General features: G+C 43.9%; 2 protein-coding genes across 3 annotated transcripts; one reads left to right on the forward strand and one right to left on the reverse strand.

Annotated features, from left to right (window-relative positions):
• The first annotated feature begins 5,138 nt into the window (after positions 1–5,138).
• Positions 5,139–12,753, forward strand: LOC123363169 (mitochondrial import inner membrane translocase subunit Tim21-like). Of its 2 annotated transcripts, XR_006576720.1 has the most exons (7): positions 5,139–5,632; positions 8,513–8,575; positions 8,676–8,773; positions 10,001–10,074; positions 10,514–10,551; positions 12,047–12,152; positions 12,254–12,753. XR_006576720.1 is itself a non-coding variant. In XM_045004058.1 (6 exons), the coding sequence occupies exons 1-6, from the start codon at positions 5,338–5,340 to the stop codon at positions 12,344–12,346; spliced, it is 729 nt and encodes a 242-aa protein (XP_044859993.1). In that variant the 5' UTR covers positions 5,150–5,337; the 3' UTR covers positions 12,347–12,753. The 2 variants fall into 2 exon arrangements, 1 of the variants encoding a protein (XP_044859993.1); XM_045004058.1 differs by lacking the exon at positions 10,514–10,551 and having other exon boundaries at positions 5,150–5,632.
• A 2,492-nt stretch (positions 12,754–15,245) lies between these two features.
• On the reverse strand, positions 15,246–53,247 carry LOC123362557 (lysine--tRNA ligase-like). The gene is made up of 15 exons (XM_045002931.1): positions 53,174–53,247; positions 47,992–48,067; positions 41,790–41,955; positions 38,396–38,489; positions 36,552–36,738; positions 33,567–33,692; positions 29,636–29,755; positions 28,605–28,767; positions 28,018–28,191; positions 23,903–23,988; positions 21,999–22,084; positions 21,076–21,202; positions 19,430–19,573; positions 17,849–17,931; positions 15,246–16,987 (listed from the first exon to the last, which is right to left on the reverse strand). The coding sequence occupies exons 1-14, from the start codon at positions 53,209–53,211 to the stop codon at positions 17,863–17,865; spliced, it is 1,656 nt and encodes a 551-aa protein (XP_044858866.1). The 5' UTR covers positions 53,212–53,247; the 3' UTR covers positions 15,246–16,987; positions 17,849–17,862.
• Between the last annotated feature and the right edge of the window lie 18,489 nt (positions 53,248–71,736).

The following is a 71,736-nucleotide window of genomic DNA, read 5'->3' on the forward strand; positions in this document are numbered from 1 at the left end:
CCAGGATAGGACGTAGCCCGCCTTTCGCCTTGGGGATGAGAAAATAACGGGAGTAGAATCCCCTGCCCCGCCTGTCTTGAGGCACTGCTTCTATGGCACCCATGCTCAACAGAGTCTGAACCTCTTGTAAGAGGATTGCTCGTGAGAGGGGTCCCTGAAGAGGGACAGGGAGGGTGGGTGGGAAGGCGGGGGCGAAACAAATTGAAGGCGGTATCCCGACTGGACGGTTTGAAGCACCCAGTTGTCCGATGTTAAGTGGGACCACGCCGAAAAGAAATGGGAAAGGCGGTTGTAAAATAAAGGGGAAGGATCCGGTAGGGAGAGTGATGGGCCGTCCTCGATCGTCCCATCAAAAGGCCTGCTTAGCCCCCTGAGGGGTCTTGGAAGCGGCCTGGCCCTGGTTGCGGCGGTTGCCGGACGGACGACGGCGATTTTGGGTCGGTCGTCTGCTGGTATAGGGGCGATAGCGCTGTTGATAGCGGGAGGGCTGCGGCCGGAAGGGCCTGCGCTGCGTCGCCGGCGTGTGCATTCCGAGCGTGCGGATGGCAACATGCCCGTCCTTCAGGGTCTGGATCCGAGCATCCGTCTTTTCGGAAAACAGACCCTGGGTGTCGAAGGGGAGGTCCTGGAGTGTATATTGCACCTCCGGCGGCAGGGTGGAGGACTGCAGCCAGGAGATGCGCCTCATTGTCACGCCGGATGCCAAGGTCCGAGCCCCGGAGTCCACGGCGTCGAGGGCGGCCGTAATAGATGACCGAGAGGACTTCTTTCCCTCGTCCAGCAAGGCGGAGAACTCCTGGCGTGATGTGGAAGGCAGGAGCTCCGTGAACTTCGCCAGGGACGTCAGAATGTCAAAGACGTACCTGGCGAGGAGGACCATGATGTTTGCGATCCTCAGCTGCAAACCCCCGGCGGAGTAGATCTTACGGCCGAGCTAGTCCATGCGCTTGGCGTCCTTGGACTTAGGCGCAGCGGCAGGTTGGCCGTGCCTCTCCCGGTCGTTAACAGATTGGACTACGAGGGAGTCCGGGGTTGGGTGTGAGTAAAGGTACTCATAGCCCGATGGTGGGGCTGAGTACTTCCGCTCGACCCCGCGTGCTGTGGGAGGAATGGAAGCGGGGGTCTGCCAGAGCGTAGTGGCGTTTTTTTGAATGGTCCGGACGAAGGGTAACGCCACGCGGACGGGAGCGTCCGCACCCACCACGTTGGTGATTGGGTCCTCATCCTCCTGGACCTCCTCGACGGGAAGATTCATGGACGCCGCCACCCTGCGAAGCAGGTCTTGGAAGGCCCGGAGGTCAATGGGCGGGGGTTCGCTGGCCGCAGCACCTGCCACCGCCTCGTCCGGCGAGGATGACGAAGATGCACCCTGCAGAACCGGCTCAGGCTCTACGGCCGGTGGGTGAGCCTCCTCCGAATCGTGAGGCGTGGGCGATTGGCGGACCGGATGAGCAGATGGCTCGTGCGGAGGAGAGGGAGGCGGCCGGCTAACAGTCGCTTCAGGGACTCTGGTGCTGGTGGTCACATCCCTCCTGGGAAACGGGATACCCTGACCTTCATGCTGTCCCCACGGGACCCAGTAGCCCCACTGTTCATGCGGAAGTCCTTGTGGGGTCGGCCACCGGTGGGTAGTATCATCGGCACCGGAGGCCACGGACGCTGTGCGGGATGGCCAAGGTGGTGCTGTAGTGCCGACGGACTGAACCGCTGAAGGCGGGAGGCCCTGCACCGACGGCACCGAGGGTCGATACGCAGAGCGCCGACGGGACGGTGACCGTGAGCGTGGACTCCGGCGGTGCCGGGAGCTCGACCGGCGCCGTGAGCTCGACCGGGAGCCGCGGTGCCGGGAGTGACTCCGAGAGTCGCGGTGCCGAGACGATCTCCGATGGTACCGACGGTACGGTGACCTGGATCGGTGCCGGGAGTGCGACCGGTACCGAGATCGAGAGCGGTACCGGGACTCAGACCGGCGTCGGGATGGTGCTCGGTGCCGTGAAGAGGAGCGGCGACGAGACTCCGAACGGCGGGACGGGGACCTGCGCCGGGACCGGGACCGGGACCTCGACCGTCTTCCACGCCGCTCGTCGACAGAGGGCGGTCTTGTCATCCTGGCTGGCTTGCCGAGAGAGACAACAGCCCGCACCAGCGGTGCCGGGGGCCGGAGGCTCGGAGCCTCTATAAGTCTGATCAGGTCCCGCGCGGAGGAGAATGTCTCCGGCGTCGACGGCAGCCTTGGCTCAACCTCGGTCGGTGCCGGGGAGCGGGGCGGTGCCGGACTCGACGGCGCTTGTGGAGCCGGAGTCGAGGGCTCAGGGCCCGCTTTACGCACTGCCGTGGCCACTCTCGTGGCGGACTCTGTGCATGCCTTCGCTACAGCCTTCGCCAGTTTCTGCTTGCGTGCAGGTGAGAGCGAGCGGTGCCGGGTCATCTTAGGTGGCGGTTTAGGTACCGTGGCCACGGTGCCGGAGCCGGTCGGTGCCGCGGGTGCACTCTGCACCGAAGAAGCCCTCGGTGCCGGCGCTGACGGTGCCGGGGGCTGGAGGGACGCCTCCATAAGGAGCTGCTTGAGGCGACTGTCTCTGTCCTTACGCGTCCGCGGCTTAAAAGCCGAACAAATGGCACACTTGTCTGTGCGGTGTGCCTCGCCCAGGCAACGGAGGCAGGAGCCGTGAGGGTCACCCACTGGCATAGGCCTCTGGCACGCTGCACAGGGCTTAAAGCCCGGTGCCTTGGGCATGAGCCCGCACCGGGGAGGGGGAGGGAGAAAGTACTCCCCCTATCCTTATCTAAACTAACTATCCACTAAAACTAACTATACTAACAGTAAAGAACTATATACAAAATCAAGTAGAGAGAGCTAGGGATGTGGAGGACTACTGAGCACTCCACAGTTCCGACTGCCGTCACGGGCGGGAAGAAGGAACTGAGGAGCGGACGGGCCGGCTGGGGTATATATTCTGCGCTATAGCGGCGCCACTCTAGGGGGCGCCCAGCCGGCCCGCCGGAGTTGCTAGGGTAAAAATCTTCCGAAGAGCTGTGCACGCACGGCGCGCACACCTAACTGGAATGCATTGGAGCAATCACTCGAAGAAGAACCTATGGAGTTGTATACATAAATAAATAGGAATTTCAGGATAACCATGGTAGTATTCAGACAGGCACTACTACAGCCACCAGCAGGGAGTAAATTCAGTGTGAAGTTATATGGCAGAAGTAGAGGAAGTATTAGGGATAATAGGTTGGTATAGTCATTGCACTCACCCACTAGAAGGAGACATAATTATAAGCCAATATATTATTATGTAAGGTGAAATGGAGTTCTTATTGCTACACCTATTTAGAGATAGACTCACTGAAAGCCCAGAATCCAAATGTAGCGATGTCCCTGCGTCACTACATTGAAGTAAACCAAAATTCAGCATCTCAACACCTTCTGGCAGGGTACCTGCTTCATCTCATCTTGTGGGAAGGGGAAGGTCCTTTAGCCATGGGTGGGCTTGTGCCCGGCCACTTCCTGGAACCCAACAGGACTGCTCTCTTATGTCCTTCAAGACTGACTTTGTCACAACCTCCAAATTTTGGAAACATTTGGATTCAAATTTTGCGCCAAAAGTCCACTTCTAATTATATATTACATAGGACTTCCAACTGAGTTTAACAGCAAGGCGGTAAGGTGCTTTGAAAATGTAAAGTACTACAGAGATGGTAGGTATTATTAGTTATTAAGCACTGTATTTAAACTCCAATGAAAGTTTTATGTAGATAGGGCCTAAAGAAAATATTAAAATACATCTAATATTACAAAGAATTTATAAACAATGAACCACCATCTCAATAGTCCACTGATGTAGGTTAGGACATAAAGAACTGCAACTCTGTTTATGGAATGGGATATCATAGATTCTTAAAGATGTTTTAAAGTAAAATTCTGTTATTTCTGTTATTATCAATATTATAGCATCCATGGTAGAGGCAGCAGAGTCTAAAGTTGTGATTGAATTCCAACTGTCATTATAACCACTGCTTTTTCATTGCTCAGAACTTCCTTAAACAAATTCCTTTTGGGTGTGAATTTTCCTGTAAAGTTTGAGTAAAATCTTTACAGCTGTTTTTGAGTGGTGGCTTTCTACAATTATTTACTGAGTTGAATTAATAAGTATATATACGATTGTATATGAGTTTTATGTACATGCTGACCACAAAGGAATTATTAAACTGAGGAAAAATAATAAATAGAATTTGAACCGTACGGGCAGAGTTACATCTATGCTGATCCAGTTGCTGGATCAGGGCCTTTTAAAATAGATTTTGCATCCATTCGTTTCCTTAACAAAAATTACAACCTTAGATCCTCCAAAGACAATGAGACTAAACGTGTACCTAAATCTTTGTTGGATTGAGGTCTTAATGTGATTAATTTTATTCACTCTGGAAAAGGAAGAAATACACCTCTACCCCAATATAAAGCGACCCAATATAACACGAATTCGTATATAACGCAGTTAAGCAGTGCTCCAGGAGGGCGAGGCTGCGCACTCCGGTGGAGCAAAGCAACTTCGATATAACCTCTAACGCGTTAAGATTTTTTGGCTCCCGAGGACAGCGTTATATTGAGGTAGAGATGTACTTCCAAATTTGTATTTTTACCACTTTATTGAAAAGAAAAGAAAAGAAAAAAACAGACAGTTTGCATTATTGCATGGTCATAATGTTTCCCTAAAGATAAGATGATCGGAAACTTTAAAAAAAAATCAAAGGAGAAAAAACACTACAAAACACGCGCTATTTTTAATTACAAGGTAAAGGAGGTCAAAAAAAGTCCAGCCTCCCCTACCACTTCGTTATGTGCTATCTGTACCAGAACTAGCGGATTGAAATTACTGTAGTTTCGTGTCTGGGTGTAATTTGATCTCAACAGCAGGAGGTGGCGCTTTGCATTGCGGTAGTTGTAGTCATTTTCCCTTTAAGCTACTATTAACTGTGGACGTGAAGAGAATTTCTGTGAACTACAATTCCCAGAGCTTCCTGGTATTTTTTTTCCCAGGGAACTCTGCAAACGCAATGGCGAGGAAGTTGCAAATGTCAGCGAGCAAAGGGTAATGTAGGTTTCTCAATTAAAGTAAATCGACAAGGTAAAAGCAAAACTCAAAGTCAGAGATTGCTTTAATTCTGCTAAATTCATTATAAGGGCTGCACCTTCCGTGCACACACTGTGCATGTGTTGCTTAGGTGCAGACTAACATAGGATAGATCTATGCAGCAATCAAGGGATGTTTTAGTTCAGCTAATCTAGATCTTAGTTTGTTGGTAACATATTAAGACTTGTTTTGCCTCATCATGGTTTCTGCTTTGTTTATGCGAGTTATTCAGTGCAGCGAGAAGTTACAAGGCTCGCCAGGAAAGTGGTTGCTTGCACCCCATGGGTGCAAGTTCCTAAGGACTTGGCGGTGTTTTAGGTGGGGGCAGGAATTTGCCCACAGAGAATCTGTGTTGCGCCCTCGTATGTTTTTCCAAGTTGCTAAACAAAATATCTGGACCCAGGAGGGGCCGCTGAGAGCTGGGAATGAAAGTAAACAAGCGTCTGTACAAAGAAGTAAAAAAGGAGGAGCACCCGTGTCGGCTGCTCAGAAAGGTAAGTGGGCCTATGGCCAGTATTAATTAGGAGCAACATGTATTGTTTTTAGAGATTGTTGCTGCAGGAACTAGCTGCAGCCTTGCAATTGAGATTTTAGGCACCCAGAACTGAGGAATTAAAAATTATGGTTCCCAACAGCTGCAACTCGTTTCCTGGTGTACACATTGCATTGTTTTGCATGACTTCATATAGTATTAAGTTGTATGTGTATATTATTCACAGAGGGTAAAATTTTGCTTGGATTCCCAATTACAGCTCTTCTTGACTTTATTGCGAGTGGTATTTGTGTATATATGAGGGAAGAATCTGATGCATCAAGTGTTTGAGGGCGTGGGGAGGACTCTGAATACATGTCTACATTAGAGGAAAAAATAAAGTCCACATGTTGCTAATTCAGGTTCAGCTTTAATGATGTTGTTAGCAATAGGGACTTTGGTTTTTGGAAAACTTTCCTGTTGTAAATGCTTAACAAACTGGACAGTACCGCTCCAGTTGTGCAAATTTAGATTGTATTTTGCATGCCATCACACACTTTCTAATGCATACTAAACAGCTAAGTGGCAGGCCTCTTATATTTAGACTAATTGGAGTAAGCCTAATATATTTTGTAGGATCCTCTTAAGTAATACACGGTGCCTCTCCATCTATCTCCTCAGTTATGGCTGAACACCCCTCTGGACATGCATAGGTTTACCACTACATCCCCATTCCATTGCCTTTTGCCTGCCTGCCATCAGCTTTTTGTATCACCCCAGCCCTGCTGCCCCCACTTCCCCATGGAACAGGAAGCCAAGAGATGAAGTAAAGGTACATTTTCCATGCAGAGAGTCCACACAAAGACTCTCAGGGATAAACCTCTGCTTCTGCAAAGTGCCACCCAAGTCAGATGGGCTCATAGATGGGGAAACAGGGAAGATACCTGGTTCAGAGCCCCTGGAAAAAAATTGCAGCAACACTTCGGTTGAAGGCTAATACAAATTCAAATAGACTGTTAATTAACTCTTCTAAAATCATTTTCTTCCTCCAACGCACACATCAAATTTTCTTATTGACATCATAACAAAATATTTTTTTCTTTTAGTTTGGGTGGGAAGGAAGGGCTTTGTATCTAATAATTTCCATATCTGTATATTAGATTGATATTTGATATCAGTTTCATCAATCCCTATTTAATATGGAAATTGTAACTCACTTTTGTGGATTTCTTCCATATGGCCACAATGATGGTCTTAGATTGAACATCATCCATCAGTTCAAACAGAAAAAACCTGAATGGAATATAGAGGTGATTCAAACTCTTATCACTGTTGGAATTCATTGTCTATAAGTGCCCATATAAATTCCATGTCATTTCCTGAAGATTAAGACTGGCTGGGTTTAATGACGTAAGAGAGCAGTTTCCAAACAGTGGTCCATTTGCTGGTTGCCAGCAGAGTTGTCTGATCACATGGTATTGGCTCCTTCTTTACAACTGGTACATCTTAAAAATAGTAAACGCTTTCCTAACAATGCATGTCCATGTACATAATTAATATACTGTAGTTGCCATCGACGTTGTCATTTGATCACCAGTGGAAGGGGAGGCAGTCCATGTTGTTCCAAATGCGAAGGAAGATGGCCCATAAGAGACTTTGATGTGGTCCATGTTTGGAGATCCCAAGTTTGAGGTGTCTCAACTAGGTATTAATCCCCAGGAACTGCCTTGGGCATTCATAATTCTTTGCTTAAACCTTCAATAGAATAAAGACAATGCTAAACCATGTAATTTTATTTCTCTGAGGCCAAGGAGGTTCCACTTTCATTGATAGACATAAGTGAATATAATGTCTTAATTGATCTTGAATGCTTTGAGCGTCTGTCAAGCAGTTACAATATGTAGCTTTTGTTACAGTAAGCAATTTAGTTCCCTAAAGGCTCTAGCAGTTTTTTCTGTTTTGTTCCACTACTAGTGAAATAAAAATGAAATACTTTGCTTAGAGGTAGAGTAGGATGAGAGGGCTTTTCTTAGAATTATTGTAATTTAGTTATCTTCTATTCATTATGTTTGTAATTATGTAATGTGTGATGACAGTTCCATCATATGACCCCTAGTTCCTCCCATTCATTCCTTTGAGCAAGAAGTGATTGTTACACAGCCTCAGAAAGTGAAAGGCCTTTTCTTTGGATAAAACCTTCTCAGCTGTGAAAAGTGGGAGGAAAAGAGGTTATTAAGTTTCCCCCCTAATTTGGAACTTTGCTAAAAAGCACACCTTATAATCCACACAAATTGGTGATCTCTTCCCACTTCTCAAGAAAGACTTTATAGCAGAGGTTGTAATGAGGTCTCATAACAACTTCTTACTCTTCTACATGATGAAATATTACAAATAAATTACAATTGACTAAATAAAGTATATGCTTTTGTGGCATCCTTGCTTTTTATTGTTCACATACTTGGTAATTCCTCATTTACAGTCTTTGTCAGTAGTGTTGACTCTTTCCCCCATACTTTTGTTAAAAAATTGCTATAAATGAATGTTATATTGTAACTTGAATACTTTGCAGCTGAAAATGTATTACTAAAACTTAAAAGAAAATGACTTTGTATGTCAACATGAGAGCAATAGCACAGGTTGTTCTGGGTTTAAACTAATAAAAAATTCTGCTGGAACTGACAAAAACTTTTCATGGTCTCTTAATTTTACTGCTGAGACATAACAGAAGGAATGGACTAAAAGCTAACTTTTTCCCCCCTTATCACTATGAGACCTACTAACCAAAATGCTAATTGAATCTTAGACTAGCACGTAGAAGAGAAGAAAATTATTTATATGATACACTTATTCTAATCTTATTAACTGACATTTTAACTGGTATATTTTTTTCTTTCTATTACAGTGAAAGAAGCTGGATGGGATTTTACCTACTTAATAGTGGTGCTCGTTGGGATTGGTGTTACAGGTTATATAAAAAGCTGTATGCCTTATAAATATTCTTTATTTATTGTTAATCAGATTAGATTAGTTCTCATTATATTTGCTTTTGTTTCCCTCTATTTCAGGTGGTTTGTTCTATGTGATTTTTAAAGAACTATTCTCTTCCTCCAGTCTCAGTAAGATCTATGACGATGCCTTGGAGAAATGCAGATCTCACCCAGAGGTTGTTTTTCAAACCTAAATTACAGTTTCATAGTTGAACAAAAGGATTTCTCATTAATTGCTGTCTTTTTTTTAGATCTTCCATTCAAAGAGCATGTACCATTAAGCTCCAAAGAAAATTCCAGTTGACTTATTCACACACATAATTCCACTCAGTACAGTGGGAATTGGTGCCCACTAAAATACACCATGTAGTTTCTGACTGCTTTCTTCACTGAATGACATCTTCTTATTTATACTGTGGTACTAAACAAGAGTCTCATTAAGATCAGAACACCATTGTGCTAGGTGCTATACAAATCTACAGGAAGACATGGCCCCCCTCAGCCAAAAAACTTAATGTAATTTGAAACAAAGTGACTTTAACAAATAGTAGAATAGAGGGAAGGATGTAGTTAACAGTAATAAGACCATTCGGTTGTGTAGGTTAGCTAGATATAAATAAAAATAAACTCAGAGCTAGACCTTAAAAGTCACATTTTCTGATAAAGCCATAAATGTGTGTAATAGCCTCCAGACAAGATTACTAAGGTGTCATTGGGATTCATCTAGAAATATAAAAAATATTAGATAAAAATAGAGATCTATACTTTGGAACTAGGCTTATAAAAATAGCCTCATTCTGGTGCCATACCGCAAAATCATGCTTCCTCTCTGATCTGACTAAACTACGTTTGAAAACCTGGCTGATTGTTTGCTGGTCTTTGGAACCAGATTTATAGAAATGACTAAACCTTTTGTTTCTAGTTTTTAATAAAAAGGAATCATTGCTGTTTTACTAGGTTATCAGATTACTTTTTAAACTACAACTTTGAAATACTCCAAGACAATGTCTCTGATGAGATGGGAATGCATTTTGCTTTTTCTTTCTTTATATAGTAAAACTGGGAAGACTAAAGTCAATAATATACATACAGTACAAGGAAAAGTTAGAATTGTGTCAGCTAAGATAGATGCTCATAATGCAGGTCTTTACAGGATTTTAAGGATAATTGAATAATCTAGTTTATAAAGAAATCCATTGAAATATAGAAATATTATTTGATATGAATCGGCTGTTCTCTTCTAGTTTGTTTCCTAAATTCTTGGGTTGTCACTATCAGTAGTATACTAGAAACATTTGGTGAAATAAAAATGATTTCTGATGAGGAGGTGGGATGACACTGGAGTATCTGTTTGAATGTAACCCTTTAGACATGCTATACCTCATCTCTGTTCTTTTTCTTAGGTAATAGGTGCTTTTGGAGACCCCATTAAAGGTTATGGTGAGCCAACGCGACAAGGAAGACCACAGCTTGTCAGGTACTTGTTTGCATTTGTTCTGTACAAACACCAATTTCAGCAAAGACGCTTTGGGCCAAGGTTACATCTAGACTAATTTAGCTGCGTAGGATATATTTGATCTGTCATTTATAAAAGGAACTGAGCAACCTTTTTTGCAGGGCTATTTAAATGGCACATAGGTAGCAAGTGTTTGCTAGCGTTAAAGAACATTTGAGAACAACTTTAGGTGGAAGATTTTTTTCCAAGTTCATCTTTTTGAGGGCACAGAATTTGAGTTATTAGGATTGCAAACACAGAGGCAATATTTTTCATCTTCTATTTATAATTATGCTGATCAATTAACTCACAGAATTATTTGTATAGATTGAAAAGTATTATGGCGGGGTCTATTTTGTTTAAAGAGTAGCTAGACCTTGTTTCCTGAACTGCCACCTAAAAGAGCATTTTATTTTTAAAGGAAGACAGAAGGCTGGAAAAGGATCTTTTTAAAAAAAGGTCAGTCAAGGACAGATTTTCCTTGTCCTAAATGTAAAGATGCACAAAGGTCCTCTATTCCAATTGGTCTAATTCTTTCTGTTGTAAGACTGGCAGGAAACTAAAGAAACACCTTAGTGGTAGAATGCTAAAATGAATATGCTTTGTAAAAGCTTTTAATACTGGGGGTTGGGACCTCTCAGAGGGTCGTGAGGTTACTACATGGGGCGGGGATCACAAGCTGTCAGCCCCCACCGCACTTCCCACTTTGCATTCATCATTTATAATGGTGTTAAATTTATTTAAAAGTGCTTTTAATTAAGGGGGGGTCGCACTCAGTGGCTTGCTATGTGAAAGAGATCACCAGTACAAAAGTTTGAGAATCACTGCTTTAATATGATACAGCAGAATGTCTGTTTATATCCAACACTGACCACTTTTCAGTCATATAGTTCCTTGCATTTGACACTACGCATGTAATATACACTAATCATTTTGATCTCACACAACACCTTTGAAATGGATGTAGTCCTCTGAAAGTGTGAGAATTTATTACATTCCCACTTCCCTCCTATTTGTCATATTCGCTTGCTCTAGCTCTTCTTAAATTAAATTAGAAGCCCTTTGGGGGCATGGACTTCTTATGGCTTAGTACAGTGCCCAACACGATTAGATCTCAATCCCCACTTCGGCCTTTGGGCTTCAGTTTACCAAAATGGATTTAGTGTTGGCTATTGAGTAGTAAGAGTCCAGCAAAATGAAACTTTTAAGATTAGACATCTACAAGCAAGTAATCTTTAGTCAGCCACCAAGTCTATCAAAGTTAAACTTCAGAGCCAATAAAACCACTGGCTTTTGTGTTTTGTTTTTTCTTTTCCAACCATGTACCGGCTTCCTGAAGATGAATAAAACCAGTCAGCAACCATTATACATAAGCATTAATTTGTTTTGTTTTCCAATCTTTAATAGTAGAGTAACATATCTACTTCAGCATTCTTGCTCTTGATTTTAACTCCCAACGGACGACTGATATTGAATGCACGTGTATGGCTAGAATCGACAGAATTTTTTCTGAAAATGGGACCTACACAGTAATTCCTCAGATACCTAAAATGGTTCTACGTTAAACAACTTTGCTGTCTAAAAGATCATGCCAGTGTCTCTTGAAAGCACTGGACTACATTCCCTCCCAACATAGCTAAGCAACTTCTCTAGGTAAGAGTGTTAACTCAAATACAATTCATTAAAATAGCAAGAAGGCCACAGTTGTTTGTTTTTTTTAAAGTGCAGTCTAGCACCTTTTCCTTAAACTATCTTATGTCTAACAAGTGAGAGTTAAGACCTTCTGTCTATACAATTACAATCTGGCATTGAGATGTAGGTAAGATCATACATTGAGACAAAATTGCTGTCAGTACAGATGTTATATTTCACATAATTGTGCCTGCCATGTTCATGGTTTCTCAAACTGCAATACACAGAATGTGTAACATGTTTCCTTGTTCCTTTTTCTTAGTGAGATTGAGTATGTAAAAAATGGGTTGAAATACGTGTGCTTGACGTTCTACATTGAGGGCTCAGAACGAGGAAAGCAAGGGACAGTCCATGTGGAAGTGAAAGAGGTAAAATTGTCTCAAATTAGTTATACCGTCAACAAGCATCACCTGATACTTAAACTACTGAAGGGGAAAAAATAACCCTGGCATATTTTTCCTTATTACAGAATCCTGAAAGCAGAAGATATGAGTACCGTTACATATTTGTGGAAGTTGAGCCTTACCCCGGAAGAACCATTGTAATTGAAGATAATAGATAGTAACTTGGTTCTGTGACACTTCTTGAAGAGTGCTGAATGATACGCAGTCAGTGTACAAATGAATGCCGAGTGATGCAGCATACCATCTACAATTTCACAATCTTACTCCCTTACTTACATCCATGGAATCTCATTGAAGGCACTGGGGTTGCACAGGTGTAACTGGGGACAGTAGAGAGTTGGTCACTATCATTGTATTTATAATGGAAGTATAATAGGATTTGAAGTGAACCAAATTTTAAAATAGTGCCATCCTGTATGGCAAAAAGGCATGAGATAGGAAAGAATGGTTATACAATGAATTGTGTTTTTCTACACACAACCCCTAAAATTTCAACATTTCAAAATTATTTTTCTTTTGTTTATATTTCACAACAGCACTTCAATAAATAATGACATACAAAATGTAGAAAAATACGTGTTTATTTATGTGCAGCCACTGTGTTTGATAGTGAGATAAAATGAGAAGATATCAGCAATACAAGGAGACTTTATTGCAGATGCAGCTATGAATATGCATCACAGTACTGCGTGGCCCAACAAGATGAATTAGGATGAAAGGGAACAAAATTTAACAGCTTCTAAGAGGTCTCAATAGAATGAGGAAGGTACAAACTTCTGAGCTAGTCAGACATATAGGACCAGGGACTTGATTGTAGTACTCAGTATCATGGGGATTTTGGGCTGCAAAGCAGTCCCTACATAACTATGGGGAGTAGTATAGCAGAACTTCAGATTGTGGCCACTGTCTATTAAATGGAAAACAATGCCAGTTTGGTACCGGGTATCTCCTTGATCATCAGGCGCTTTAGAGACCAGGCCAAAATGACTAGTAACAAACCTTCAGAGCTGCAGGTCTTCATGCTTTAGTTGTGGTGCCCTTAGTTCTGAATCTCTTTCCCCTATCTGATGAGGCAAATATCTCTGCTCTTCAGGGGAGGTTTAAGGGACACTTGTTGTTTAAATGACAAAAAAAAAAAAAAAAGCCAAATTGATTCCTCCACCCTTTGCTTCACTTCTGTACAATGCTCTGTGCCACAGGATGCAGGCCAAGGAGGAGGGTTTGTTTTTTAAAATGGGAGCCTGTGTATGATGGGAGCACAAACCCCACAAAGGTGAGGATTACGGAGTTGCTCTGGCCACAGGAAGTCACACCCCTTTACCCCTGCTGGGCCTTATCCCAATGGAGGGAAGAGTTCAAAAGGGGAGCAGCTCACTCTAGACAGGAGAGCAGTTTGGTGCTACAGCCTCCAGCAGAGAAGCCACCAGGACTCAAGCAACCAGGCCCAGGCCTCACAGTCAAGCTGCTGCAAGCCTTTCAACAGTGGAGGCTGAGGGTGATGCATTTCTGCAGATAAGGAAAGATGCTTTGGAGCATGACCTGAAAAGACAGTGAGGGGAACCCCAAGACAGACCTGTCGCACAGATGGACAAACAGAATCAGGTAGAAAGTGACCCAGGGAACAGGCATAAGGGCATCCACCCTTAGGCCATGTATCTGGACCATTGTTTTGAAGGGTCCTGGGTTGGAACCTGGTGCAGCAGGATGGGCTCAGGTTCCCCTACCCCCAACCATCGGCTCTCGCCCTTGGGCGACACCGCCACTGGCTCTAGCTGCTAAGCCAGGCAGCCAAAACTCTTGCAGTTGGATGACTTTATCACTGGCTCTAGCCACGAGGCATAGTGGCCACAGACGCTTGCCATTGGGCAGCAGTCTGGAGTATTGTCCCCACAACACTGTAAGTATATTAGAGGTTTGTATAAAACTCATACTGAATTTTTTCATGGTTATTTTACTAGTTGAAGGAGCATATACTATCCCATAATTAGAAACCCACTGAAAGTGACTAAGAAAGTATAAATGTTACACACCTCTACCCCTATATAACACTGTCCTCGGGAGCCAAAAAATCTTACTGCGTTATAGGTGAAACTGCGTTATATTGAACTTGCTTTGATCCACCGGAGCACACAGTCCCCCCTCCATCCCACCCCGGTGCACTGCTTTACCGTGTTATATCCAAATTCGTGTTATATCGGGTCGCATTATATCAGGATACAGGTATATCCACATCATACTACAGAGTTCAAACCAAGTGCACAAAAGGGAATAGGGCAGTTTGTGCGTGTAAACAGTACCATGAACTGACTAGGTTGATGGTCCCTTGGGAAAACATAGGGAAATAATTCCAATGAAACAACTTACTGCCCCAAATATACTCCATAAATGCCAGTTTGTTGAATTCTAGTGCTGGAAAACTGGTGTCCATGTTGTCCAGTTTAAAAATTTGTTACTAAAGCATAATTTAAAAACTAGAACATAAAGCTAGGCTCCCAGGGTTTCCATGCTTTTGCAAAGGAGGCCAAGAATGCATCCCATGAGGTGTGCACAACTTTAAAAAATCATGAAGTAACAGATTTTAAAGATAAAGTCCAAAATAGTTTAATGGGAAAAAAAATCAGAATTTACTAAGTGGTGTGCTATTTTCTTAAGATTTATTTTAAGAAATTAAAAGTTAAATGAATGGTTATACCTCAACCCCTGATGTCCTGGGTTCTTTCCTACAGAAGTTGTATATATTCCTTTTGGCATGACAATACAGGTTGAAAGTCTCAGGAAAGAAAATGAAGAGAAAGCGATACTGAACAAATATAATCACTGATGTGGCTATTTTTATAAAGTCCACAGCTAACAGAAAAGGAGTATTTAATAGTCATGATATATAAACTCCACAGCAAAACAAAACCTCAGGCAGGACTGTTACCCAGGGTTCTTTCAACCCAAAGCTCTTGGTAACTTTTACTGTGTGCGAGGTGGTGTCAGCAAATAAATCAGGGGAAACACGGCTGTCTGATCGATAGCTGGCTGGCACATACAGGACAACACAATGGTGCTTTCACTTAAAGCTAAACTTTACTTAGTCACAAACACTTAACACATGTCCTCAACAGGTTAGTAAAACACCCCCAACCCTTGATAATTACCAAAGCTGAGTGTGGTTCTCAAGTGACACAGCGGCAGACTTCCAGTGGCCAAATCCGTCCGCCGGTGGGGACCGCAAGATGTATCCAGAGGGAGAGTCCAAAAAGAGTTCCAAACGAGTCCAACTATCTCAAACTTTTCCCCCTTATTTATACATTAGTAATAGAATGACATGTCCCTTAAAGAAAACTTGTCAAGTAAGCAGTTTCAATGGTCAAGCAAGAGGTTCCTTCTGATTGATTAACCAGGTGTGGGTTTTTTCCAGAGTTTGCAGCCTTGAGACCCCCCATAGACTTTCCTGTGTAAATGCATGTGTAAACGTCCACTGTTGAGGTTCGCGCCTCTCTGGGGCGGCTGGGAGCCAGGCCACATCACTACAGCATGTATCAGCAACCTCAACACAATTCTTATCAGGAAGGACATGGGGTCAAGCTGCCCTTTTTGTGGCACCCAAAACCCCCTCCTGCCTTGGTCAAGCTGAGACTGCTGACTAGGCTGCTCTTAGCAATAAGCCATAGTGGTTTCAGGCACTTTACTGGTTTGCCAAAATCTCCCCATACAGGACTAAAAAAGTATCCCCAGGTTTGTATCTATTTATTGAAATATATACACTTGTCACAGTTGCAGGGTTAGATGTTTCCCCATCCCTCTCTGGGTCTCAGGGCACCCCAAAGGTGACAAGCCTCAAACTTTCACCTCTTTCTAGCTATAGTTATGTGATTCTCCCACTTCTAGACCCGGACCTGTGTTACAGATCCTTGTTTGCTAACCAGGATTAGCTACCAGCAAACCCAGCTTAAATTCAGTTTCTGCAGTTCTGTACTCTGGGAGCTGTGACCAGTGGTACATACACAGTGACTGTACAATCTTTGAACATGGATTTTTAAATTGATTATGTACCTCAAGCTTACTATTCCTATATTGGTAGCCAAGTAAGCCCAACTTCTTCAGATTCCCTCTGTAAAGTGTCTTTGGTAGCCATTCCCCCTGAAACAGACCCTGCCCCCACACTTCTCTTTCTAGAGAGTGGAAGGGTGGAATTCAAAAAGATATTTAGATAATACCAAATGGAAGTCAAGTAGCTAAATACCTTAGCAAATCCCAATTGTTTAGCGTCCTTCTAGTCCTTAAGATTAGGCATGATAGGTCTCTTAACATAGAGCCAAGGCAGGTAGGTCTTCCCAGTTGTTAGCCCAGTCCCTGTTCTCTTAACAACCCTGAAGTGGTTTACTGGAAGGTATCTTATGTCTAGTTATAGCAAAAACAAGCAGGAAATGAAATTAACAGCCCCTTTTCACTTAACACTAGTCAGAAAACATCCCTTACACTTACAGCAATTGCACAACCATATCGCATTCATGAATTAATACATAGTAACCCCACATCCGTCACAACAGTTATATATATTGTATATTGCTAATAGAAAATAATGGACACAAATCATAGATGTGCAGCTATTGATACAAATCTGATTAATACTAAAGCATTTGAGTCTTTACTTAGTTATATGAAACAGAGGTTGGTTATGTTGAAGACAAGAGGCAGATTACAAGGTTAGTAATATCAACCAAGATTGACCAAACCAAATTCACATCAGTGAACTTCAGTGGAATGACAAAGAATAAGTTGTTTGCAGGATTGTTGTAGCCATGTTGGTCCTACAATATTAAAGAGGAAAGGTAGTTAAAGTAATCTCCTTTATTGGACTTATCCTTAGAAGTTGGACTCATTTCCTTTGTTCCTTAAAGGAAGCTCATCAAGGCTAAGAACCCCACAATTCAATTTTACCTATAGCAGAAGCCATTAAAATGAACTTTTGCCAGCTGTTTCTACAGCTTTCCTATTCCAAGTATAGGGGATAATTATGGAAGTTGAGATTCCACCATGTGGTAACTTTAATGACTGCTATGGTAGGTAAAAATACCTGCTTGTCAATCTTGAAAGGGTCACTTTCAAGAATAAAGGCAATGGTCCTAATTCATCTCTCACGTCACTTCACTGAAAGTAATGCAGTCAGCATCTTTCACACCATCTCCCCAACTTTTAACATTCTGCTTTATTTCAGAATCTTCAAATCACTCATTTATCACGACAGCAATAAAAAGTAAACTAGTAAGACATAATATTCATGTGCAAGCTTCAGTATTGCATATAATGTTTCCCTGCTTGTGCCTATCTGTTCCATTCTTATGAGCAGAAACAGTATTGACATTTGCAAGAGACCTGCTCTCCAAGGGTTTTGTATGTACTAGGACAGAGCAAATAGCCAAAGCAAAGGAAAAACATTAGGCACATGCAGCTGGCATGACTGTGCATTCTACCTTGAAAAAGGGTTTTCCCCTATACAGTACTTTCCGTTTACAAAATGTGTCACTATGTTGTTAGTCTAGCTAGTAAAATGCCACATTTTTGCAGTAGAGTAACTCTGTATTAATATATTTTTCTTTAACAAGTTGTCTCAACGTTCTTGTAAATTTCCATGTGAAATTCTGCCATTAGGTTAGTTCTTCACCCTTTACCTCTAAACTGCACTTCAGTTCTCTTGTTTCTCCAACTGAGGTTTGTTTTCAATGGGCTTCATCGCTGGGAAGAATAGCACTTCCTAAAGCAGGGTGGGGAAAAACACATACACCACAAGTCAGAGTTGCCAAACCCAAAACTTTGAAAAAAAAATCTTGAGTAAGGTCCCAAAAAGTAATGAAACTAGATTAAAAATGAGATTAAAAAAATGTTGGGTTCTTATTAGTCTTTCCATTTTTGAGCCTTTTCAGTGCACTTGGGTCACTTTTTCAAGTTTCTTTCTGCAACCGTAAGGGCTAGAAACTTGAGGGGGGAAAAAAGAAGAAGAAAGCTGAGAGTCTCACCTAAACGCTCGCCTGTTTAGGGAAGTTAAACATCAACTCTCACAAGACTTGCAATAAGATTGCAAGAATTGGCAACGCTAATTATTGGCTTTAGATTCACTTCAGTTAATTTGATAAAGCAAACTCTCAACCTTATTCTTATTCACAATCAAGGCCCTTTTATCCTGTTCTAGTAGTAAAGGAGTCCTAAAGAGGGAGTAAATATCATTTACTTACAGATCAATGTAAGAAAGCCTTTGTGTAAGTGAGAATCAGGCTCTGGGTCTTCTGAATGCTGGACATTGTACATTGGAATTGAAGGCCCTTTAAATTCTCTAAGCATCTCAGCATGATTGGCTGGAGATGCAGAGTTAAGGCACTTCCATTAAGTTATAGTTACACTGACAACTCCTGCTCTCCTAATTCATAGTCTGGACTGGCATTGGTATTTGCCACAATGCCCAGTCACGTGCCCCCTAGTTAAGGATGAGTGCTACAAATATAGTTGTCAAAAGAGGTACTGCAAAGTAATATAGTTGTTTTGTATGACCCTTCAAAGGGCAGCCACATTTGGCCCAGATGAGGATACAGAGACAGACCATACCTGGTTTCTTAGGTACTGGGGGAGGGAGAGAGACTTCTAAAATATATGGATAAGTACTTTTTGAATTTGAACTTAATGCTAGTGACCTATTGTAATTTACTGCAAGAAGCTGTAGGTGTCTAATACTGAAGTACAGAGCTTTACGTACTGTACTGCTTTTCAGGGAGCTGTAGAATACACAAAGAAAGAGATGGGGCAGGGGTTCCAAACTTTTTTTGGTTCGATCCACCCCCAACATGATCGAGCTGTACTCTGTTGCAACTGCCACATCTCACTTTTTTCCTGGGCAGAGATACTTGGAAGCTGCTAGGTGGCTGCCAGAGTGAGACTGGGCTTCACAGCAGTGTGGCTGCTCTTTCCACCACATCATTCATTATGAAGGGGAAAGCTGAGGCATATACAAACATGCCCTAAGCAGCAGCACTTGCAGTAAGGATGCATAGGACACCCCTCGCAGGTAGGGGAAAGTTGCAGTACAGGACATTTTAAACCTATTCTGCATCCTCGTTTCTGCCTGCTTTACAAACAGCAAAGAGCTGCAGGGAAGCAAAATAATATTTTGCCTTTTATGGAAAAAAATAGCAGAACAGTAACCATAGGCATAAAAACTACTTAGCTACCTTATGCTTTTTTCTAATTACAGCCTAACCCACCTTAATGTTGTTGGAGTCTGTGAGGAACATGGCAAGACGGTCAATTCCTATTCCCCAGCCGGCAGTAGGAGGAAGTCCATATTCCAATGCTGTGCAGAAGTTTTCATCAATACTCATGGCTTCTTCATCACCTGCTGCTTTAGCCTAAGGCCCCAAAACAATATGAACATACAGTATTTCAAGTATCTGGCAAGCCTCTAGGCACTTGTAACTCAATGGTAAAAGATGTGGCAGTACCAGCTATATTTAGTGCTGCTGAATGTCCCAAGTAACACCCTGACATTCTACTGACACATGCTGCTGAAGCTGCAGCATTTTCTGTCAGCAGGGAAGAGGCTGGTGTTTATTGATTCAGTCTGGGTAGCTGTTGTCTGTGTCTCTCCTTGCCTGAGATGCAGTTGAGTAGCAGAGCTGCAGTCTATATAAACATGTGTTCTTCAAACAGAGGTGTAAGACCTACATTTAGCTTCTCCCCAAGATAAAAAAAATTCTTAAAAATATATAAGTAATATCACCTTAGCAGCAGCTCAGAAGGGCAGAGCTTTGGTTGTGACCAAGAGTGAATTACTTCTTAGGCTGATGGCAGGATACAAGATTGTCATTCACTATAGGAAAACCTGGGCTTAAAGTCAGCTGGAGCTGTTTGGAGCGTTGTGCTGATAAACATTTTCAAACCTGTGGGGCAGAAGCCCCAAACCCCATGGCTCCAGGAAATACTCTTGATAATTTAATCCCAGAGGAAAGCCTTCTGCTAGACAATTCGCCATGTAATACTAGTTACTTTCCAGTTGGCTAAAGTGTCCTGTTTAAGCAGGGAAGATTCATAACCCCTGGATGTAAAGTTATCAGATACTTCAGGTACTTCCATAGAGCAGACTTTACTGGGGAATAGACAAGGCATCTAAATGTGGTATGCTCAGTCACCACACTCCACCTCCAAGTCTCAGAATGGAAATGTTAGCCAAGGGCAGCATCATGTGGGAGGGTCACACAAATACAATATGGCTAGGGAGTCAAAAAGCTCAATATGATTTCTGCTGTGGACCCCTTAAAAAAAGGTAACTGGTAATGAGTGTCATGGGCTCAAAACATTTTGAAGAACTGACTAAGCACTACATTTAAACCTTCCCTTCTGCAGCCAATCACTACCTAGAAGCATCGGCACTAGCCAGAGAAAGAAAAAATTATTGAAATTGAATAACATTTTTCTTTATAATTTGGGTTTTTAGAGAAAACCACTTTTTCCTGCCTTCTGAAAAAGCTAATAACGTGCAACATAAATATAGACAAAAGTGTCTGTGGATGTGAAAAGAAAATCCATCTTTAACCATGCTTCCGTAATACCACAGGGTTTTAAAATCAGACAGATGATAAATAAAAGATTCAAAGGATTTTTTAAAAATTATATCTTACCCAAACCCAATTGAAAGTAGATGAACATTTAGAAGAAAACCTCCTCTGAGTTAAGCACAGCAAATGTAGCCCAACCAATAATTCAGGTGTAGTGCAGAGAATATAGATCAATTCAGCATTTGGCTCAACAACATATTGCCTTGTGGCTGTTAGTTTTCAAGGCAAGAGCTTGCGGTCATTGCTCTTAAATATAATATTTTAGTTCATACTGTTGTAATTTTGAAAGATGTTACCTTCGATTGGTCCATAAAAAGCTCTCTCTGCCTCATTGGATCATTGAGCTCAGTGTAAGCATTGCAAATCTCCTTCTCCATCACAAAGAGTTCAAAACGTTCACTCAGGCCTTTCTTTGAACGATGCCTAGTTAGAAAGACAAATTATGAGGAACAATTTAACATTTTGGTGTCCTGCTGCAGATTGGGATAAAAAAATTCCAATAAAGAGTTCAACCCATACAAACAATTTAGGGTTTTGACTTCGTTTTCAAACATCTTTCCCCTAGTTCTGAAGAAAAACTATTTCATACTTATTAGAGCTGTGAAAAGAAAAAAACTCACTACCAGCAAATCAGAGCCAAAACAGTGAAATTGTCATGGAAATTAAACATTTTCTAGAGTTAGTTATGATTTTTTTTCTTCCCTGCAACAACCACTTTTCTCTCTTTCAGGGGATGAAAGAGTGTCTATGAAAATGGCTGTTTCTCCAGAAAAATGTATTATGGATTATTTAAAATTTGCATCCTGGCCTTAACCAGACTTCCACTTTTGTGCCCTCAGTTTTGTAGGTGCAAATAAGTGTGAGGATAGTACAGGTAGATATCTATGTAGCTGGTTTCTGGGAACAATCACGTTACTTTGACATATTAATGACCTAAATTGCATGCATGTAAACAATTGTTTGAAAATCTGAGTCGTATGTCCTTACGTACCGTAATTGTCACTGAGTGTGGGTCCATGAAAGTAATGTATCTTGAGGGGATTCATTTTGCTGGAACTCAAAAACCTTAACTACAGCACCAGCAGCTGACTAACTTTTATACGATAGTATAACAAAACAACAATGTGAACAGAAGTCACAATTTACTGAACCCTGAAATGAATTGAATATATGGTTAGCTGAAGTTTAAAAATCCACCGCTTGCACTGAAGTTACCTACCATTTAGCCAGAGGACTCATGATCTGGGGATGGTCACAAATGAATGTGGGGTTGATGCAGGAAACTTCAATAAACTCCCCTACCAACTGCAAAGAGACAAGACTTCTGTTTTTCCCTTTTACTTGCATTTCATTTTGTTCTCAGTGTCGTCTTATTATCCCAGATGGCACCAGTACGATTTCCATTCATCCCAATATTTGAGAGATTATTCTAATTTTATCAGGGCCAACTAGTTTCAGGGATATTGATAGGCCCTAAAATCACTTTGGAGGCATATTGGGGTGGACATTGAGTCCAACCCCACTTTTAGGGCTCATTGTGAGAGGGAAGCTGACAGAAAACATGAAAGGATGAGGAGCTATGAAAGTTAACACTGAAAATACATTAAAGCAGTAGTAGAACCAGCAGAACACAGAGTTCAAAGACTACTGGGTAGAAAGACTCAAAGATAAGGGTCACTTGACTGCATCAAAGATGGCAATAAGGTCTTCAGAAGATGAGACTGGAGTAGAGACCTCACAATTTGATCACTGTGAGTGGAGTTGGGGAGAAGCTAAGCTTCAGAAAAGATATCATTATTTCTCCTCAATAGTGGGAACAAAAGGAAAAAAGAAATCTATAATCCATTCTAATATTCTGAAGTTTTCAAAGGGATCTCAGGCAGTTAAGCACATGACTCACATTTGAAAAACCTCATCTTTAAAAACCACAGCTCTAATCACTCTACTTAGTTACTAGTATATTATATGCATGTAGGACCACAGTGTACACACTGTCTAGGCTACTTAGAATGTTGTCAAACATACAGTTGAATACACCAGAATAATTCTGAAATTATTGACATCCATTACAAGCTAACTAAAACACCTCTAAAAGATCTTCTAGAACAGGGGCAGGCAAACTTTTTGGCCTGAGGGCCGCATTGGGTTTCAGAAATTGTATGGAGGGCCAGTTAGAGGAGGCTGTGCCTCCCCAAACAGCCAGGTGTGGCCTGACCCCCAACCCTCCCTGCTTCTCACCCCCTGACAGCCCCCCCCCCGAGGCCCCTGCCCCATCCACTCCCCCTGCTGTCTGTCCCCTGGCCGCCCCCAGACCTCCCGCCCCTAACTGCCCCCCGCTGCCTCATTCAACCCCCACCTCCTTCCTGACTGCCCCCCCCCAAGATCCAACCACCTCATCCAACCCCCACCTCCTTCCAACTGCCAAGATCCAACCACCTCTTCTCTCTGTCCCCTGACCACCCCCGGAACCCCCACCCCTGAATGCCCCCTGCTGCCCCATCCAACCCCTCCTCTCATTCCTGACTGCCCCCCATGGACCAATGCCCTATCCAACCATCCCTTCTCCCTGATGACCCCCGGAACCCCTGCCCCCACTCAATCCCCCTGTTCCCCGCCCTCTGACCGCCCCCACCCCTATCCAGACCCCCAGCCCCTAACCACCCCCCGAGCTCCCCTGCCCTCTACCCCAGGAGCTCACAGCCCCGCTGCTCAGGGCATTGCGCCCTCGGCGCAGTGAGCTGAGGCTGCGGGGGAGGGAGGACAGCGGGGGAGGGGCCGGGGGCTAGTCTCCCGGACCAGGAGCTCCAGGGCTATGCAGAATGGTCCCGCGGGCCGGATGTGGCCCGCGGGCCATAGTTTGCCCACCTCTGTTCTAGAAGAACCATATGATGAAAATATCTTTGATCAAGTTTCAGTAAAATCTCAACCAAGTTTTTATATATGTATATTTAATATGTAGAGCTGACATTTATATATACAGTATATAAAGAACCATACAGAAATATGAATTGATGTCACCCCAATACACACAACCTAGCATATTAAGATTTTTTAAGTATTATGTAACCAAAAGTAGGAAAATGTAGCAAAAATGATACATAAAAACAAAAAAACCAAGAAAACCTTATCTAGAAGTCTTGCTGTAGTCCGAGGAGGAGAACATTGGATTCCCTTCTTCACACATAGCTTGTCAAGGAACTTTTGGGCTTCTGTAAATGAAAATAATTATAACCGTGTGTCAATAAAGGAGCTCAGTTACAAATGAATTTTGTTTGCAATGGAACAAAAGAAAGGTACATTTCCTCTCAACATTCAGTATCAACTGTTGTTTACAATTTAAATTTTGACATAACAGAAAAATACAAGCTCTGGAAACCGCCCAATAAATAAGCTTGTAATTGTCTCCATAAAGGAGATAGGAACAGGAGCTAGAAATGGGAAGTGTTAGGGAATTTAAAGTTAGTGAAAAGTGTCAGATTTTCAGGCCAGATCTGTCATGTCCAAACATTTATCTATCTATCCACAGACCAAGTACATCATGGGCAACAGCTGCCTCCAATTCCCCCCACATCCGCCAGTGGAACTCTGCCCCAGCGTGGAGGTCAGGGGAGACTGTGTAGGGCAATCTCCACTCCTATGCACTCTTTGTTGAGAATCTCAGCTGAAAGGGCAAAGGTGCTGATTAAGACAGCAGTTTCTGCAATACCATAGCCTATCCAAAAAGACTCCAATTTATTCAGATAGGCCACTGCACCACTGTCATCTGATATAGAGACAACTCTCTTCTGTCACTTTGATTCCAGGCTCCATCTGAATCTCTGACTGAGCTGAATGACCCTATACCATATCACTAGTTCCCCGAGACAACTGTATTTCAAGGGTTGGTCTTCCCTGCAGTGTTAGCTCGAGCTATAATGTGAGTGTTGCCCCTAACCTGACTCCTGCCTACCAAAAAAATCTTAAGCTCCTGTTCTAGCTGGCCCAACAATGAGGGTAGGTTGAAGTCTGAGTGCTGCTGATGCTGGGGCAAGTAATGCTGGAAGGTGGGCAGGCAGGGAACAGCTACTCTGTGCTGCTAATACCAATTGTGCAATCCATGTGTTATTTCACAGTGAGACCACTCTCATTAGAGCTAGGCTAACTGGAGAGGTGTTAACACAAGTGTAGAGAAGTTGAACTGTCCTTGCGCAATGAGTTAATTCCAATTCTTCTCTAGTTCCAGAACACGCTCATGTTTCTGCTCCCTCATCTTAAATCACCTCGCCTGCTAACATTCTTGAAAACCTTTACAGAATAATCATGTTCATCCAACCTCCACTTAATCACAACTGCCTTTTATTTGAATCACAATTACGTTCCCCAGCATGAATTGCTTTCTTAAGTTGCTCTCTCTAATTTACTTGACCTCCATTTACCCAAATGTGTTTTCCTTGCACTTTTTTGGATATAAACCAGGTTGTACTGCATTTGCAATCTTAATTGTACAGTGATAGCTCTGTGTTCCATTGAAAACTCTGTAATTTCAGCCATACTGATGTGTTCTAATCTAATAGCTCCCATGCATAGACGCTAAACATATGGCTGAATTCATCCTTAAAGTTCCGCTATGCTTCATTAGCGTTACGTCAGGAGAGGAGCTTGAGAGAATTGTAGCTTTGTATTCAATTTGTCCATTAGCCTGCATTTCATAACACAAGCCAGTTGCAAACAGAGAAATATATCTATCCTCTAGACATGGCCACTTGCTTTCCTTGCATAACAATGGACATTTAGATCAAGGGCTGTGTACAACTCTTGTTTCCTTTTACACCACTGCTAGATCAGAATGTGGGAGAACAAAAGCTAAAAGGGACAGGAAGCAATGACTGAGAATGTGAGGACTTGGATTAGGGGGCTCTTTATTCCAGCCCTGTGGAAGAGGAGCCCCACAACTAGAAAGGAGCTCTTCTGTCAGCCACTTTCCTGTCCACCCCACTTACAAGAACCATCTGTATAAGCCATGACTATTCCTCTTCCCCAGTGTACCTACGTAAGGTATCCTACAAAGACACTTCTCTCGTGTTCCTTATACTCTTCCCAACCACCCCTTCTTTTGCCTGAAGTTCACCTCTTCCCACTACTCCAGGATTTCTGCCACCTCCCATCATTCCCCATTTTTTCCCACCAATCTCTTATGCCCACCCTTTCCTCTAACAGCCACACCTGTATTTCTTCTCTCTCTCCCCCCTTCTCCAGTGTTCCACCCATTGTTGATCTTTTCCTTCATCCTTGGCTCACTCCTCTTATATGCATAAGCTTTTATTCCCCCACACTCCATTAAATCTCATTGCACGTGTGTTTCTATTCATGTTATTTCACATGAACCACCACTTTTTTTTTTTGCTTTAAGAGTTAGCTCTGAACAGAGAAATCCATCCACCAAATGATTCTAATAGAATGAGGAAACCAGTGTGAGCAAACAGCAGAAACTATTAACACAACCTCCAGGGGCAAAGGTCTTGCAGGGAGGGATAGTTCAGTGGTTTGAGCATTAGCCTGCTAAACCCTGGGTTGTGAGTTCAATCCTTGAGGGGGCCATTTAGGGAACTGAGGTAAAAATCTGCTTGGGGATTAGCCCTACTTTGAGCAGGGGGTTGGACTAGATGATCTCCTAAGGTCCCTTCCAACCCTGATAGTCTGTGAACTCTTAGCAGTTTTCACCAGCATCTCAAAATTTGTTTCACAGGACAAGTTCCAAGAAGAATTGCTATTCCCTTTAGAGCCAGAAGCATGTGTCAAATAGGATGCACTGAGGCAGCTCCTCTTCCTTCCCCCTTTATTGGGGAATGGGATCCCTGCCCAAGACAAAGGTTTCTAATCATTGGAGGAGTGAAGTTCTGGAACAGCCTTCCAAGGGGAGTAGTGGGGGCAAAAGACATATCTGGCTTTAAGACTAAGCTTGATAAGTTTATGGAGGGGCTAGTATGATGGGATAGCCTAATTTTGGCAATGAATTTAGCAATTAGTCATTGGTTATCAGCAGGTAAGTATGCCCAGTGGTCTGTGATGGGATGTTAGATGGGGTGGGATCTGAGTTACTACAGAGAATTCTTTCCTGGGTGCTGGCTGGTGAGTCTTGCCCACATACTCAGGGTTTAGCTGATTGCCATATTTGGGGTTGGGAAGGAATTTTCCTCCAGGGAAGATTGGCAAAGGCCCTGGAGGTTTTTCGCCTTCCTCTGCAGTGTGGGGCACGGGTCACTTGCTGGAGGATTCTCTGTAGCTTGAGGTCTTCAAACCACAATTTGAGGACTTCAATAACACAGACATAGGTTAGGGGTTTGTTATAGAAGTGGATGGGTGAGATTCTGTGGCCTGCGTTGTGCAGGAGGTCAGACTAGATGATCATAATGGTCCCTTCTGACCTTAAAGTCTATGAGTCTACCTCACTCCTACCCAGGAGTTGGGCTCCCCTGGCAGGAAGCCAGCTACTTCATTCCAGCCTTACAGCTCCTCTTCCACAGGGCTGGAATAAAGAGCCCCCTAATCTGAGTCCTCACATAGATATAGGTTACTTCACATAACATACACTGGTATGTATTCCTGATGCTACACCCTGGACCTGGGTAGGAAGTAATTCATGCTAATATAATCATGCAAATTAAACTTGTGCATTTGTGCAACCATATAAAGACCTTTTCACATTACTAAATCACTTTTCTTTAACACCAGAATAGCAACTTATCCCTCACTGAGGCCTATTCATATCCCAGGCCCGGCATTTTTGTAGTCAGTAATTTTTCAATGCAATACAAAAATGTCTTCTCAGATTTCCATCATTCAAACACAGTGGACCCAATTTTTCCTGAACTTTAACAAAAAAAAAAAAAAAAGAAATCACCTTTGGGCTGAAAGCAGAGAATAGAACATTTCTGTCTCAAAGGAATATTCAAGAGAAAGGCGTAAATAAGTGGGGGAAAGTGACTCTAAATGGATAACCATACACTTTATGATAAATATTGGTATTATGGTAGAGACACACACAGACTTCTTTCCTCACCATAGAGGTGAAACTTAACCATGGTATGAAATACACTGTTACAAGAAGCGAGAGAATATCATGCAGTTGCAATCCTGTGAGACAAACATTTCTTTAGTGATCATTGAAATGTCAAATAACTTTAAAATGAAAATGTCTTACTACTTAATTCATTACACCATTCAAAACCCAGAGACAAGCCCTGACAGATTTAATGTACCCTCAGTATCCAGACTTTCTGGTGCTGGCATTTTTTCTCCCGTGACTTTCTCCAATTCTTCCATCATTCTGACTCGTTTAAAAGGAGGAGTGAAGTCAATTTCTACTGCCTTTCCCTCAGGGCCATCTGGATGGTAAGTGATCTTGTAGCCACCTGTCACATCCTTCACCATGCCTTAGGGTAAGTAAAATGTGAGGTGTCAGAGAAGTCATCTTAATCTGACTGAATTCCTGGACTTTTATACAAGCAGCTGCAGTTGCAACATATTGTCTGTTCTGATCAAGAGATACCAAACATTACCTGATAATCATATACAGCAATTTATTTGCAAGAGGGAAGTCAGGGAAATTTCTCTCCTGTCCCCTCATATCTTGTTCCCTGGATCTAATTATTCAATATTATCCAAGCAAGAAAGTATTATCCCCCCTCCTCCCCTTTATATTTCTTAATTGGTTGCATTTTTATTTGGGAAATATAAGTTATGGACCTTTTTCCACACCTTTATGGTCTTTGAGTGACTCTCACCCAACCCAAACCACTGAAGTTACTCATTAATGAATGTATACAATCATCACCCAAGGACATACCTGACAGCAGCTGTTCAGTGATGTCCATGAGATCATTGTAATCTGCATAAGCCATGTAGAACTCACATGTAGTAAATTCTGGATTGTGGGTTTGATCAATTCCTTCATTTCTGAACTGACGTCCAACTTCATATACCCTCTCCAGACCTCCAACTACTAGCATCTGGGAAGAAGATCCAGATTATTCCCTAGTGACTTTCTTCTATTCTATTCTATAGAATAATTCTATATTACAAGTGTCTAACAAAGGATGATTAGCCATACTATTCACCATATGTTAGGTGAAGCAGTATATATGGGGATGTGATCTTTGCCAGTTTTTCCTGCCAATTCTGTATGGCAGCCCTTCATTGAAATAATAAGAGCCAGCCTAAAATTAGAATCCAGTCTCGCAAGCCCTCTGTATATACACAACTCCCAGTGACTGCCTGTTGCTTTCCAATGGCTGGTTTGCTGTGGGAGGGGACTTACAGAAGGGGAGTCCTTAGTATTTGGGACTGAGAATCAATATATAAAACACAAAGTCTAAACCCACTTTTTTAAAGAGATGTTTTACAATTGGCAGGTATTTGCTTTTCCTAAGTGTAAATGAACTGCAAATGTTAAAGGCAGATCCATGAAGACTTAGGTAGCTTTAAATCATGTTGCAGCACCAATGTGAGAGATATGATTCAATAACTCCTACCTGTCCACAGAGGAATGACACTGATTCCTAAGTCAAATAGATATACTGAGTCACCACAGAACATTTCCAAAACAATTAGTCATTGCCAGCAGTACAATTTTTATTCATTTACATATATATTAAAAATATTAGTAATCTACTTACCTGTGGGAACTTCTTGATATCTAGAAAATGAAGGCTATGTAATTCATATAGCAGAGTCCAAGTTTTTGGGCTTAACCTGTTTATAGTATTATACGGACAACACTATAATGCAAAAATATATGCACAATCTTGTTCTGTGGGAAAGTGAGAGCATTGCATATCATTGTTAAGCATGTAAACTGATATTATACAGTTGCTGCACCTTGTGGTATAGTTCAGGAGCTATCCTCATGTACAAGTCCATGTTGAGGTCATTGTGATGTGTGATAAAAGGTTTGGCTGCTGCACCACCTGCTATCATATTCATCATGGGAGTCTCCACCTTTAAAAGAAGAAAGAGCTTGGATGTCTTTCTAAAAGATATTCTGTAGCTCAAACAGAAGTTACTGGCTTGAGGCAGGAAATATTGGGTGATGTTCTATGGTCTGTGATATATACAGGGAGTCGCACTAAATGACCATAATGGTCCCTTCTCGCCTTAAAGACCTATGGAAAAGCAATTCCCCTACAACATGCCAAGCAGATAAGAAGCAGAAGGATGAGCTAGAGACAGACAGCCATTAAACTGGAAACACATTACGTTTTTCCACATGGATGCTTTAATGGGAGTTTGAGTAAGGGATGAGTTCAGCCTATTATAGTCAAGAAATAGATAAACACTTCTAAACCATACTCTGTAAAGGGAAAAAAAGTTCAGTAACATCAGCTGTACAAAAAGATTCTCACCAATATTGTTACTAGTTTGCAATAAAAAGCAACCCTCCCCCAAAATAACTACTTATCCTAATTGTGACTTTTTTATTCACAAAAAATAAAAGGTAAGTTTCTCACCTGCAGAAAGAAACTGTTTGTGTTTTTTCTGTAAATGTGTCACATTTCTGACAGCACAAATACACATTTTTGAATTTTGCACTAAAAAAAATGGTGTTGGAGGCCAAGTTGTAAGGGGGCGGGAGGTAGAGACTTTTCAGTTGCAAGCTCAATATTCTAGAACACTGTCACAGAAGAGGACAGGACAAGTCCCAACTTCACTCTTGCTCTGATCCAGTACATTCTTAAGTGCATGTGTAACTAAGCACTAAAGTAGGAGTATTGGCTTCAGAGGGACTACTCACAAGTTCGAGCTTACACATGTGCTTAAGTCTTTGCTGGATAAGGCCCTATATTCAGGTGGCACTATAAGATGCATCTTTTTTCTTATAACAAACCAAAAAGAATCAGAATGGAAGAAAATTCAGTGGCACACTCAGAACTATCATCTTGGTCAGGGGTGGGCAAACTTTTTGGCCGAGGGCCACATCTAGGTATGGAAATTGTATGGTGGGCCATGAATGCTGATGAAATTGGGGGTTGGGGTGTGGGCTCCGGCTGGGAGCGCAGGCTCTGGGGTGGGGACAGAAATTAGGAGTTCATGGTGTGTGAGGGGCCTCCAGGCTGGGGTGCAGGGGGGTGCGGGCTCCAGCTGGGGGTGCAGGCTCTAGGGTGGGGCTGGGGATGAGGGGTTGGGGGTGCAGGAGGTTGCTCCGGGCTGGGACCGAGGGGTTCGGAGAGTGGGAGGATGCTCTAGGCTGTGGCAGGGGGTTGGGATGCAGGAGAGGGATCAGGAGTGCAGGCTCTGGGCAGCACTTACCTCAAGCAGCTCCTAGAAGCAGCGGCATGTCCCCCCTCTGGCTCCTCTGTGGAGACGCAGCCAGGCGGCTCTGCACACTGCCCTGTCTGCAGGTACTTTGGGAGGGGGCAGCGTGCAAAGCCCCCTGGCTGACCCTACATTTAGGAGCCGGAGGGGGGATGTGCTGTTGCTTCCAGGAGCTGCAGGAGTGGGGCAAGCCCCTGACCCCACTTCCTGTCTGGAGTGCCGGAGCAAGGCAAGCCCCAGCAGGAGCTTGAGGGCCGGATTAAAATGTCTGGAGGGCTGGATGTGGCCCCCGAGCTGTAGTTTGCCCACCCCTGATCTTGGTGATTAAAGCTAGAAAAAGATACAGACTTGTCTTGGGGTTACATTTTCAGAAGTGCCTAAAGATATGTCTACATTGCATCTGGGAGGCGTGATTCCTAGCACGAGTAGACAGACTCGCACTAGAGCCCCAAAAATGGCAATGTGGATGTTGCAGCACAGGCAGTGACTTGTGCTAGCTAGCCAAGCTCAGGCCCAGGGGTTGGGAAGGCTTGGACTCAGGTGTCTAGCCCAAGCCCATGCCGCAACTTCCACACTCCTATTTTTAGTGTGCTAGCTTGAGCCGAGCTAGTGTGACTTTTACACTAGGAATCACATCTCCCAGCTCCAGTGTAGACATACGCTAACTGACTTAGGAGTAGAGCAGGTTGGAAAGTTTCTAACAGAACATTGTTGCAATTGGAGAATGCAGATTCATCAAAATGAAAAGATTTCACAGAGAAAATTTGATTTTGATGAAGCAGCAATGGTACCCAGGGTTCTGTCAGAACTGTGGCAATGTTCTGGAATGGGAGGAAGCCCAGCCCAGTTATTTTCTTCCTAACCAGCCTCTCCAGCAGCTCCCAGGCATTCCCAATGCACCATATGCAACTGCTGTGTACATAGGGCCTGGTGCCACAATTTTCCTGAGGCATGAAAGGGTAGTTGTGATTTAATACTTGCAATCTCAGCAAACCTTAACAGAATTTTATGGGGCAAAAAAGACACTTTTCTAACCTAAGGGGTTTCTCCCTGGTGAATTTCCAAAGGCCTGCTGCAAACAATGGAGATCTTAGACTATCTCAAAAAAGTCACAAGAATCCTTTACCATAGAAAAGTGTTGGGCAACCCAAGTAGAGGGGTCACGACCAGCTTCTCCTAGAAAACTGTCAACTAGGAGATACAAAAGCTACATAAAGACCTCTTAAAAAAGCAAAAATCAAACTAAGACTAGTGCACTCAGCAGGTGCCAGAATGTTTGAAACACTGCCTGTGAAGTGGGCTCCACTCATAAAGGGTATCCCAGTACCCAGCCTCATAAAATAATCAGCCACTGCACTGGAAACACTAAACATTCAGATGACCCAAGTGGCCCCGGGGTCTTTTGACACTCGGTTTGCTGAAGGGCTCCAACGTATCACATTGAAACAGGTCCTTCTTCTGACTCCCACTAGCACGGATTACAAAAGACCTCAGAATTGGCACAGTAACTAGATGTGAATTCAGCATAAACTAACATGTACCATAACTTTCCAGCAACTAATATCTCGGTATATTCTATTGTGGTATGTTCATTTGAATTAGAATGCTGCAAGACAACACTGACAAGATTGCATGTCCATATTGTTTGAGTATGTATTCATATACACAATGGAGGCACTTGTTGTGACTCCTTAACTAAGTGTGTGTTGAGCTTTTTAAACATATGGATGCACGCGCGCGCGCGCGCACACACACACAGTCAGTTGAGGGGCCCTAAACCCCGAGGGCCACACTGGCAATTTGATGGCAGGCTGAAGACTACATCCAGGCCTGCCCCTGCAGTCTTTATGGATTTCAATGTGAGCTTTGCCTGGTAAAGGACATGAATTACATATCAATACTTTAGAAACCAAACATACCTACACAATCACAATAGTAACTTGCACTTCAGTCTTCCTTGACATATGGTTAGATATTGTTTATTAGTCTTTTTTGTTTCGCCACCAAAGAAAGCAGCACCATTTGAAAGGAATTTGCATCTGGCTGGGTCCTTTCCATGGACCTCTCTTCTATGTGCAAGACATAGCGAGTTGGAGGGCAGCTGCAGGCTCCATTTTAGAACTCTACAGGCCACGCATAGCCTTCAGGCCACACTTTGGGCATCCTTGCTGTATTACTGTATTACCTGCCTTAGAATTTTAAACACCAGGAATAACATGTATTTTTATGGAGGCTATAACTGACTATGAATCACCAATGAAACATACTTAGATTAATTCAACTAATGATATTGGGCGCCCAACTTGATTTTCAGAAAGTACTGAGCATCCTTCAGCTGAAAACTTGACCCCTTAAACTTGTCTCAGGTTGGGTGGCCACCCAAAATTGTGTGCCACTTTTGAAAGTCTTGGCCATTAAAATATTATGTATCTGAATGATTATGAAGCATGTCGTGACATAATGCAACCATCATGTCAATCATCTTTTCAGGCCATACCTCAAGAAATCCAAGTTTATCCAGGAAGTTTCGTAAGAAAGTGATAATTTTACTCCTCATAATAAACTTCTGCCTCACATTCTCATTCATGATCAAATCTAGGTAACGTTGACGATATCTGGTTTCCTATAAAGAATCACAAAAAATGATAATATAGATACTGATGAAGCACAATATCCAGCTATTAAATCAACATTCAAAATTAATTGAGTTACTACTCAAGTATGTAATTTCTTTTGACTCAGATATTTCCCTCAGCAGGAAGAATAACCTGCATTCCTATTCCAGAAAGGAGCAAGAAAGCAGATATGTTATGACCTGCCAAACAGAAATCCAAATTAAAAAATAAAACCCCACAATTTGTTAAAAATTAAGTTTATGTTTCAGTTTAACTGTCACAAATTCCTTCCTTTTGAAACATAACATTATCCAAGTGTAAAAAAACAATACAGGGATGTATCTGTGGTCTAAGCATCAGCCTTGGAATACCTAGACTCCCTTGAACTGTAGATTCAAATTAAGCAAGTCCTACTCAGCCTTCACAGTAAGTATTTGAGTGCCATGAAGAACTCTGAGATGGGGTCTTTTGTAGGGTACTGTAGCAGGCTTCATTTGGGGGCCATCAGGCCTAGTGGTCAGGCCATGGCCAAACTCTCTCTCTCCGATCTTGGAACTGCTCTTCTGGGCAGTCCAGAGGGCCCAGCAGCCAAGTCACAGTTCGTTGTTCCCTGAAGTCCTCTGCGATCTCTCAGGTGGTTGGGGGAGAAGGGAAGCAGGGCTGGCTCTAGGCACCAGCAAAACAAGCAGGTACTTGGGGCAGCACATTTCCAGGGGGCATCATTTTGGTCACCCTTTTTTTTTTAAAACTCACTTCCTCCCCTCTCACAACCCTGCAGAAGTGGAGCCACGGAGCAGCTGGGGATCCACAATGGGAGCTGAGAACCCATGGGACCCTGGGAGCTGTAGTTCCTTGCCTAGCTCCCTGCCTATAGAGCCAGCCCTGGAGCAGGGAAAGAACTACATTTCCCAGCAATCCCTTGGCTGCTATCAACAGGAAAGGGAGGGGTAGGGAGTGAGGTAGCTGAGCCATGCTGCGAGTCAAAAGGGGTAGCACTGCGAATGGGGAATAAGTTGCCCAAGTAGTAGAAGGGTTTGCCCCAGATGTCCCCTTCAGAAGACTTCCTCAGACTGCATTACGGATACTGCTGTGACCTCACCTTGCAGCCCACAAAGAAGGAATTGGGTGGACTAAATGGACAGTGCACCTCTCCATCTGAAGCCTAGCAAGGGAGGTACGTGGATCCCACTAGAATTTAAAATGAAAAGTGAGGGAGGGGAGGCTCTGCTAGGGGACTTCGGCAGCTTTAGATACAGTACCAGGCATGTAGGAGAATTTGCATGTCTGAGCCATGGAAGCGGAAATTGACTTTTCCTTTCCAGATTTAGCTAATATTCAGAAAGGGAATCTAGCACCTGCCTTCCAGATTTGAACACCCTCAAAATTCAGGAGTGCTCAAGCTCAATTTGGGCAACTGTTACATCATTTCTCCCAAATCAAATATATTGATCCACTGTAACTTGATGTAGAAAAAGTAGGATAAGAAATGAAGAAGCAAGAAATGCTTCCCAGTGGTTTTTAGGACTGGAATTGCTATTATCAACAGCTATTGCCTTTTTTTTTTTTTAAGTTTTATTTGTTTAAAAGGAAGACAGTGATATTGCATTGGCAAATTCCCCATAGAAACAAAGAGTAGAACAAAAGAATAATAAAGGCATCTCAACTTTTCCTCATTTATGTAGGACAGTCTTATAATATGCATCCAGATATCCTCAATCACACAAGCTGAAAATTGTTCCACTTTACTGCAATTCTGTAACCATATGGGAACCAATCCTGTCTGTGTTCTGTGCACATCCAAAATTCCTGCTGAATGACCCACCCTAGGAGCGAGTTACCAGTGACCCAGGGCTGGGACAGCAGGAGGCTGCAGGTTGTGGGGAGAGCCCAGGGCTGGGGCGGCAGGGGAGTGTGGGTGGGGGGAGGGCACTGGTGGGGGGAAAAGGAGGGAGCCCAGCGCTGGGGCAGCAGGGAGTGCGGGTGGGGGGGAGCCCAGGGCTGGGGTGGGGGGCAGCCAAAAATTTTTTTGCTTGGGGCGGCAAAAAACCTAGAGCCGGCTCTGAAGGGAAGCATAGGAGGACCTAAGCCTTCGTTCTCCACCAGGTCCCATCTGGGGGCTCAAGAGGAGAGAGGATGGGGTGGCTCTGTCACTTCTGGCTGCCACTTCAGATTTGTCTCCCCTGGGCTGCTTTCTACCTTCTCTACAAGCAGAAAGCTGGGGCCATGCCCCAAACTGAAGGGAAAACAAAGTCTCAGGAATTCAGAGCCTCAGCTGGTGGGAGATGGGGGCTTCCCAACTCACTCAGAGTCCAGTTGTTGCCCCTAGTCAAGGAAAAGGTGGGAAAGGTGGGAAGGGGGTGTCAGGCTTCCAGCCAAGTCTCACTCACAGTTTGGTCCTACCTCTGTCGATTGCTCTGCCTCAGTGGATACAGTTTGTCTGGCTTCCTTCAGGCTGCCCCCCGCCCCACCCTTACACACAAACACACACACTCACACACTCTCTCTCTCTCTCTCTCTCTCAGCTTCGTTTGGAAATAACTGCCCAAATATCCTAGTACAAAATTTCCCCATCCCTCTCTGTGTAAGCTGACTTCTGCCCTCCCACACCCCGGCAGTGGCTGAAATTCAGTAATGGTGTTTGCATGCATATTCTTCATAAAGCACTTTGTGGCAGTTTGAGCTGAAAAGTGTTATATTAATTCAAGATATTATATGAGATCCATAGCTTTGTGTTCAAACTGTACAGACAAAAAAAAGTCCAACATGAATTTACTTGTACAAAAGAATCAAAAGTCAATCCCAATGGAACAATTGCTTCTAGGCAGCTATCGATGGGCTCCCCAGCCATTGTCCCTGATTGAAGTTACCTGATCTTTGAATCCATAATGAAGATGAGGCAGCATATGCAAGCATGGTGACAGCAGAGTTATTTCTGTAGCTATGATGCTAAGTTCTCCATGCTTGGTTCTCCCAGGATATCCCAAAACTCCTATGATGTCTCCTCGCCGCAGCTTATCTATGGTCTTGGTGAAAAGGTCTTCAGACTTAAAAAATCTGACAAAAAGAAGCAGCTGACTTAGAAATGCAGATTCCTTTCCCAACCATTAGCTTTCTGTCTAAGGTAGAAAATAACTTTTAGCACAGTTAAACTAAAACCATCCTTGTAAAGAATTATCCTAAGATATTTCTTTCTTGATTGAAATATAGTTATTTACGGTTATTGTGGGTAGAATATAATAGATTACAAATAATAATTTAAATTAAAATTCACCTAAATGAAAAGCACTATGAATTTACACTAGTAACTAACTGCATACATCAAGTATCAGAGGGGTAGCCATGTTAGTCTGGATCTGTAAAAGCAGCAAAGAATCCTGTGGCACCTTATAGACCAACAGACATTTTGCAGCATGAGCTTTCATGGGTGAATACCCACTTCGTCGGATGCATCCGACGAAGTGGGTATTCACCCACGAAAGCTCATGCTGCTAAACGTCTGTTAGTCTATAAGGTGCCACAGGATTCTTTGCTGCTTTAACTGCATACATGTGATTGAAAAGATCAGTCAACTTTAACTACACTACCCAAATTCAAGTTATATTCCATTTTTTGCCCCTTGATACTATAACTATTGAAAAAAGGATTTCTCCACTAAACCACTGGGTTGGTTAATAGAAATTAAAATCTCATCATTTTCGGAATGTAAGCAATCATCAAAAATAAATAAATAGATAAGCACAGCAAATAGCCACAAAGATTCTTTCAGATTTTCACACGCATTCACTTTGACTATGTTCACATCCCTTTTGTATTTGCTTTCTGCCAATAGTCTAACATATTTACTAGCAGGAATATTTGCCCAAATAGCACATTTTAAGTGAATATTGCAGAAAGCAAATTTCAAATTCCTATTCCCAAGCACACTCCAGAAAACTGGATTTCATAAGAGTCACACTCACACATTCAGGAAACACATCCTCAGCTGGGGTAAACCAGCATAGCTCCTTTGACATCCAAGGGCTGATTTACTCCAGCTAAGGTGCTACCTCTCCTCTATGTCTCCCATCAAAATAGAACACCACAGCAAACAGTTCAAGAACAATGAACAAGTTGGAATCCGTTAGCATGCAAACATTCAGCAAATAATTTCTAAGTGTGAACAAAGGTATAGAAGCTAATCTGTTGCAGTATAATTCATGAGCAGAACACAGCCAAATCTAACAATTATTAACAACAAATAATTTGCCCAGCCAAAAAGTAAAAACACTTAGCCTTTAATTAGGCGATGGTTAGAAGCCCATTGAAGTGAGTGTGGAGACTCATCACATCAATGGGCTTTGGGTCACCCCTATAGAGCTTTATTCGGTTCAGAACATTGTGCAAATATTAACTCATTAAGCTCCCGGAGCTACTGAGCAGCTGTTTGGAAGAGCACCATCAATAAGGGGTTAAAACCACAAAGTTTAGAGCAGCTTGGATCTGGATCTGAATTTTAGGTTTGGACCACAGAAAGGTTTGCTTCCTTCTAACACTGAACAAGGAACTCCATTAGGTAAACGGCTTTATTCCTAAAGCTACTCCATCTCTCTTTCTGCTTCTCTGCACAGATTCTGCCAGCAGCCTTCCCAGGCTCCCTGCAACAGATTTAAAGAAGTAGAGAGAGAGTGTGTGTGTGTAGGCTCCACATTATTCAGAAGTAACATTTACTCACTTAGCATTGGCCATAACTTGTAATTTAAGTCCATTTCCCCGGAGATCATAGAAGTAGAGCTTTGCACCAGCAGATCTCTTGGCATGAATTCGTCCTGGAAAAAAAAAGGGGGGGGGTTGTTTGTAGATAGATGATAAGAAAACAACATGGGGGGAGAATTCCATGTCTAGTGACTAACCTGACTGCTGTATGGATGAGCTGGAGTTATCCAGCCTTTTCTTTCTTTGGACTACTTGATAAGAGACCATCTCATTGACCCACCTTCCCTCCCAGAACCCCAGTTTGGACTACCAGGAAGGGCTCTGCTGAGCACTGGCGATAAACAGAATATAGTTTGAGAACCTATGATGTAGAGTTGCAAAGCCGGAAAATAATCATAGGAGAAGTGCATGTCTAGTGCCACATTCTATTAGACATTAGGATTATTCATAATCACAGAGCAGACTAAGTGCACTTTCCAATCGAGGTGCAGAATTTTGAAATTCTCTGTTATAATATAGGGCTTGATCTATTTTTCTGATAACTTCAAAGCAAGAGACAGTTACAGTGGTTAGCAGCCTTCTATGAGAGGACACTTGCATGCTGATAGAGAGTTTCAAAGATTTCTCAAAAAATGAAGAAGAAGATTGATATCAGTGACACACTGGCAGGCTCATGATTTAGAACAAATACACTGTTCCGCACAATACAAAGGAGGCGATACTAGAATTGGTGCAGGTGATGAATGCAGGAATAACTGATCTGCTTCAGATACGACAACTAACCCAAACCTTCAATCAAAACTGAAGAGAAGTTTTTGTTTTGCTTTGTTTTGGGGCGGGTCTTATTTGTTTAATGAATTATCTTTCTTTTTTGTACACCTGCACTTCCTGCAGGCTGCTGCAGGGAGGGATCAGTCAGCATGACACGACTAGGGATTGAGTGGAGGACTAAGGTGATTTAAAGTTACTTTGGCACACCCTTGCCACTGCTATGCTGAGCACTCCTCAGTCACAGTTCAGGATTTGGGCCCATAAATCCAGGGAGGGGATCAGGTTACTAGGTATGACTCACACCTCAGCTTCAACTTGGAAGCCCAAGTTTGAAAGGAGTTATAAATCCTCCTGCCTCAGGACATAAGGCAACCCCTAACTAAAATTGGCCATGAAGGAACTTTCCCTGGGGTGAATTATTCTGTAACCATTTTCACTACCATTTTTTGCACCTTCCTGTGAAGCAGCTGTTACTATCCTGGCACTGGGCTGCGCCCTGGAAGCGGCCAGCAGGACCGGCTCCTAGGTGGGGGAAGCATGGGGTTCTGTGTGCTGCCCCGGACTCGAGCACAGGCTCTGCACTCCCACTGGCCGGGAACCACAGCCAGTGGGAGCTGGGGGGTGATGCCTATGGGTGAGAGCAGCACATGGAGCCTCCTGGCCCCCTGCCTAGGAGCTGGACCTGCTGCTGGCTGCTTCCGGGGTGCAGCACGGTGCCAGGACAGGTAGGGAGCCTGCCTTGGCGACCCTGCGCTGCTGACTGGGACCCACCTGAGGTAAGCCTGTGCCCCAACACTGAGACCCTGCCCTGAGACCCCCCCAAATCCAGAGCTCCCTCCTGCACCCAAACCCCTCATCCCCAGCCCAGAGCCTGAACCCCAGCTGGATACCTCACCCCCCTCCGAAGCTCAACCCCCTACCCCAGCCCAGAGCTCCCTCCCACATCCTGAATCCCTCATCCCTGGCCCCACCCCAGAGCCCATACCCCCACCCCAGAGCCCCCTCCCGCACTCTGAATCCCTCAGTCCCACCCCCCCATCCTGGCACCCTCTCCTGCACCCCAAACCCCTCATCCCCAACCCCACCCCAGAGCCCATACCCCCAGCTGGAACCCAGGGGCGGCTCCAGGCACCAGTGCAGCAAGCGTGTGCCTGGGGCAGCAAGCTGCGGGGGGCGCCTGCCGGTCGCTGTGGGACTGGCAGTCAGGCAGCCTTTGACGGCATGCCTGCAGGAGGTCCACTGGTCCTGCGAATTCGGCGGCGGGTACGCTGAAGGCGCAGAACCGGCACATGACCCGCAGAAACGCCGCTGAATCTGCGTGACCAGCAGACCACCCGCGGGCGTGCCACCGAAGGCCGCCTGACTGCCATGTTTGGGCAGCAAAAAACATAGAGCCACCCCTGCTGGAGCCCTAACACCCCTCTCCACACCCTAACCCCCCGCCCCAGCCCAGAGCTCAGACTTGCACTCCAAATCCCTCATCCCCAGCTCCACACCAGAGCCTGCACCCCCAGCCGGAGCCCTCACTTCCCCCCGCACTCTAACCCCCTGCCCCAGTCCAGGATCCCCTCCCGTACCCTGAACCCCTCATTTCTGGCCCCACTCCGGAACCCATACCCCCCCACCCAGAGCCTGTACCCTCTCCCACACCCCAACCCCTTGCTCAGCCCGGAACCCGCTCCCATATTTTGAACCCCTCAGCTCCACCCCCTAGCCTGGAGCCCCCTCCTGTACCCCAAGCCCCTCATCCCTGACCCCACCCCAGAGCCCACACCCCCAGCCAGAACCCTCATCCCCTCCCATACCCCAACCCCCTGTCCCAGCGTTGTGAAAATGAGTGAGTGAGGGAAGGTGGGGAGAGCAAGCGACGGGGGGAGGGGGGGAGTAAGCATGGGGCAGGGACTCGGAGAAGGGGCGGGGCAGGGGTGTTCAATTTTGTGCAAGAAGGAAGTTGGCAACCCTAGTTTAAAATTTCTGCAGACATTGTCAAAGAACACCATTTACTCAGCTTTATCCAACGTACCAAGGCTCATTTAAATGTATTTTGACAAAAACCTGTTGTAGCACAAGCCAGAGACCTCTTGTCAAATTCAAATAGGATTTTACTTTATCTGCAGTTTGCAGTATCACCTAAATAGTGCAGAAGAACATTAATAATACAGAAAGAGAGAGTCCTTATGAATATATGTGATGTCACATGCAACAGTAACAGCGGGTCTCTAAGGATGAAAGGCTTTGAGTAAATTTAACTTCTATTTAAAAGGAAAAAATACTATGTCCAAGTTTGTTGTTCCCTGGCTCTCTATCCATTTGCAGATGTTTTCAGATGCGGCTTTTTACAGGCTAAGTCCAGGCTATCTTAGAGACTACTTGATGCCCAGAGCCAGATAGCTTAATGGACATCAGCATTAGAGAAAGAGAGTAAAAAGCATGTGGTCCTCTCCAAAATCAGAACAGATGACATTTTGTTTTACTTTTGTTGTATAGTAGTACATAATCTGAAAAGACACACAATATAACCGAGTAACTGGATCTCATTCAAATGTATGCTCTACTGCAACCCACCCTTCCATATGAATAACTAATAAATAAGATGGAGGCTTTGGGAGCAATTAGAAATTACTACCCTGTCATGTACTAACCTGCCAGAGATAATTGTTTGTCAGGAAGTTGCTCTTCATTTCCAAGGTAGCTGAATTTGGCAAGGAATTCAACAAGTGTAGTATTTGTATGGAATTTGTGTGGGTAAGGCTGTTCCCCTTTTTCTTTCAGCTGCTGGACAAAATCACTTCGAATGAGATGGTATTGCTGCAATGAAGATTTGGAGCAGAGTGAAGGACTTACAAATGATATACAGTCCAGTGTCTATAGTATTATTATTTTATATTATGTGCTGCAATATGAACTATTATTATGAGTGGGGCTGGTAGCACCTCCTGTTATTAAAGTTCCATGATACTTCTCTTTATAAGACCAGGTTTTCAGTTACTTATAACTTTGCCACACGTTAACGGTGGCTGCAGTTTTCCCATGCCAAGTGTCTGCCTCAGGCTGACTTGTTTTAAAAATTTTCAGCCAAAACAGTTTGGTTGTTTCTGAGAACAAGACTAGGTGTTGTTTTGCGAAAACACATTTAAAAATTTGGATGACCTTTTCTTTGAAAAGCTATAATGCCCCCATGCTTGGGAGCAGGGAACTAGAAATCTGGCTGGTGGAGGCTTTTGTGTTAGGTATGTACTATTTGCCATCCCCACAAAAATCTGGCAAAATGTGGCCAATTTATAAGCCCTTGAAAAATATAGCAGTTTGTGCATGCTTCTTAGATTTTTGCAGCTAAAATTCCCTGCAGATGCTGTCTACATTTGGCATGCTGCAGCCTGGCACTGAGCAGGACTTTCTCTGGGCTGCCGTGGACTGTGCTGCATTTCTAGTTCCAGACACCTGAACTGAGAACAAGGAACCTGTCTCTCCTGTGCTCTCAGTGACCCCCCTGCATGGCCCCGGCAGCATAGAGGAGGAAGCCATCAGAGTTGAATACACAGGGGAGAAAAGCTGAACCTGCAGGGAGTAGAGGAAAGTGCAGAGTGGGATGGCGGGGAGGAGAGACTGGGATTAGCTGTGTAAAGAGACTGAGGGCTTGTCTATGCTTAAAATGCTACAACAGCACAGCAGTGCCACACACAGCACTTCAGTTTAAACACTACCTATGCTGATGGGAGGATTCTTCCATCAACCTAGCACTGTCTACACAGTTAGTTAGCTTAATTTTGCCATTCAGGGCTATAGATTTTTCACACCCCGGAGCGAGGTAGTTATGCCAACCTACTTACCTAGTGTAGACTAGACCAGAGACTCAGAACCAGTGGGAAAGAGGTGAGAGAAGACAGAACGGATGAGGAGCCAGAGCAGACAGGGAGAACTGGGCCTGGTTGAATCTGGAAATGAAATCAAGAATGGATAGTGAAGAAGGCTGGCTATAGGATCCGTGCCTCATTTGTTGCGGACGTTGGAAGGTGTTTAGTGAATGAGGCAGGAGACTTCAGGAAGAGAAAGGACAATCTCATGGTTAAGGCAGCTGAATGCTGCCCTGGAAGACTGGATTCTATCCCTGCCTCTGCCACAAAGTTCCTGTGTGATGCTGGGTGAATCACTTAAGCCAAACTTTCTCTAAATCAGAAATTCTTAAGAGAACCTACCCAACAAAAAAGCAGCTAAACAAGGAGCAAAAAAATGTTTAGGGGGTCAACTAAAGCTTGACACATGAAGAGAAGGGTAAGCTCTTTGGGGCAGGGATGGTCTTTTATTTTGTGTGTGTGGGTACAAGGCCCAAAACAATGGGGCTCCAATACCTGACTGAGGTCGATCAGTGCTTTTGTAACACAAACAAAACAATAATAAAACCTGTTATAGGAAATTGAGAATTATATGGCAACAAGGAGAACTGGTCACCACATGCATTCCTCCTGCATACGCTAGCAAAAACAGGAGCTTTCAACCATCATCCTCACCCTCCTTGATCTAATACCAAACAAGAAGAATGATAGCAACGTGTTAACTCCACATCTTTCTGATACAGGTGTTTACACGAGACGATTCCATGGCCAGTCCCAGTTTACATAGCGGTTTCCAAAGCAGCACAGTCAGAAATAAATCTGGGTCCTAAAAACGACCACTTCTCACGTGACAAACTGCAAACATTTCAGAAGCCATAAGGAGCTAATCTTGGCAAACTTAACACTAGGGGGTGCTGCTAGGCATTTGTTATAGTACATGCACCCAACATTGAGCCAGATCCTCAGCTGGTGTAAACTGACAGTCCATTGACCTCAATTGAGCTATGTCAATTTACACCAGCTGAGAATCTGGCTCATAGTTTCTTAAATGGTAGTTTCAGTTTGGGAGCAATTGAATCATTTATCTTGACATTCTGTCTAGATCTATCCACCCTGCTTCTCTAGCCTCATGCTAACTGGAATTTGAAGTGAGACAATATTTTGAGGCACAGATTGCTAGATAATAGGGTCTCCATACCACTGAGAAACACCTTGGCATATATTGATTTCAAGGTAGTCTTAATTCCGGTAAAGATAAGAGAGATTGCCATCTACTGGTCTCTTAAGCAAGCTGTACCATAGAATCGCTTTCCTCTGGTAGGGATCTATCCTTCGCTCATCATTATTAAACATGCATGTTACAGCCTATTCCTGCTTCTTACTTATTTTAATAATAAAGGGCCAACTCCTCAGCTGGTGTAAATCAATGGAGCAACACGGATTTAAATCTGTCAAGGATCTGGTTTAAGAGAGGTAGCTCAGATGTCTGTGTTTTATATACACATAAACGCGCATACTATTTTGAGTTCAGAAATACACAGGATTACACTTGCAGCATGCTGTTTTTCCATATTTGCAACAGTTGCCAGGCTCCCCATTCCTGTAATACACCTGAGATAGCGTACGCCAGAAACTGTTTTCTCTGACACACTGGGCTGTTTCCAGCAGTTTCAGTTCATCAGAATAAAGCACAGGCAGTTTTGCTTCAGTAGAGGACTTTGGAATTGATTTATAGGCTGGATTAAACTTTTCCCCTTTGATGGCTATTGACTTGATTCCCAGCTATAAATTATATGTGAAATCACAACATTGCAGCTTATACAATCGGTTGCTAATTTGCTAAGAATCTACAGCAGTGGAAATGGAAGTAAAACCCTTTATTATTAAGGCCTCCGCAAAAAGGGAGTTCACATATTAAACTCAAAATACTAGGATAATTGCAATCATTCAGCTGGCCTACTGTTTGATGTTACCCAACAGTTGCTGCTTAAATGTCTCCTGTGACATCAACCATCTGTTTGGCAGTAAGGAACACTGGACAATCTATTAAACGGCAGTGGAATTCAAAGGAAAGGATAAGTACCCTTTTGAAGGTTTTACCATTGAAAGTCCATGCCTTTCCTGAAAACCAGTTAAAAAAACAACATATGTATGCAATGCTGCTGTAACTGTGCTGGTCCCAGGCTATTAGACGGACAAGGTGGGTGAGTTAATATTTTATTGGACTTCTGTTTGTGAGACAAAAGTTTTTGAGCTTTTATACTGAGCTCCTCTCTGTGTAAGCTGAAAAGCTTCTCTCTCTCACCAACAGAAGTTAGTCCAAAAAAAGATAATGGGGAGTAGCTGCTCTTCACAGTGCTTTTATGTAATGGTTGTTAAGATTTTAATTTAACTCCCGTTCATGATTCTAAACTCTTCTACAATCCAAAAATCAACACACCCACTATGTTCAAACTGCGAAGTCAGCTGAGCAACTGACCACAGTAAATCAGCTTTGGCCATTAACTTCAGTTATGTCACTATAAAATCCAGCCTCAGTCTCAGAGAAAACATTGATGGTAAAAAAACCCCAAAACAAACAAAAAAACCCACTGCTTTGTTCCAGGCTAGCCTCTATAAAACTGAAAAGTCATATGTTGCTCTTGGGGGTGAGAGGTTACATACATCTGTGAGGCCACACAGATGCCATTTTGGATTAAAGTGGAGCTATAACATCAAGCTTGAGCAATGAGCCTCAGTTGCTGAGCAGATTCTTACAGATTTCTTCTAACACAGCTGTATCCCTTGTTCTTCAACCAAAAAAAACCACTCACCACACAACAGTACATTTTGTTTATGTAATTCAGGTAAAAATCTTACTGAAATTATATCCCTCACTGTTATTTTATACTGGGCTGTATTCACCTTCTGGTAGAGTTCTAACTAGCCTGAGCACTAACTGGCATGAATTCCAGATGATTCAGAAGCATACACGGGGAAGTCTGAAATATTTAGAGGTGGATGTCTATTCTAGATCAATGGAAGAAAAATTTCATTTGAACAAAAATCTTTGTTCTATCATCTGTTCCAAACAGCTGAAGTGTTGAAGAGCTAAAAGGCAAACATCAGAATAAGATGGCCACCATAGCAGAGCCAATCACAATGGGACACAAATACCTTCTGTAACATATGAATAAGGACTCTGAGCTAATATTCCACACCTGATATCCCATCAACCACTGTGTCCTTTTGAAGCCAATATATAATCAAGTGGGGAGGAAAAGAGGAACAAAAAATATTTTACTACATACATATCTGCTCCTTACCTACACCTATTGCTCACAAGCAGCAATATTCTACCTTGTGACATTACTAATTCCTTCACCTCCGCAAGGCAATTGGCTTTATTGAATGAGCCAAGGGCATTTCTTTCCAATGTAAATACAGAGTAATCACTTGTACTATCACCTCCTTCACACGCACCCATGTGCTGGGGTGGAAAAACTGGCTTCTCCTCCCTTCTCAGCTCCCTCCTGCAACCCAAACAGCTAAACTGAAAGTGATGTATTCAAGGTTACATTTAATACTATTGGAGGCTAAATAAGGAACAGAGTATTCAGGACTTGTTCTCTTCACTGATGTGGAGTCTCATCATTAGGAAAGTGAAGCTGTATGTCTCAGTAATCCTGCCGCTGCTGCCTTGCTATGCTACAATTTGTGTAGCAGCTTATAATAATGTGTATATGTAATGCTGACAGACCCCGGTCATTGGTGGGTGGGATCAAATTGGGCACCTTTGGAGCTTAGCTCATGTGATAGAAGCTCATGCACTAAAAGCCAACTGGCTGTTCGCAAAGACTGTAGAGCAGACTCATTTAACTCTCTCTCTAAGTGGTCTCGGTGCCACTAGATGGGACAGAACACCACACCCAGAAGGTCTGTGGGTTACATATAATCAATTTTACTATAAAAAATGTTGGCCAATATTTTCAAATATGGGTGCCTAAAGTTCAGGTGAATTGGTAGTGTACTACAGAATCTATTTGAAATAAATTATTAGTGGTGTCAGGGTAGCCAGCTTTCTTCCTGCTTTGTACCAGGACAACAGAACAAAGTAATAGGAACAGGAGTCAGAGTTGGTGCCGTGGTGATTTTGACCAATTCTGATGTTAATATACTGGAGATAGAGATAAACATCTTTGAGATTCAATTAAAACACAATGAATATCATAAATGAATAATCAAAAGTTGCCTCTGCATCATATTGTTTGTTTTATTAGTGAAATAAGTTTGTATACGGTACCATAATTTACCTGTCACTTTACAGACCTAAGGAAAAAAAGAAACAGGTCCTACCCTAAAGAGCTTATAGTGTTAGGGTTAGATTGAAAAAATTGCACACAATATTGCACAGCTTCAGGAGCTATTTCCTGAGACAGAATTCTTCCTGGAACTCCCAGCATGCAGAAGGAACAAAATTACTGCTACAATCTTTAAGAAATTTTAAGTCAATTTCTTACTGAATTAAGTTTAAAAACAAAAAACAAAAACAAAAAAAACAATGTAAACATTATTGTCCCGCTGGGCAGAGATGACCTATACCTGTTGAAAGCCCACCTGCAGAATAGCTTGAATCACGCCCCGCCCTCCCAGCTGTCCTCCCTGCCCTTATCCTGTCTCCCATCCCAGAAAGCAGCAGCCCCCTCCCTTCTGCTTCCAGGTTTTGCTGCCTCTCCCTGTGGGACACAGCTCACTGGCTGTGGCCCGGTAGCATGTGTGACCACGCGGGGCTGGGCTCTGCTAGGTCCAGCAGCCCCCTAGCGGCAGCCAACAGCTCTGCAGAGCCAATTCTGCAGGAAAAATTAAACTCAGTGCAGAACATTAATTCTGCATTATGCAGTGGCACAATTCCCCCAGGAGCAATAGACAAAATCTTCTTTGAGGGGCCATTAGCAGCACATCTTGAAAGATTCAAAACAGTTTAAGTCTGGTTCTCCTTATACTCAGTTATAATTCAGCAGGGAATACCCACCTGGGGCCCATATTCCTCTTCAGATTCTCCTTTTCCCTGGTCAGACACAGTCTTGGGCTTAGCTGTTTGAAAATCCCTGCAAAAGAAGAATCTCCACAGTGAATTCAAATTGAACTTTCAGAGGGCACTGCCAGTTCTTGTAGGCCAATATTCTGCACACACACACCCACCAAAAAAAGTTAAATATATTTTAAGGGGGTTGGTTATAAACCTTAATATGAATGATTTCCCCACACACACACACAATTTCTTTTTGTCAATGAAACAGCAATGCCAACCCTAAGCTTTCAAAAATCATGATTCAAGCTCCCAAAACTCATAAGATTTAAAAAATAATACATTTGGGGTTCTTTTTATTTGCCTTCTTGGTTTTGAGCATTTATGTTTCATGCTTGCAAACTTTCCTCCACAGCAGCGAGGATTAGAAATTTGTTTTTGTTTAAATCAAAGCTGAGATTCTTAGATAATCACCTGACTCCAGAAGCTGAGGCTTTATGAAGAATAAAGCCTCATGATAAAAATCATGAGAGCTGGCAACAGTGAGAAAAATAAGTGTCTTTTATTTAGTCAAACACAGCAGGATTGTTCCAAACCCATAAGGATCGAAGTGAAACTGAAAAGAATAGAACTATAAACAAAAGTAAATTACTGTTGCCCAAGCCTAATGAAATGCAAGAAGTGAACCAAAAAGTTGAGGTAGGGACTAGTATATTCATTATATTAAGATGAAAATATTTTAAATATCTAGTTATTAGTAACAAGTGAGGCTTTTTATATATGAAATATTAATGTAATAGTGTGACAAAATCAAGCTTTTGTTTTTAGTCATATTGAGGGAATTTAATCAAATGTGTTATTGATCATGCTATGTATCTGAGTGGCTACACAAAGACTACATAGCAAGTGAACCAATGCCCTAGTATGCCACTAGAGGTGATATATTTCAGACATAAATCTGAGGTCCTGCCCTCTGTGGTCTTTAAAGATCCCATGACAACTGCTATAGAAATTAGGGTGTTAACTCCAGGGTTCTGGCCAAATTCAGACCAGATAGTTACATTCCATTAACCTAAATTTCCCCTGAAGTTTCAAGTGGAAAAAAGTTATTTTTCCTGGCCAGGCATTTATGTCCTGAACTGTTGGTTGCTTTTTTCCTGAGAGTGGGAGGAAACGGGTTGTTTTAAATGTTGTTGTTCACTGTATAATGGCTGCCTTCAGAAAGATCAGTCATCATGATTATGTTTAGTAACAATAGGTCTGATCCTGAGATCCAGGAGTCAGTGGGAGCTGGGTTGCTCTTATCAAATCTCAGGATTCGGGTCCCTTAATGTTTAAAAAATTATAAATACAAAATGGGCCCTGATTTATCATTGCCCTGCGGCCCTTTTACTCCAGCGAGGCTAGCATGAAGGAAACTTAGGGCAGGTGCAAGGCCCCCACCTTTGGGCAATACTCCTGGCACAGAAAAGCTCTACTAATGCTAGGTTTCAGAGTAGCAGCCGTGTTAGTACTGTATCCGCAAAAAGAACAGGAGTACTTGTGGCACCTTAGAGACTAACAAATTTTTTCAGCATGAGCTACTAATGCTGTGTCATCTCTATTCCAAACCTGGGCCCAGTTGGTGTAGGATACAGGTGGAGGAGGCAGATTGGGGGTGGGAAGGTGTTGCTGGAGACAGGGGCGGCTCCAGGCCCCAGCACGCCAAGCGCATGCTTGGGGTGTCATGCCGCGGGGGGCGCTCTGCCAGTCGCCGGGAGGGCGGCAGGCAGGGTGCCTTTGGCGGCATGCCTGCGGAGGGCCCACTGGTCCCGCGGCTCCGGTGGACCTCCTGCAGGCGTGCCTACGGAGAGTCCGCTGGTCCCACGGCTCCACCGAAGCCGCAGGACCAGCGGACCCTCCGCAGGCACACCTGCGGGAGGTCCACCGGAGCCGCGGGACCAGCGAGCGCCAAAGCGTCCCCCGCGGTATGACGCCATGCTTGGGGCGGCGAAATGTCTAGAGCCGCCCCTGGCTGGAGAAGATCTAGTCCACTGGCAATTCTATGTCCCTGCAAAGCCTCACAAGGGCCTTTGCAAAAGGGGTGCAAGTTACAGTAGCACTGTTGATTGCACTGGTGCCTGTGCAGGGATGGATCTGGCCCTGTGCAGGGCTAGTGACTTCAGGTTGCAACATCCAGTACTGTTCACTAATGATCAACAAGTGGACTGATCGTCTAAAATGTTTTAAGTGTTGAGTTTTCTGGAGGATTCATCCCCAATTGATTGCCAGCCACTATTGCCAGGACTACCTTGTCCTGCAGGACTCAAAGCAGAATTTCCATCAATATCAACTGCAAATTTCTGCCTGTACTGACAATAAATCAGCTACCTATGGCACTGACATTGGCTCAGAACTTTGCAGTGTCTCAACCACAGATAGACTCTTCACATCAGCAGCCTTATCTGATCCTTGATCCTAAGGATCCTTGAATCAGTTTGACTATGAATAGAAAACTGGAGGGTAAATCCACTTTAGTTCTCAGATGCAAAGAATACTACAACATAATAGCACTATATAACAGCTAGATGGTGCTATTATGTTGGAGTATTCTTTGCATCTGAAACTAAAGTGGATTTACTCTCCAGTTTTCTGCTTAACGGAGCCATGCAGACAACATTGATATTAAACTCAATCCTGTAGGATCATCACAGGGACTTTGAAACGGACTCCCACACTGTCAGTGGACTGCCTCACAGGGACTGCATCACCATTAGTGAGACAACATACCATCAATAAAAAATGACACAAAAAACAGGTGCATGATCTAAGACATCCATTGCATGGATACATTCCACCATCCAAGAGGCAGAAGTCCAGAAAGAGCTTTGCCTCTGAAAATCCTTACCCCAAAATACCACCATGGAAGGCTACAGAGTTACAAAAAATGCCAGTGATCCTGGAGAATCTGCTTCATTCAGGACAACTCCCTCTAGGTACTGAACTCAAAGAAAAAAAACACTGGTGTATTCTAAATCGAGGGAGAGCTGGGGTGGCAAAGACCTATGACAACATGATCAGGTGGAAGATGAAGAACACCTCCAAATAGGAATGCAGAAAGGCTAGCGAAACACTTGTTCACTGCCACCATCAACATCCTATACCCTGAGGAACTATTTGTGATAAGTGACAACAAGAAGTCTTGGATGTGGTTTTGGAGCAATGACCTATGATTAACCACCGGTATATAGGGACCAGATCCTCAGCTTCTGTAGATCAGCTAATCAATGGAGCTATGTTGGTTAGATATTCAACTGGTATAAATCAGTGTATCTCCATCTATTTTGATGGAGTTATGTTTATTGACATCAGCTGAGGATCTGGCCCTGTGAATTCTTAACTGCCACAATAGAGACCCATAACTAGAAATCAGATAAATGGGGAAGAAATTTCTTAACAAAGCAATCATACAAAACTCTGATTTCCTCACAATCCAGTGAATGTACACAACATCCTGCACCCATGAACTGCTGCCCAGAACCAACAGGTTACATGTAAGGAATGGACACATTCTTATCTGCCAAGAGATAATCTTGGACACTGTTCTAAATTCATTCCTTCACCAGGAAAGGAAAGTTTCCTCCTCTTTGATGATTCCTCCAGAAATCAAATATTGTAAAAAACAATCCAAAACTGCTTGATGTATGTGTGTCCATTGCCATTCACAACCATAAAACCTAACACCTGAAATCTGATATTGCTCCACTCTCTTCAAAAATGCATCACTACAGATGATGTAGTATCATCCCTGTGAATTGCTCCTTTGGCCTCTGAAATTGTTTTCTAACTGTCTAGTGTCTTCACACTATGTTACAGTATTGCACACATAGGCACTTTATCCCAAAATTATGGCAAAGGAAAAACAGATGAAAGATATCCGTGGATTTGTTTTCTCAGACTTCCTAAACCAGAAACATCTTCGATCCAAAAGTTAACTACTTGTAGCCCAGCTAATCTTTACAAAAAGAGTGTTATAACAAAATTATAGTTCTTCCATCATCACATACAGTTTTTCTTATTGACTATAGTGACGTATAAAATTGGGAAAATGGGTTCCATCTAAGATTGATTACTAGCATAAGTATGGAAGTATGACAATCAAACCAGCTGATTTGGGCAAACCATTGATATTTTTACTGGTGTGTCTGAAAGGATCTTTTAATACTCTCAGATGTACTATTAGGGGAAAGAAGAAGCTGCTTCACTGGGTACACCTGACATTGTTAGGAACCAGCTTGAAACTATTTCCCATATTGGTCTATTCCTTCAAGAACTGGGTCCTGTGTAAAACCTGGGATGGATTCTTTGGAGTCATCACTACTTTGATTATTACAGTGTCCTGGCCCCATAATGGAAAAAACTTCCAGTGCCTTCAGTGAGTGACTTTCACCCTGGTCTGCTGTTGGGTGACTCATTCCATGATATTACGTAAAATTGCAAAATTGCCTGTAATTCATCCCTGAAAGTCAGTAGACACACACTATTCTTATCTCAAGAGAAAGAAGACATTTAAAAGTAGAAATAGAGACACAGCCATAGCAATTAATGTGTTGCATCACAAAGAGGTGGCCACGAATCATAGAAATATAGTAAGTAGAGCTGAATCATATCTATCCCACCCACTAAAGAAGAAACAGCCCATTAGTCTCAAAACATGGATTTTCTTTCCAGAGTAGTTGAAAATATCAAAGTATGAAAAGCATATTTACTATATTTTCTACTAGCAAAATTAAAGAGAAAGTAGATTTTCCATTTTCCAGTTTGCAAGCCCATAGCGGAGGAAGCACGTGCCTGGAGCGGCACATGCTAAGGGGTGGCATTCCATCCATTCTTGGGGCGGCACAGTCCGGGCGGCTTTTGCTTCGGCAGTTCGGGGGGGAGTCCGAGCGACTTTTTTTTTTTTTCCTTTGCTTGGAGCAGCAAAAATGGTAGAGCCGGCCCTGGTTGTAATCATAATAGCACCTAGCATTTATTAGAGTGCTTTATGTGTTAATGAACTGACATTTAATAATTAGTTTCCAAACAACAAATAAATTAGAACTGGAATATTTTCACTAAAAAAAATCAAAATTTGAAAAAATATTGAATTTCAATTTTTTTTACAACACTTCACATAATGATGGCATGTTTGACAACAATAACTTACCCTGAAGAGGCAGCTGAAGTCTTTCCTTTATCTGTCATCTTTGCAAAGCTGAGAGCAGATGAAGTTACAGCATAAGAATTCTGCCTAGAATGCTTGATCTGTTCCCTCACTTCGTTTTATATGGACACTTGGAAGCAGTCATGTGAGTATCACAGAGATTTAGAAAGTAAAAGTTAAACTTCATGCTCTGTCCTAAAGAGTGATATATAAACTAAAGCCAAAAGTTTAGATGCTGAAATGTGTGACTTCTCTTATTTTTATGGGCACCTATAAAGATTAAGGAATTGAAAATGAGGGGATAACACATATAACATATGGGGATTTTAACTGGGGTCCAAATTGTTAAAGATTAAAGACATCTCCTCTTTCACTTTCCCTATCGAAATATAAACACTATTATCTAAAGACTTGCAGTCACCACCCATTTACTGGAAAAGAGTCTTATTCCTTTAATTCAATACAGTGTGGTGTCACAGTGCCAGTTTCTTCACGTATTCAGCTCAGAGGACCAGGAAGAAACATACAGTACTTCCCATTGTTAAATGCTTACAGGAATTATGTTTTACTCTGACTCTTAGAGGTGCACCCCTGTGCATTGCACTCTTCAAGCAGTCTCCCCAGCTTGTTCTGGAATTAGACAAGTATTCACATCACAATACACTAGAGGGGGGAGAGAAGGAGGAGGAGAGAAGATCCTCAGCTGGCATAAGTCAGCATAACTCCATTGAAACACATTAAACCAGCATGGTCAAACAGACTCGATTCTATCCAGGTCAAGGGGATCAGAAAGATCTTCCCCATGTGCAATTGTTTCACTTAAGGGTAACATCTCCAGGAAAGCATCTGAGACTAAAATATCAGAGTACTTAAGTTATAGTATTCACAAGCAACATGCAAAGCAAAGTCATACAACAGAGAATGTTAAAGAAAGACATATGTAAGCAGGGGAATGGTTCCACTATTATAGGGAACTTTCCTAGCTTCTGCATTACCCCGGTGAAGTGGGCTAGTGAAAGGATCTGAGTCCTCGCTCCCACTTCCTTTACCTAGAGGCCTTCCTGTCCTTGAGGACTCCCCTTCCACTCTCCTGTCTGGCAAAGTCCTCGTAACCCCAACAAGGCTGGGCCCAGGATTCCTGAGGGGCTCAATCCCCAACCCTGCTGTGGTCGCCTGGGACAGGGGCTAGGGTGTCCCCACTCCAGGGTGCTCTCTCTGCACTGGGCACCTCCCTGACCCACTGATCATTTCATACAATTTAAAGCAAATACAAGTTGTTTAATTAACAATTAATTTAAAAAAAGAATAAGGAAAAATGGGAAAGGTTAAAGGAAAACACATCACTTGGCTCTGTGGCAGGGAACATTACAAACAGTGTCTCCGGACATCAGGGCACTTCACAGTCTGTTCCTTGTAGGTCCCAGGTCTCCTTCTCAGGGCCTGGCTGTGCTGCAGGGATGCTATGGGTTGGACACTTGCAATGGTGGTGGCCACACACCTCCTGGCTTTGGGTAGTGGGACCCTTCTTCCCAGCGTCAGCCCCCCGTCGTGTTAAGATCCCCCTCCCAGTCTGTCCTGCAAGGACCCTTGGCTGGGGGTGTCTTTCTGCATTGGGCCCTTTGCCCAAGGCCCCCTCTTGCTCACCACACCTGGCTTGGTGGCTGCAGCTCTGCTCCCAACACAGAATCTGCTCTCTCCCTGGGCTGTCTCTGGCTCTGCTCCCAACTCTGACCTGCTTCGTGAGCTGCTTTTCTGGCCCCTCTGGATCTGGCACAGCTCTACTCTCCAGCTTAGCTTGGGCCCCTGCTTTCTCCTTAGCTCAGCCCCACTCTGTCTGACCTAGGCAATTCCAGCTCAGATGGAGGATGGGACCTCCTTGGCCTCCTGACTCCCTGATTAGCCTGACTGCCCTGTCAACCAAGCTCAGAGGCTGAGGCTGACCTGGAGCATTGGCCTCTCCCCAATCTTTTAGTGCTGGGAGCTAGCCAACCAAAACACCCCCACTGAATGTTAGTAAGGGGGCAACAGTCCCCTTACACATATAATAGGAATGTATGTATCAAATGGCTACCTAGGTTCACTTGATCAATAACTCAGCTGGTCAAAGATTTTCCAATTATTGAAGTTGCTATAAGTACAAGAGGAAAACTCGTAAATACAGTTAGTAAAGTGGTTGAAAGAATCATACCATTTCTAATTCCCCTCTCTGCTAGGAGCTGAAAACCAGGCCTGAAGTGTGAGAGCATATACTAGTGCTTCCATCTGAATTTCTCAGGGCCCAGCCATGCCATCTCCTGGCAGGATGTAGATACATTTTGAATGACCCCCCTCCCCTATATGTAGGTTCATGGTTGTGTGCTCAAGGTGGTAAGGGCTAGGGGTATTACTCATTATAGTTTAAGAGTTGGCTCATTTCTGCACAAACTGCCTATAATAAGGTGACATGTTGTTTCCAGCTAATTTTCAATAGAAGTAGGGCCTGATCAATCATCAGCTGGGCATAGATTTCCTTTCCTGTACCAGCGATTGATCTGTGACTAGCCATTTAACCAGTAATCAATATTATCCTTCAGGGCCTTCCACCCGGCTAAACTTTCCTTCGATCATAGAAATAGGCAGGTTTAAAATGTCATGTCTCACTGAAAGCAAACAGAAAAGGGGGAAAGTATACCCAAAAAAAAATATGTAGTGTGTTATGCTCAGGGCTGTCCAAAACCAGTTTTGCCTCAAAACCAGGCAAAATTCACTCAGTTTTAGATTTTGATACATACCCAAAACTCTCCAAGATAGAAGAAAACTTGGACTGCCCAGGGAATCCACCCAACTGTGCTCCAGGCAGCCATCTTCTCCACACAGACCTTTAGGTGTCTTCCAGAGGGGAAAGTTACCTGTTACCACTACTTCCAATATCTTCAAGAATCAACCAACTGCCCCACTTCCCCTTCCTAGGCTTGTCTGAGGGCAGCCAGCAGATCCACTCTCCCCTCTTCTGGGGGGGATGGCTGATTACCCCATTCCTGAGTGTGGCTCTGATCTACAGAAAGGAGAAACACTGTCCTCAATTCATAGTTCATCAGGGAGGAAGGTGAAGGAGACAAATATAATGTGTTTCAGGGGAAGGGAAATAAAAGAAAGATGGGGGGAGGGATAGGATGTATGCCACCAAAGCTAGCTGTAAGAAAGGAGTGATTAATCTAAAGACTTGGAAGTCATTAGGGCTTCTGACATACTAGACATGGAGACAGGAAGACTCGGGGGAGGGGGAGAGGAACTCTCAGAGGTATCTAGGAGTCCCTAGGCTTTTCTAATGTGTGCAAGTTACTAAAAACAACTGCTCTGTGTAACTGCCCTGAACAAACAGAAGGGCATGTGCAAAGCGGAAGCTGACCAAGCAGCAGGAATTAGATAAGAGATCTCTTTACATATATAGCATGAGGTTGTAATTATCCCCAGGAGATAGAAAAGCTGGAACTTGCTCTTTAAAAGACCCAAGACTTTCCTGTAACTAAGCTGACAGTCTCTTCTCTAGTTTAGCTTATGAGGAGTATACAGTAGCCATTTCTTTGGGCTTGGTTCCTTTTCCCCTCTACTTTTAATAAAACCTTGTTTTAAGGAATTCTACTATTGGGTGGTAGTTCAATCACTCTGTCCAAGGAGAAAAGAATCCATCAAACTCAAAAGGAGAGATGCTAAAGGGTGTTGGGATTCCTTCCCAAACACTCAGTTTGACTCCAGATTTTGTCACTTATGTATTTTATTTGGCATACACCAAGGCTACTCTGAGTTGATCAGATTCAAACACAAGGGGTGGATGCAGAGTACATCACAGATCCAATGTTACACAGAAACCCTCTTCCTTTATATACATTTACACATCACATTGCATCTACTCTACATTGCTTTACACTAGGGCTGTCGATTAATCACAGTTAACTCACGCAATTAACTCAAAAAATTAATCACAATTAATCGTAGTTTTAATAACACTGTTAAATAGAATACCAATTTAAATTTATTAAATATTTGAGATGTTTTCCTACATTTTCATATATATTGATTTAAATTACAACACAGAATACAAAGTATTATTTTTATTTAAAATATTTGCACTGTAAAAATGATAAAAGAAATAGTTTTTCAATTAACCTCATACAAATACTGTAGCGCAATCTTTGTCGTGAAAGTGCAATTTACAAATGTAGAATTTTTTTTGTTACATAACTGCATTCAAAATCAAAACATGCTCTGTTCATATGCTGTCCATGTACATCTTTATGTTCCTGGCTTATCTTATCCATTGTTATCTTGCTCTTTGTAAATCATAGAATAGAATCATAGAAGTGTAGGACTGGAAGGGACGTTATTTTTCTTGGTGGTATGAAGCCACTTTAGCGCAGCATGGTTAGTTTGTAGTTGGAAATGCCGTCCCCAAACATATGGGCATAGCCTTGTTCTAAAGGCTGTATGGAATATAACCTACTTTTTCCATTTTCAGTCAAAAGGCCATCTGCAGAGTTTTTCTTTCCAGAATGCTTTGTATATAGGCTAAGTTGTATAACAATAAAGCGTATTCCCAGAACACCTTGTAGTTTATTGTGGAAATTTACTAGCCATCAAATTGTTGTAACCTTTGTACATACAAAATCTGTCAGAAGCAACAGGTATGCTCTGTTAAGGTTTGCCATATATGAACTGTGTGTTATATACAGTTAGTGGAAATGTCACTATGGTCTAATGCTATTTGTATGCTATGGTCTACTAACATCTAAAATGCAAAACCTAAATAAAACTGTATAAGTTCTGTAGAACTGTTTATCTGTTGTGAACAAGATGAATATAAATGAGAAAAATTGAGCTCATGATTTGGAACAGAGTAACAATGTAATCGCTGTAAGCCTGTTCTCCAGATTTGTAAAGTATAAGGCTTTCTGTATTATGCTGCTCTATTTTTGGTTAAGATGATTGAGCCTGGTTATCTGATGTTTTGCAAGACTATTGAGGGTTAATTCTTTTATTGATAAAAGACCAAGATGGTTGGCATCTCTCCTTGTGTGTTATCCAAGGAATAGATGAGCTGAAAGGTGGTTGAGTCACAAAAATATTTTCAGGTGATTGGGATTCCTGCCCATCTCCTCTCAGTCATAGCTTCTCCGTTTCTTTTCCCCTCTGGCTCTTGATAAGAAACACCTGTTCCGTTGAGGACCCATCAAAGCAGCTAATGAAGTACAGATGAGCTAGAGCAATTCTCTCTTAGAATATGTCTACACTATGAAATTAGGTCCATTTTATAGAAGTCGACTTTTTATACAGTCCATTGCGTATGTCCACACTAAGCACATTAAGTCAGCGGAGTGCGTCCTCACTACCACGGCTAGCATTGACTTACAGAGCGGTGCACTGTGGGTAGTTGTCCCACAGTCCCCGCAGGCTCTGCTGCCCATTGGAATTCTGGGTTAAGCTCCCAGTGCCTGATGGGGCAAAAACTTTGTCGCGGGTGGTTTTGGGTACATGTCATCAGGCCCCCCTCCCTCCCTCCCTCCCATGAAAGCAATGGCAGACAATCATTTCACGCATTTTTCCGGGGTCCCGTCCACCGGACCTGCTCAGCCCTCTGCCTGCCTGGATGATCGGGCAGGCAGTGGGCTGAGCGAGGCTGGTGGATGGAGCCCCAGACCAACAGCGGGCTGAGTGGCTCAGTCCATTGCCAGTCTGGGGCTCCATCTGCAGGCTCCTGCCAGCCGGGGTCCCACTCAGCCCTGCTCAGCTGGCAGACCTCAGTGAGGTCGATCAGGGGTGCCTGGACAGACATGGCTATCATCCTCTTAGAGCACCGAATGGGAGTGACTCCGGGTCATTCTCTTCAAGTTTCGTCTTATGGAGATTCAGTCCTGCCTGGAATATCATGAGAGCTGGAAGCTTCTGCCTCAGGCTGCTCTCCCAGCTGGCAGCACCATACGGTTGCACCTACCCCAGCCTGACCCTTGCTCCCATGACTCATGAAGCCTGGACAGTAGTAAGGAGCAGTTCAACTTGTGGAATGACAAATACAGAACGAAAGATTGCACTCTATGGGCCACGTTAAGATTATTTCAGAGTCCCAGATGAAACTTTTATAGGGACTAAATGCTTTCATGAAAATTTCCCACCTCCCATAACAAAAATGTTAATTTATCAGAGAAGCTGAAAGGGTAAGGAACTCGGGACTATAACTTAGAGAAAGCTTCCATATTATTTAACTCATAATTGATATAATTCAAAGTAAAATTTCACAGCATGGTTTGTTCTAAGATTAAAAATGCAGGAGAGGAGTCAGAAAAAGGAACAGTGACCTGTTTCCGCCCGGTTTCGAACCAGGGACATGTTAAGTGAATGTGATAACCACTACACTACAGGGCTTATCTTTTTTGCCACAGACTTTGCCGAATGCACAGGAATGTCTTCTCTCACTATAGAAGCTACCTAATGCAATATCTATATCTATGGCCTTTCTGCTCACAAAGCGGCCATGCCCCCGCCCAAGGCTGACACAGCATGGAGTGCATGTGACACAGCGACCTGGCTCGGGCAGGATCGCTAGCGAGGCATGATACTTTTGCCATTAAGCAAACACAGCAATTCTTTTCTGCCCTCTGCCACTGAATGTCTCTATGCATTATGCTGTGCCCTATCGGTGTGGGAGGACTTCATGAGCTCAGAAAACATGTCATCGCGAGTGCATTTTTTTTCCTTCTAATCTGCAATAACCTCAGGGATGGAGATGATAGGGCGAGTATAGAAACATTCTGCGAGGACTGCAGGGTCACCTGTGCTGCTGAGTTCACCACGCTGGCCAAACAGGAAATGAAATTCAAAAGTTCCTGGGGCTTTTCCCGTGTACCTGGCTAGTGCATCTGAGTTCAAAGTGCTGTCCAGAGCAGTCACAATGGAACACTCTGGGATAGCTCCTGGAGGCCAATACTGTCAAATTGCATCCATACTACGCCAAATTCGACCCGGCGATGTCGATTTCAGTGCTAATTCCCTCGTCGGGGAGGAGTACAGAAATCGATTTTAAGAGCCCTTTAAGTTGACAAAAATGGCTTTGTCGTGTGGACAGGTGCAGGGTTAAATCGATCTAACACTGCTAAATTTGACCTAAACTCATAGTGTAGACCAGGGCTTAGAAGGCCCAGTCTACTCTGTGACAGGAGGGTAGGTATGTTTTCCCTGCCTCCAAGAAGCTGACTATCACTGCATTATATTAAATCATCTCTGCTGGAAAGGACTTAACTCTGGATTCAAAGGTACTACTGAAGAGCAAATATTTTGCCTTTGAAATTACATAACAGGGGAGTAACCTTGGATCCCATATAATTCTTTAGCCCCTGTGACAGAGTGCTGGAGGCTAATTAGTAAGCCAACCTTCTGCTCACTTAGGCACCGATTAGTTCCCCTAGAGAAGGCTGATAGGGAAATATGCAGCTAATTAGCTGATCAGTCTGGGGGCTGATGAACCAATTAGCCATCAGCTGAGGGCTATAAATAGCCATAGGAAGGCAGTGAAGGAGAGAGGATTGGGTTAGCTGAGCTCAATATGCTCTGAGATCTTAAGGGAGGGAGATTTCTGTAGTCCTATGGGAAAAGGCAAGAAACCACTGTAAATACTTAGCTGCATAAGACTGTATTGGTGCTGGTGATGGGAATGTAAATTAATAACATAGGGGTACCACTCGCTGGAGAGTCTAAGAAGTTTCTGTGCATCAGAGGGTGGGGACAGAGCATACCCCATTACAACCTACGTTTCAGGCTGAATATATGCTGTCAATGTACTTTCCAGAAACAAAGAATATTTCCAGCAGAAGATAGCCAGCATACATTTGCTAGCCCACAGGTTTTCCTTCCTATCATAAACCACCAAGATAAAAGCACTTTTTTTTTTGAAGTAAATGTAAACATTTAAACAAGAAAACAGTTGATTGATTTCCCAGTCCCTCATACCCCTGACTACAGCACAAGTCCTGCTGGTCACAGGGCTTATCAGAAGAGGACAGGTAACTTTTTTGTGGGTGCCCTTGTTAAAATACCAGCAACATATAATTGATGCTCAGTGAGGTTTGCAGTGATACAATATATTGCAAGTGGGGGGTTAAAAAGCATTCACCATCAACCTAACTTCTCCCATTGAAGTTAACACGGACTCTGAAGACAACATTGGCTTTTGAAAATCCCATGATATTTATATGCAGTGCCTTTCCTATGAAGTATCAGAGGGGTCGCCGTGTTAGTCTGGATCTGTAAAAGCAGCAAAGAATCCTGTGGCACCTTATAGACTAACAGACGTACTGGAGCATGAGCTTTCGTGGGTGAATACCCACTTCATCAGATGCAAGAATCTATGAAGCTCAATCAGTACTTGCAAATGTTTACAGAGTTTTCTAACACCCATTAGGCAGGCACTCATATCACAGTGCTGGGAAACCTTATAAAAACCTATAGAGAGAGAAAGTATTATCCTTAGTTTATAGCAGGTCAGGACCAACCACGATGACAACTCTGCTCCTTAGCAATGGAGCTAGCCACACAAAGTATGACTAATGATGGCCAAGCACAAAGCTTTGCAGCAACTGCCTATGGCTGTGGAACTCCCTTCCTTAGAGCAGGATGATCATAAGCTTTGCTATTCAGATAGGGTGACCAGATGTCCCGATTTTATCGGGACTGTCCCGATATTTGCTTGTTTGTCCCACGTCCCGACCAATGTTAGGTCGGGACACTGGACAAACAAGCAAAGGCTCCGGAGCCCGAAGGGCTCGCGCCCTCCCCTGCCCCGACTCCGCCCCCTCCTTCCCCAAATCCTCGCCCCCATCCCCGCCCCCTCACTGCCCCATTGTCTCCCTCCCCAAATCCCCGCCTCTTTCCAAGCATGCCATGCCCAGGAGACTCAGGGGAGTGCGGGGCCGGGGTGAGTGTAAGTCTGGCCTGGCCCCGAGCAGGCAGAACTCGGGCGCGGTACCTGGAGGGAGAGTAGGGGAGCGGCCCGTGGGGCTAGGTGGCGGCTGTTCTCCCCACCTGGGCAGGGGACTCGGGAGCAGCCGCTGCTGCAGCTCCCACTGCTGCGGGGGGAGGAAGGGGCCAAGCACGTGGCGCTCAGCGGCTGCGGTTTTGGTGCCTGGGCCCGAACCCCCCGAGCCCGGGCCTGCTGCAGGGCAGCGCGCACACTGCGCTCAGCCCCTGGCCAGTCGCGTCTGGCTTGGCTGCCCAGCTGGTGCAATCCCGTGGCGGAGGCATCGGCAGCCCAGTCCCGTTCGTTCCCCTGCAGGACCCGAGCGGGATGCGGGGGGCTGGGGCCTGCTGCCCCCACTCCGAGGCCGCCCACAGGATTGCACCAGCTGGGCAGCCAGCCCAGACGCAAGTGGCCAGGGGCTGGGTATGCGCAGCGTGCGCGCTGGGTCCCCGCAGCAGGCCCGGGCTCAGGGGGTTCGTGGGCACCAGAGCCGCAGCTGCCGAGCTTGGCCAGCGGCCGCTTCCTCCCCCCGCGGCAGTGGGAGCTGCAGCAGTGGCTGCTCCCGAGTCCTGCTGCCCAGGTGGGGAGAACAGCCGCTGCCTGGCCCCGCAGGCCACGCCGTACTCTCCCTCCAGATACCGCGCCTGAGTCCTGCCTGCTCGGGGCCAGGCTGGACTCACACTCACCCCGGCCCCGTGCTCCCCTGAGTCTCCCGGGCCTCCCTCCAGCACTTGCGGAGGGAGGAGGAATCGGGGGTGGGGGATTTTTTTTTTTTTTGCTCTGCCATTTTTTCCCCCTCTGCCCCTGCCCCGCCCCCCCCACCCCCGCATCCCGATATTTGACCTGGGTGATCTGGTCACCCTATGTTCAGAACAAGAACCATCTTTATATCCTAGCTTTCCTTCAGTGATTAACAACAACAAAACCACCACCACAAGAGCTAACAGAGTACCTCTCACTGGCACAGGGCAGCTATGAGAAAAAACACATGGCAAAGGATGAGCTTCTTCCTTTCTTTTCTTGCAAGGCCCTCATATACCATGGTGATGAGCACAGTAGGTGGACATAGGCACTGAGACAGGGTCCTCCCACTTTTTGAAAGTGGATGGGTTTGGCACATCCACTTTTTGCCAAAGGGCCCCACCCCTCCTCTCCCTCTCCCTCCTGAGGCCCCACTTCCCCGGCCAGGTCAGCAGCTGGAGCTCAGCCAGGGAGCCCAGGCAGCTGTGAGGCACCACACTGTGGACTCTCCACCTGTCCAGGGTGGGTGGGTGAGAGCAACCCGCATCCCAACTGCAGGCCCCCGCACCAGGTCCCCACAGCTGCCTGTGCAGCTCTTACCATGGCTGGGCTGCAGCTCTCCCAGCTGGAGTCAGGTTGGGGTAAGAGACACATGGGCAGCTGTGGGGAGCCACAGACCCAACTGCCATGGGCAGCTGTGGGGGTCCGCAGGGCTGCTCCTGGCTCCTTGACCCTGGGAAAATGGAGGGTCTCCAACTCCCAGCCTGCTCTAGCTTGGCCAGGGGTAGAGCCTCAGGTGGAAGAGAAGGCAGGGCCTGGGGCAGTAGAGGGGGAAGGCTTCACCACCTCTTCACTGAGGAGTAAGTGACTTGCTGCGATGGAGTATACAAACCCCCACAGTAGGCAATGACTGGTTAAAAAGCTGCTCTGGGCTCAGCCAGCCATGACCTGCCACACCTGCAAAAGATGTACCTGCTGGAGGAGGAGTTACAAGGGAGCAGAACAGCTCACTTGGGGACAGAGCAGGAAAGAAGGACCAAAGGCAGCTCCCCAAAGGTTCCTCTCTAAGGAAGGGAGGGCCTGCTGCAGATACACCCTGAGATGGTGCCCCCCCCCCATGTTTTCTTGTGGATTTCCCCATCAGGGGAGATACAGGGAAGTGACTTAGCTAAATGCCAAACCACAGGTGCTGTCCTGAGAAAAAGGATGCTGCTAAGCAGTGAGCTGACCCTCTACACATCTCACCACAGACTGTGAGCATTAGACAATCCAGGGGTGGGAGGAAGTGGTGCAAGGAGAGCAACCCTAAAGTGCCCCGCTCCTAGGCCAGGCCTGCTAATTTAAATTCAATTTGTACTCCTTTAAATAGGAAAAGGTTCTGGCAGTGAACACAATCATAGCACAGAGTAGCTATAAAACTGAACAGCTGATTTGCTTTCAGTTTTGAAAAATAAATAGCTGTATTCATGGGAAAAAGGGAAGGTTATTTTTAAACTTCAGCTATTTCGGAAGTTATCAGTTGATCCTGAGGTGCTGTTAGCCTATCTTACTGCTGTATAGCAGATATTAACGGAAGGCCCTGTGATTAGACACACATGGCTGGCCCATGCCTGCTAACTCAGGCACTGTTTAATTGCAGTGTAGATGTTCAGGCTGCAGCCCAAGCTCTGGGACCCTCCCACTTTGCAGAGTCCTAGAGCCTGGGCTGCAGCCTGAACCCAAACATCTACACTGCAGTTAAACAGCCCTGTGACAGGGCACTCTACTCACCACAGATAGCACCCCCTCCTGAGGGGTTTGGGGATCAGCTCTGTGCAGCTGATCCTCCTGCTGGCAGTTGCACTCCACCACACTCTGCCTCTTTCACTGTCTGTGGCCCTTCTCTTGCTCCAGGAACCAGTACTCCTCTTCATGACTCAGTTCTTCAACCATGTGACTCAGCACATATCCCTCTTCTGGCATACAAAAGTTCTTCCACACAATTGGTCTCAAGCAGTCTTCTCTGACATGTCCCCAGTAGTTGGTAAGGGAGCCAAGCCCACCCACTACTCCAGGTTCCAGTCCAGTGGCTCTGCACCTAGCAACTGTTCCTTTCCTGGACTCATTCCTACAGTTAGTTACCCGGCTCCCCCTCCAGATGTACCATTCAAACTCCCTCCTCACAGGGAGTAACTGCAAACTACTGAACCCCATCACCTCAAACATACTCCTAGGGAGTGACTACAGCCTATGGCCATCCTCTTTTCCCAGCTTCCTGGCTTTACAAACCGAGTCCATCTCCTCCCCCAGCTGGACTTCATCCATAGATTAGGCCTTAGCACTCACTGGCTTTCCTCCAGGTGCAGCCTATAGGTTAATTGGCCTAATTCACCCCCATCACAAGCCCCATAACCTGAGCCCTGTGAGCCTGAGGCAGCTGGCATGGGCCAGTCACAGGTCTGCATGTAGGCATATCCGAAGCTGCAACCTAAATTAGGTAATATAAGGAGATCCTTCAGATCCCACTGAAGTCACATTCAGCACCTTGCAAGGAAGAGTTCAGCATCTAGCAGCATTGGACCCTTGGTGCTTTTCAGAGGGGTTCACTCCAATACACACTCTGCAGCAGACATATAATTTGTGCTATTCAGCTGTGAACAAACTCACTTTGCATACTAAATGTTCATGCCAACTAATGATGGACATCAACTGCTGTTCCACCAAAAATATGCTTTCTGGGAAGTTGAAATTATGCCTTCTGGCTGCAAACCCCCTGTAATGAGTTCATAGCTCTGATACCCCCAAATAATTGTCAACTGCAGGAAGAGAGGTTTTTTCCTGTGCAGTGAACAGTTTATTTCAAATTCACCATGAACTTCTCTTGGCCAGCTGCTGTAAAAATGTGCCCCCTCTGCAGCTGAACTGCTGTTGTATGTGCTGCCAAACGACAAAGAAAAATCTGCAACATTTAATCTTCACTCCATTATGCCCCTTGGAGTTAAGCAGTTGCCTTGGTCCAGGACTTCTAACTTCCATCAAGACTCAGGAAGGCAGCCAGCTGACAGAGAGGAAAGAGAATAAATCTTGAATGGAAAAAAATTGGGTGCTGTATCTTTTTACATTTGATTGACATGATAGATCTGAGCAGAGAAACATATTCTTCTTTGTATGTTTCTAGCACAAAGTTTATAGCCATTTTGGTTTTCTCTAAGGCCAACAGTGATCGATTGTCAGGCTATCTGCTAGTAGATAGCCTATCATATTTCTCAAGACTGTCATCTGAAATGAGTTCAGACAGGGCTCTTTCTGGATTCTCTTCCTCAGCTGGACTGGTCATGATTAATCCTACCTGCCTTCTGCCTTGCTTCATTTTGCTTCCTTTTCAGAGAAACATGCAGTAATGAGCTGTGAGGAGGACCCATTCATCTCTGGAGTTGTTTACTTAAGTCAGTTTTACATGCCCTAGGATACCTTAAACAACCAACTATCCATCGGCAGACCATTTAACAAGAGACTTCCTCTTCATTTTCCTAAAGTTTTTGTGGTCCATTTTTAGTTCAATTTTTTTTCTAGCAATAGGCAGACAAAAGAAGCAAAGATGCTTTGGCCTCTTGCATCTAAAAGTTTAAAGTTGAACTGAGAAAGGATTTTGAAGTCAGTGAGAGTTTGCCTGTGCAAGGAATGCTTGAGTGTGCCCTAAAGCAAAATTTTGATAGAACAGTTCTTGTATTTTTTAAAATCATAACAGCATTGCAAATGTTCGTGTATCTCTCTCACACACACTATATTTGTAATATAATGTAAATTTGAAAGTATGTTAAAATGCCAACCTTCTTTAAAAAGGGACTTTGATAAATATACTGGAGATCTGTGATTGTCTCTCAATTGCCTTAGCACATTTGTTGAGTTTAAAAGGTCAAATATATTTTATCCCGATTGTCAGCCCTGCAACTCAACCAGGAAGCTGAAAATAATAGTGGGTTCTTTCCTTCTCTTGCATCATCAATACTTAATTTCTGCAGGACAAATTGCCTAATTTTTATCTGTGTAAACCTATTATCTCCAAATTCTGCCCTCTGATGCCAGTAAAGACCATAGCTCTGCTTGGATGTATTTCCCTGGTGCCATAATTGCAATTAAAGCCTTGATTCTGTTCCCACCAAATTCAATGGAAAAAATTCCCCTTGACTTTAGTGGTCCAGGATCAAGCCATTAGCACTCAATTCTGTTAATACATAAGCAAGAATTTAAGTTCTCTCTTTCTTTTAGTCAGTAACCACACTAGGCATTTTAGCCAAACCCATTGTTATGCTAACCATCACAGTTCAGAGTAGGAGTACTTGTGGCACCTTAAAGACTAACAAATTTATTTTAGCATGAGCTTTCGTGAGCTGCAGCTCACTTCTTCGGATGCATAGAGTAGGTTTATTTGACATGGTGTTTGAATGAGCTGCAGGAGCCCTGAAGCACTCTACGTTAAGGCTGAAGGAGTTAGCATTTGAACCAATGATCTCAGAGGGAATATTTTGCTAAGATTCCCTAACTGAAATGGGACCTTTGTTATATTGGTGTTGTGATTATGACAGGAATAAAAAGCAGTGAGAATCTATTTTGATTGCTGAACTAAGCAGAATTGATTCTGCATACATCCTGGGAGCAGATTTGTTGAGTAAGAAGGTGCCTTTTTTCATTCACTTTCATACAATTAAAATTTACCAGAGAGAGTTGTTTAAATATTTAGTGGTGGAATGAGATATTAAAATAATGTTCAGTATTTTTCAGATTAAAAATTCACAAGGATTCAATGCTTTCATCTTTAATAGATGTATTTATTATGTGTTATATTTTCACAAACATTTAATGAACATGAAAATTATGTTATTTTCTTTTTTCCTCACAATGACTGCAGTACAACATATGGAAATTAGTGTAGGTGGTTACAAGGGGTACTATCAAGATATTATTGTCATTGTTTTGATGTTGTTCAGTATGAACACTGATTAATGATCACACTCACAAGCACCCTGAAAAGGATCTAGAGTTTCTTAAAAAAAAGCATTGCTTGCTTTTTAAATATTTGTCTGTCTTTCACTTTTATGTATTTCTGTGCAAGAATAATGTAGCTCAAACACACAGACACACACCTGTTATCTCAGTTTCCCTAGTAACCAACCCAAGATTATACTTATATTGTTTTATTAAATGCCACTGTTGGATCAAACAGAAAAGGGATGGGGCTTATTCATGCACACACACATTCATCGCATTCATACCCTCATGCACCCACACACTCATACAGGTGGAGAGTTACCGGAGACAGCAGAGGAAGCCGAGAAGCCGAAGCATAGTAGATCTGGTGTGTCCGCCTGCCATCACAGATCCGGACCGGCAAGTTGGTCAAGAAGCAGCAGGATTGTGTGCATGCCTTCTTCCTTTTATGGAACTGGGCGGCTCCTGTCATGTACACTGAGTTTCCCTTCTGTGTCCATCACCGAGAATCATTTCCAGCCCTCATTCCTTTCATGCATTGTGACGATGCGGTTCTGGCGGGACCCAACTGAGAGTGCCAATTCAGGACCAATTGCTCAAACAGGGCAGTCACAGCCCAAAGCTGGGGTTTTTCCACCTCTAAGGCAAACCAAACCAGCCAGACAAAAATGACTTCGGTTTCACCCCACTGGCTAACCACAAGTCACACAAGCAATTTCCTTAGACACTGCAGTCTCCCAGTATCACCACCAGTGCCACTTGTCCTGGGGATGAATGGTTATGAAAACCAACACCCCAATAAAAGAAAAAGGTTCTCTCGATCCCAAAGAATCAAGCCCCAGATCCAGGTCAATATACACATCAGATCTTACCCACAAATCATGCTGTTGCCAATCCTTTAGAATCTAAAATCTAAAGGTTTATTCATAAAAGGAAAAAGATAGAGATGAGAGCTGGAATTGGTTAAATGGAATCAATTACATACAGTAATGGCAAAGTTCTTAGTTCAGGCTTGTAGCAGTGATGGAATAAACTGCAGATTCAAATCAAGTCTCTGGAGTACACCCCCTGCTGGGATGGGTCATCAGTCCTTTGTGCAGATCTTCAGTTTGTAGCAAAGTCCCTCCAGAGGTTCGAAGCAGGATTGAAGACAAGATGGAGATGAGCCATTAGCCTTATATAGGCTTTTCCAGGTGTAAGAACCTCTTTGTCCTTACTGTGGAAAATTACAGCAAAATGGAGTCTGGAGTCACATGGGCAAGTCCCTGCATACTTTGCTGAGTCACAAGGTGTGTCTGCCTTCTCTCCATGGGTCAATTGTGTAGCTGATGGTCCTTAATGGGCCATCAAGCAGGCTAGGCAGAGCTAACGCCAACTTGTCTGCGGTGTCACCCAGAAGCAGAGCACAAATACAAAATACAGACAGTATAAAGCCAAGACTTATAACTTCAACTACAAAATGATACATACATATAGACAGCATAATCATAACCAGCAACCCATAACCTGGTCTTAGACACCTTATATGACCCCCTTTACCTAAGATTTGCTGCCACTACAGGACCTTGGTTGCAAACCATGTTCTATATGGTCCCAGTTTATATCAATAACGTCACATGCATACCAAGTTGTTCTTCTCTTTACAGCACCGCATGATTGCCTTCTCAAGGCAGATTACATCAGACACCTGGCTCCTGGCTCTATTCTCCTTGCAGTTCTTCTCCGCCCAGTCCCACATACACTCCCTTGTTCACACTCTCTCTGATTGCGTGATGGAATATTGCAAAGCTTGGAGGTTTATACAAGTGGTAACTGAAAAGATTACAAAGTTTGCAAAAATTACACAGCTTAAAAGGCTATGCTCACAATAACTAAAGTTACAAAGTTTGCAAAAGGTTACAGAACTTAATGATCATACTAGCAATGAATGAAAAGTTACAAATCTTACAATCGCATACTAGTGGATTGAGTGGAGGCTTTACATAACACCACCCAGCGAGAGAGGGTGGAAAAAGTAGTGGGTGGCTAAAAGACCACACTGGGGATAGCACTTGATTATGGCACACTACTGAAAAAACAAATAGTCTGTGTGGATTTCCCGTTTCAGTGTTTATACATTGTGCCAATGGCTCCCTCTGCTGAAAACTCAGTGTATTCCTTTTCTCCTATTCACTTGCAGAATATAAAGTTAGCTTAGGGCTTAAAATCCACTGCATCTCAACCCTGTATGACACGTTGACCTGAGACAGATATAGCCGAGAATCTGACCCACTGGCCAATGGTTATTTTAGAAGACTTGGGTAGGATTGTCACCCTCACGTCCACACGGTAACGTCCCCACTACTCTACTCTTACCCCAGGTTCTCTGTGCCGTGCTAAGTTTAATATGTTGACAAGATATTTGGTTTTGTTAAAGGATGTCTACAATGGAATAAAAAACCCGCAGCAGAGTCTCAGAGCCTGTATCAAGTGATGCAAGCTTGTGGGACTCATGCTATGGAGCTAAAACTTATTCCAGCATGCAAGCAGGCCTGCAGGGACAGAGCATCGTGGTGTACATAGTGCTCCGGATTGCCTTAACTTGCCCTGTTGAAGGTAGAAGGGTAAAGCACGCATATATATATATATATATATATATATATATATAATCCCCAAAACAAGCCTCAAGTTCAGGATAAAGGTCAAACACCTCACACACACCCCACACACCCACCCACAAGGGCTGTCTTAGGGCAGGGCTACCCTTGCGAGTTAGAGAGCATTAAAGCAGCCCAGTGCGCTCTAACTCATGACATGTCCACACTGGCAAGGCACATAGAGCACTCTGACTCCATGGCTAGAGCGCTCCTGGTACTCTACCTTGGCGAGTGGAATGACATTTGATGCACCCCTGCTGGAGCGCCACAGCGCCAGTGTGGACACCCTGGTCTGTTAATGTGCTCTGATAGGGGAAGCAAAAGTGGATGGGAACCTAGGAGGCAGGGACCATGAGATGGTCGAGTTCAGGATCCTGACACAAGGAAGAAAGGAGAGCAGCAGAATACAGACCCTGGATTTCAGAAAAGCAGACTGACTCCCTCAGGGAGCTGATGGGCAGGATCCCCTGGGAAAATAACATGAGGGGGAAAGGAGTCCAGGCTGTATTTTAAAGAATCCTTATTGAGGTTGCAAGAAAAAAACATCCCAATGTGTAGGAAGAATAGTAAATATGGCAGGCGACCAGCTTGGCTTAACAGTGAAATCCTTGCTGATCTTAAACGCAAAAAAGAAGCTTACAAGAAGTGGAAGCTTGGACAAATGACCAGGGAGGAGTATAAAAATATTGCTCAGGCATGCAGGAGTGAAATCAGGAAGGCCAAATCACACTTGGAGTTGCAGCTAGCAAGAGATGTTAAGAGTAACAAGAAGGGTTTCTTCAGGTATATTAGAAACAAGGAGAAAGTCAAGGAAAGTGTGGGCCCCTTACTGAATGAGAGAGACAACCTAGTGACAGAGGATGTGGAAAAAGCTAATGTACTCAATGATTTTTTTGCCTCTGTCTTCACAAACAAGGTCAGCTCCCAGACTGCTGCACTGGGCAGCACAGTATGGGGAGAAGGTGACCAGCCCTCTGTGGAGAAAGAAGTGGTTTGGAACTATTTAGAAAAACTGGACGAGCACAAGTCCATGGGGCCGGATGCGCTGCATCCAAGGGTGCTAAAGGAGTTGGCGGATGTGATTGCAGAGCCATTGGCCATTATCTTTGAAAACTCATGGCGAACAGGGAGGTCCCGGATGACTGGAAAAAGGCTACTGTAGTGCCCATCTTTTAAAAACGGAAGGAGGAGGATCCAGGGAACAACAGGCCAGTCAACCTCACCTCAGTCCCTGGAAA

This window comes from Mauremys mutica, chromosome 2, assembly GCF_020497125.1.
Source record: "Mauremys mutica isolate MM-2020 ecotype Southern chromosome 2, ASM2049712v1, whole genome shotgun sequence".
NCBI classification, from domain to species: domain Eukaryota; kingdom Metazoa; phylum Chordata; order Testudines; family Geoemydidae; genus Mauremys; species Mauremys mutica.

Excerpts from the sequence above, each read along its gene's own strand:
- LOC123363169 (XM_045004058.1), top strand. The coding sequence starts at position 5,338 with ATGGTTTCTGCTTTGTTTATGCGAGTTATTCAGTGCAGCGAGAAGTTA. Across the intron at positions 5,633-8,512 it reads CGTGTCGGCTGCTCAGAAAG|TGAAAGAAGCTGGATGGGAT; the intron begins GTAAGTGGGCCT and ends TTTCTATTACAG. Across the intron at positions 12,153-12,253 it reads TCCATGTGGAAGTGAAAGAG|AATCCTGAAAGCAGAAGATA; the intron begins GTAAAATTGTCT and ends TCCTTATTACAG.
- LOC123362557 (XM_045002931.1), bottom strand. The coding sequence starts at position 53,211 with ATGACAGATAAAGGAAAGACTTCAGCTGCCTCTTCAGG. Across the intron at positions 41,956-47,991 it reads AAGAGGAATATGGGCCCCAG|CAATACCATCTCATTCGAAG; the intron begins GTGGGTATTCCC and ends TCTTCATTGCAG. Across the intron at positions 38,490-41,789 it reads CAAACAATTATCTCTGGCAG|GACGAATTCATGCCAAGAGA; the intron begins GTTAGTACATGA and ends TTTTTTTTCCAG.